The sequence below is a fragment of the Adiantum capillus-veneris genome, chromosome 27 (assembly GCF_014529385.1).
Source record: "Adiantum capillus-veneris isolate H3 chromosome 27, ASM1452938v2, whole genome shotgun sequence".
NCBI lineage: Eukaryota > Viridiplantae > Streptophyta > Polypodiopsida > Polypodiales > Pteridaceae > Adiantum > Adiantum capillus-veneris.
The window spans coordinates 14726080-14798168 of record NC_140957.1 but is presented as its reverse complement, the minus strand read 5'-3'; positions in this window follow the sequence as shown (position 1 = coordinate 14798168).

Genomic DNA, 72089 nt, shown 5'->3' with positions numbered 1-72089 from the left:
ACACTCTCTTAAAGTCTCTGGACAAGTTTCAACAAGTTTGGACAAATTCTGTTCAAGTTTATCAATTGTTTTGTGTCCGCAGACTCTGATTTCAAGAATCTGGCTTAAGTCTCACTTTTGTGATCCAAATTTCACCAAAATTGATTTGTGTGGTCTACTTGATATGCTTGACCTTGTGGCATTATCAAATATGAAAAATTATCATTTTTTGAAGCAGATGTAAATCGCGATTATTTATTCCAGCTATATTTTTGTCCCAACCTTGACACAGAACTGTTAAGCACCTCAAGTTAAGGTCTCTAGCCAAGTTTCAACAAGTTTGGACAAGTTTTGGTCAAATGGTCACCGGTTTTTTGTCCGTAGACTAACTTTGCAAATTTGGTCACAATTTCCAATCCAATGATCCAAATCTTACCAAATTTGGTTTGTGGGCTTGTTACAATATGGTAAAGCTAGTGGTATGCCAACTTGGTCAAAAAAGTTGAAAAATGGGACAGATGTAAATAATCATGATTATTTATAAACTGACAACTTTTTGCATCTTTTTGGTCAACTGAGCGTGTACACATGTTTATCACATCAATATAAGCCTATGAATCAAATTTCATCAAGGTTGGGCAAATTTTTCCCAATTGACACTCAAGATTCAGAAAGTCAGTACAAACTTTAGTTTTTACCCAGTTTTTTGTCAGTTTGGTGATCCAAATCTTTTGTGCCTTTACAAAAGTTGTTTGTACACATGCAATGAGTCAATGGTATCAACCTTGGTCAAATCTGAGCTGAAAGTTAATAATCACGATTATTAGCTTCAAGCTTGAAATGAATCAATTTTTGCACTTTTTTCAAGGACGGTCCTTTTATGAGTTGTTTTAAGCCTATGAATCAAGTCATAACTTAATTTGGCCTAAAATGTCAAAAAAAAGTAAATAATCTGAGTTTTGGCCAACTCTTGAAATTTTTACCTCAAATTGTCCTTGAGCTTACCCATTGGTTCATACAACTTTTAAGCTTACTCTCCAGTTGGATTGAGTGGTTTGGAGTCGTTTCGTGCTATTTCTAGCCGTAGACTTGAAATTCTGCAACTTCAAATAACAACTCACACTTGATTCTTTCAGAGAGAGCGCGCAATGTTCTAAAATCCACCTTGGATCCTACTTACCCTACTCCTAGGTTCTTATGCAATGGGGCTGTGGAAAGTATCCACAGCCCCATTGTTTTCTTGTTTTCTTGTTTTTTAAGAAAACAAGAAAACAAACACTTGTTTTCTTGTTTTTTAAGGTTTTTTAAGCATTCATCTTAAGACTTGTCTCGTCTATCAATCATTCTCAAAATCCTAATCTAATCTACAATCCTTCAAACCTAAAGGCACTCGACAAGTATGATTACTTCCAAGCTACCTCTACACAGCAAAAGACGACAATCTTAGGCTATGACGTTTCTAAAAGAAAGTTTTTACTCTAGGAGATCCTAGAGGAAGTTAAAGGATAACTTCACAAAACGCTTGTGTTTTTTCCTAGTTTAGGTCTCTTCGTTCCGCGGCAGCGGCGCCAAATGTGGGACGCGTATCTAGCCTCACTATCCTATATTATTGTAGTTTTAGCGAGAACCACCATTAAATTTTCAATCCATGGGACGAAGCTGACTCGACTAGTGCATAGAGGCTACAAGAGGTTGTCAATTTCTTGGAAAACAACTAACAACTCGTATCTAACTCAAGCTACACTCAAGTGACTGAAATCACCAAAAGCCACTCGCTCATTGGAAACAAATCACATCCGTTACAGCATCAAATGACATCCAAACGTAACGAAACTTCTAGGACAATTTTATAAGACCTAAGAACACATGCTTATGGCCTCAAACTCCACTTTAGGTCAAGTGCCAAAATCGCGATTATTAACATCACTGGATTTTTGACCTAGTTGTTTTCGACCCAGAATGCACCTAAATGCTTTGCAATGATACCCCAATATCCTGCCTATGCGTAGTTTTTTATTTTGAAGTTAAATTCCTACTTATGATGAAATTAGGCCGCGGGTATCGGCGACGCCAAAAGCTACAAAATACTGTGATGTGTTTACGTCAATGCGTAGAGCTCTTACCTGCGGTTGCAATGAAATAAACGCGGCTGTAATGTGACAACCGAAGAGGGAGTAGGAAGCACGAGAAGGAGAAAAGTGAGCACCGTTAGCTTACGGTGTGTGTTTCATTATCCAAAAACTTAACAATAACTTACAAAAATTTGCTTTTATACCGTAGCCAAGGTTTTTGGTGGTCAAAACTAATAATCTGGGAGCTTTAACTAAAGATAGGCAATGACACGTTGATACAATCTGGAGGCTTGTAGCCCTGGCTCATCAATTACAAGGTTTATCCAAAAAATAGGTTTTTACAATGAGAGCTCCAAAAAATGGTATCCGTGGTGTCCGTGTTAGCTTGTTGCTAACAATGATGTGGTGAATGAGAGCTGGCACATAGAGTAAAGGGAAATGCACTGCCCTGAAAACATAATCAATCCACAAAGGGGAGTAAGACCAAAGCTTTATAGAAAGCTTCTAACTTCTCAGGAGACAATGCCTTTGTGAAAAGATCTTCATGGTTGTCCTGTACAGGCACATAAGCCAAGCTGATCTTTCCTCTGCTGAGAGCCTCTCCCTGACATATGGTAATTCTCCTCAATGTGCTTTGTGCGAGCATGAAAAACTAGGTTCCTCGCAACTACCAATGCGCTCTGACTGTTAGTGTAGATAGTGTTGGCAGTGTCATGTCCAACACCGAAATCAGCCATAAGGCGTCTGAGCCATACACACTTAACCGTAGTTGTGAAGACTTCCCTGTACTCAGCCTCACAACCTGAAGTGGCCACAATAGGTTGCTTCTTGCTCAACCATGATATGCATGAGCTGCCAAGCATGAAACAAAAACCACTTGTGGATACTCATGTGTCAAAACAACCAGCCCAATTTGAGTGCAAAAAAACATGTAAGTCTGGCGGCAATGATCCCCCCTTGATGTAAAGTGCCACTCAAGTAGCAAAAAATCCTCTTGACAGCGTGCCTATGCATAGACCCTGGGCTATGCATAAATCTGTTGACATGTGAGACTACAAATTGAATATCAGACCTCCTGTTGCATGCATAAATGAGGCATCCAACAACAGTTTGGTAAAGAGTGACATATGCAGGATCACGAGCATCATGAAGACTCAATTTCACACATGTTTCCATGGGAGTGGCAATAGGTTTGCAATCCTCAAGTCCAAACTTACATAACAATGTCTCTATGTAACTTTTCTGACACAAGGCAATACCACCATCAGACTGCTTAAACTGTATACCCAAGTAATGATGCAATAGCCCCAAATCATTCAGCAATATGTCTATCATTTGGTCTAGTGATCAACAAATCATCCACGTAGAGAACCGCAATGAGAAGTACATCACCCTCACACTTTATATACAATGTGATTTTTGTTGGACTGTTATGAAAGCCTCGTTTGACCAAATGAGTGTCAACCTTCTCATACCAAGCATGAGGAGATTGCTTCAACCCATACAAAGCTTTGTTACATTTACACACTTTATCCTATTGTCCTTTCTTGACAAAACCACGAGGCTGCGTAACATAAAATTCCTCAAATATATCACCATTCAAGAAAGCAATAACAATGTCTGATTGATGTACATCCCAACCAAAATGACCTACCAATGCACATAGAAAATGCACAGTTGTCATACGACAGGTGGAAGCAAAAGTCTCTTCATAATCTAAGCCTTTCTGTTGTGCATAAACCACTTGTAAACCCACTTTGTACCAATGGCCTTTTTGGCAAGACTTGAATCACATAAATTCCATGTGTCATTTTTTATAAGTGCATCATATTTTGGTTGCATGGCAGTCATCCAATTTTTTGAATTCTGTGCTTCATCAAAAGATAAAGGTTCCTCAACATCATGTAAGCTAGACACAGCCAAAGCATAACAATTTGATGCATAAGATGCATGGTGAGAGCCTAAACGAGTGCAACTAAACAAAGGTGCATGCATCCAATTTACTGTCACACAATGTATGCACATGCCATTTTCGCATACCTCTAGACTGCTCATTTTCAGCCCTTTCCTCACCAAGTACATCATGTACATCTGCATCAGTAATAGGCTGATCTGTAACATTTTTAGAAACCCCCATAGGCTGTACATTTGCCTCATTGGAATTTACATTTGAACTTCCACCACTAAAAAGAGGCAACAAAGTGTCATAAATGTCCCGTGAGCTTACATTACTGTCTCTAGTACATGACGGCAAGGGCTGAACATAATCTTCCACAAACACAACATCTTGTGATGCCAGAATACACTTTGCTTGTGGATGATACAACCTGTAACCTTTGATTTCAACACTATAACCAACAAAAATACATTTGACAGCCTTATCATCCAATTTTCTACGTTGTGTTTGTGGCACCAAAGCATATGCCAAACAACCAAAAAGTACACGTATGTGCTCAATAGAAAGCTTTCTATCATGCCATGCTTCATATAGAGTCATAGACTCCAAAGTTTTTGTAGGACACCTGTTAAGTACATAAGTGGCACACATGATGGCCTCAAGTCAAAACGAAGGCGAAAAAGCTTGACTTTTGATCATACATCAAGCCATTTTCGTAAGTGATCTATTTTTCCTCTCAGCAACACCATTTTGTTGAGGTGTATGAGGCTTTGTACATTGGTGTTTTATCCCACAACTAGCTAGAAATGCATTAAATTCATGAGACAAACTCCCCTCCTCGATTGGAACGGAGGGTGCCCATATTACATTTCGAGACATTTTCAGTCATAGCCAAAAATTGTTTGAAGCACATAAAAACTTTGGACTTCGCTTTAAGCGGATACACCCATGCATGCATGGATTAATCATCAATGAACGTCACAAAGTAAAGGTAACTGCCCAAGGATGGAGTTTGCATGGGCACGCAGACATCACTTTGCACAAGCTGTAACCTGCATGTGGCCCTAACTGAACCATCCTTTGGAAACTTTGAATGCTGCATCTTACCCAAAATATAGCCTTCACAAACATGTTTGATAGGTGCTTCAAGAGGTGGCAAAGAAGCAACCATATCAAATTTCTACAAACGCAGCAAACTGGCAAAATTTAGATGATGAAAACTTGTCATACAAAGTGAGCTTATACTGTTAAGTATGGAGCCTGATTTACCCTTATGTGGTAAAAGCGCACATTTGTAAGGCCCCCATTATGAGGAGAAGCCATCGTGCATGAAGGAAACTCACTCGCTGGAAACCAAAATTTTCACGGCCAAAAAAATCAGGGGCAACTTTAGGGGCCTAGGGGGCGGAAGCCCCCGAGACTTTTTTTTTCCCTCGCCGAAATATTCCTTTTCACTGGAATATTATGGCCGGACGGTGGCCGGAAAGTGGTCAGAAAACAACCATCGGTTGGCCGGTAGTCAATGGCCGGTGGCCAGTGGTCGGAAGTCAATGGCCGGTGGCCGGTGGCCGAATTCAAAAGCGGACTTGTCTTCTCAAGGGCGGCCACACATGGGAGGATTGGAGGGTCCGATTTGGACTTATCAAGGGCGGCTACACATGGCTGCCTCTCATGAGAGAGGGCAGCCCTTTTGGCCTATAAAAGGAGGCCATTTCTACACACATTTCATAGTGTGAAGTTGATGCAACAAGGTGAGTGTGAGGTGGTGAGAGTGAAGCAAGGCGGGAGCTCCATTAAGGGTATAATCCCTTTGTAAACTACTTCTTGTTTTGAAGTACTAAAGCCATTGAGTGGCTGCTTTCCCGTGGACATAGCCCACATTGGGTGAACCACGTATATCGTGTATACTCTCTCTCTCTCTCTCTAATCTATAATCTTTTGTGTGTGAAATCTATCTCTCTCCATTAAGTAATCTACTCAAATATCTATTTAGCTACGTCTTATTTCCTAACATATACAACCACGGCATAAAATGCCAGATGCAACAATTTCATCATCACAACTGAGAACATGTATAGTACATCTGTCATCCACAAATTTGCCTACAAGACCAAGTCTAGCAAGTGCAGATACAGAAAAAAGATTCTTCTTGATCCCACGTACATAAAGTGCATCAAAAAATGTGAAAAAACTGTCATTTGCAAAAGTAAGCACAATCTTTCCAACTCCCTGAACCGGATAAGAGGCATTGTTGGCACAAGTAATTGAATTCCCATGAGGGACAGACTCAAGAGAGGCGAACAAATCATGATGTGAGGTAATGTGCTTTGTAGCACCACTGTCAAAATACCACGCATGTGAATCTGCAGCAATTGATATGCATGCATAATGGACATCAAGATTATAGGTACAATATGCACTAAAAGCCCATTCTGCATCAACATCTGTAACATTTAATGGTCTAGTAACTTGTGTGTAGCGGAAAATCGCATGAACATAGTGAGCATTTCATTAGAATAGATTCCTAATGACAATAACAAGAGTGCTTGGGTGGAGAGAGAAACAAAAAGTATAACACTTAGTTAGGTAGCATGAACAATGCTTCAAAAGAGAGAGAAATTAAGCAATTGAAAATAGTTGAGGACCGGATTTGCATGGAGCCGGTCCCCCCTCCAAAAGGCTTTGTATTTATGTTTTCTCCCATCAAGAGAGACATTTTACAATACAATTCTTTGTGTTCCTTCAATACTAGCTAGTGCAATGAAGATCGGAACTTCAACCACTAAGCAAAACACTTATCAAACACAACATCAATTCCCTCACGGTCTCAAACCCAAGACCTCACACACCTTCGAAGATGGTGAGAGCTAGCAGGGTATGAGAGTAGATTGAGAGGAAGAAGGAGTAGTCTTATAACAAGAAAGTTGTACATCTCCTCACATAATCACTCATATTAGCATAGCTTAGCTTAGTAATTAGCATGCTCGAGGAGATGAGCATGCATTGAAGCTTGGATCTTGGTTGGATTTGCATCACAAAGCCAAGAGTTGTAGGTGTAGGCCTCCCTTCTCACAAGCTTGGAGTAGGTGGTAAGCTTTCCATTAAAGCTTGAGAAGGAGAGAGAGAGTCTTCTTGCTCCACACGTAGATTGTGTGAGTGTGTAAGTGAATAATTCCTTTGAGAAATTAGCCTCCTCGCTCTCTTGGTCGACCCGTTTTGCTATTTGCTCATGCTCACTCCCTATTGGACCTCTCCAGGCTTAGCCAATGGAAATTAAGCAGCATAAGTGATAGCCGCCCCATTACCCTTTTTGTGAGAGATTTTCCTAATTAATTAATGCAACTAAACTCTCATTGGACCCCTTTGTCTCTTGGCCAATAGGAATCAGGCAAGCCATTGGGCTGCTAAATGCTCATTGGATCCCTAGGGAGACTGTCCAATAGTCTTCTAGAGATCTTAATTCTTATTGGTTCTTTTATTAAGTGCTTTTAAATCAATTAACCAAGACTTACTCTAGCCTAATTCTCATTGGTCCACCTCCAAGGCCATCCAATAGGATTTGAGTACACCTTGTGGGCATCTGGGCTAGGGAGCTGACATGTGTCCCTCTTTCCCCTTGTCTACAAAGGAAACTTGTGTGTGTGTGTGTATGTGTGTGTGTGTGTGTGTGTGTGTGTGTGTGTGTGTGTGTGTGTGTGTGTGTGTGTGTTCTCTCTTGCCCCCTACTTCTTGGGCTTGCCCCCTCCTTTGTAGGGCTTGAGAAAGACTTTTGGGACACACACAAAGTATCCAATTTCCCTAGGCTTTTGACCATTGGACACAACCTTTGAATTTTGGAACCTTAGCATTTTGGAAGTCTTAATGGGCTGAACCTTAGGGTCTTCTAAGCCCATTGTTGCACATTGCTCTTTTGAAAATGCCCCCCCCCCCCCCCCCCCCCCCCCCCCCTTTGGATCCCTACTGTGGGGCTGGTCTGCTAGCTTAACCAATATTCTAGCTTTTTCTCCCCTGGCACTTCCCCATATTGAATGATCAGTTTAACATGAGAAAATCATTTAGGAGAATTAGATATTGATTATAATGACATTACCTCTCTCTTGAAATCATAGTCGTCCTCGACTATGGGGTAAAGAAGATAAAGTATATTCATTAGTCCTTTTTTCTAGCGGGTAGAGGATCCCTATGTTATCCTACGACATCATTCCAAAATGGATGACTAGTCCATGGGTGCTTGAGAGCCTAAGCTGCCGCAAGCCTGTCCGCACATTAGTCCTATCAATCTTCCATAGTAGAGTGACAAGCTCTACTTGGTATTTGGGAGACGTCATCTCCGAAACTTGATCTAAGCATGCATACTACTTCACATTTGAGCACAATTAAGAAAAAGAGAGTCTTATAAGACAAAAATGTTTTCATTTTTACCATGTGTACATTTTCTTACTCTTGGGAAGCATTGTAAGCATTGACAAGGTTTATGTTATCCTTTAATTGTATGCCTTACATCCATCTAGCATCTTGAAAAGGATAACTCTTAAACTTAATAAGATGTCGTCAAACAGTCTTACCGACTTTGAGTACCTTGTCTTCATGTCAGAGGATGGACTCGGGCTGCAGCACCTCTTCTTGGTCCTTGATCTTCAGTGGGTCTTCAATAGTAGGTTCCTAAGGTTGGTCTCCTTTGTAAGGCTTTAATAGGCTCACATGAAAAGAATTGTGTATGAGCCAATGATTGGGCAACTTGAGTTGATAGGCCATCTCATTGATTGGTCTAAGAATCTGGAAGGGACCATAGTACCTTTTTGCTAACTTAGCATAGTACTTTTGGTGTCCCGTAGGATTTTTGCCTGTCGTGTGCCTTAATAGAGCCTTGGGAAATTTCAGCAAGACCCAATCATTTTCTTTAAAGGCTTGGGCTCTTCTGTGCTTATCAGCAGCAGCCTTTTGCCTTTGCTGTGAGATAGAGATAGCATCGTTAATCTTTTGGAAAGATTCTTGTAGGTCTCGGCTATACTCATCTACAATGAAGATCTTCCCGTGTACCTTAAGTAGCAAGGGAATTTTTGATCTTCCCTCAATTACCTGAAAAGGTGCTTTTCCCGTGGAGGTATGTACAGTGTTATTGTAGGCATATCCCACTAAGGGTAAGTACTTCTCCCATTGGGATCTTTGATCTACTTCCGTTACATAGGCTTTTAGTAGATCGAAAATTGTTAGGTTAGCTATTTCACTTTGGCCATCTGTTTGCGGGTGATAGGCCAAAGAGAAATTTAGCCTCGTTCCTAAATTCTCAAAGAGACCCTTCCAGAAATTACTGGTCATTCTAGGATCTCTATCCGACACTATGGACGTTGGCAAGCCATGGTACTTGAAGAGTTGTGAAATGAAGAGGGTTTCCATTTGATGGGCTTCGATAGTCTTTTTGACAGGTATAAAATGAGCTTGTTTACTGAACCTGTCTACTATCGTCCATATTCCCATGGATAGACTCATGCAATCCAAAGATAAAATCCATGGATATGCTCTCCCATGGTGAATTAGGGATTGGCAAAGGTTGAAGCAATCCAGGTTGCTTCCTCTATCAACCTTCGTCTTTTGGCATACCACACATTTAGAAACATACTCTTGTATGTTTACTTTCATGGTAGGCCAATAGAAATATGTTTCATTACCCTTTAGGGTAGACTAAATCCCTCTATGCCCCGCATAAGGAGGAGCATCAGATTCATACATTACTTTCTCACGGAGTGAGTTAGTAACGCATAGTCTATTGCCATAGAGAAGATAACCATATTGTAAAGTAAACGGTTCCTCTTTCTTCCCTAGTGCAAGGACTGAAATCACATCTCTAAAATCGGGATCAATAGCATACTCATCTATCATAGAAGATAGATCATTGTGAGTTGCTATGGAAACCGCATTCACTCTCGACCATCTTCAGAGTGCATCGACTACTTGATTATGCCTGCCCCAACAATGTGAGCGATATGAAAATGAAATTGCGAAAGGAAATTTTCCCACCTCATTTGTTTGTCAGAGAGCTTGGTCTGCGTCATGAAGTACTTAAGACTTTGGTGATCCGTTCGCAGAATGAAAGGAGTCCCCAATAAATAGTGCTTCCATGAGTCTAAGGCATGTAGAAGTGCGAGGAGTTCATTTTTGTATATTCCTAGAGCTTGCTCAACAGGGTTGAGCCTTCGACTTTCATAGCCTATGGTGTGCCCTTCTTGGAGCAAAACAGCTCCAAGGCAATCACCACAAGCATCACACTCGACCTCAAATGGCTTTGAGCGATCCGGTAGTGTAAGCACAGGTTGAGAGATAAGATTTCTTTAAGCTTTTTGAAAACATTGTTCTCTTTGGCAGACCATGTGTACCTAACGTTTTTCTTTGTTAGGTCATATAATGGTCCTGCTATAGTGAGACTTTTCTATGAAGCGTCTATAGGATGCACACATACCTATAAAGCTTCTTAGCTTATGAGGATTCCTTGGTTTAGGCCATCCTTTTGTTACCTCTAATTTTGATGGATCCATTTGGATGGCATCTTGAGAGATAATGTGACCTAAATACTGAATCTCTTGTAATAAAAATCACTTTTCTTTTGATTAACATTAAGTTTATTCTCTCTTAAAACTTGAATATTACCTGGAGGTATTGCTTGTGTTCTTCTAATGAAGTAGAGTAGATGATGATATCATCAAAAAACACTCCACTAAAGGTTTGGTGAGGCCTGAATAGCTTCCCCATCAAGCGGTAGAATGTGGCTGGTGCATTGGTCAAGCCAAGAGGCATGACAATGTATTTGTAAAGACCAAACGTAGTTTGAAATGTGGTCTTTACAATGTCTTGATCAACTATCCTTATTTGATGATAGTAGCCACTTTTTAGGTCAATCCTACTAAAGTAGGTGGACCCTTGTAGCTTATCAAATGGGTCTTCTATCCATGGAACGGGAAACCTATTCTTGATAGTGATCCTATTTAGTGCTCTATAGTCGACACACATATGATATGTGCCGTCTTTCTTTTGCACTAATAGCACAAGAGAACAAAATGGAGATGAGCTAGGCCTAACCATGCCCTTCTCAACTAACTCATGCACTTGCCACATAATCTCCTCTTGTTGAGCTTGAGAAACTCTATAAGGAGGTTTGTTAGGTGGTGAACTTCCTGGAAGAAGTTCATTGCATGGTCATTATTGCCTTGTTTAGGAGGTACCTCACAAGGGATGTCATCAATAAAGACATCTTGAAACCCCTTGAGAAAATTGGATAGCTCTAATTCCTTTTGTGTGTGTTTATTTTCTTTTGTTAAAACATTAGGTTCATTTTGAGAATCTTTAACAAAAATCATGTACACGGAATTAGAGCTCTTTATTGACTTATTGAAATCTTGTGTATGTACAATCGGTATGGTGTTACCCATTTGCTTGGCATCTATGTACATATCTCTTTCCTTGAACCTAAAGGAGATTCTCCTTTCAGGGAATTTAACATTGGCAGCCATGCGATCAAACCATGGTGCCCTTAGGATTACATCCTCATTCTTGAGAGGAGAGATAAAGAAGTCCTCTTTGTCCACATAGCTTTGGACAAGGAGAGTCAATTTCCCAATTAAGGGAGCGACTAAAGATTCTTGCCCCTTGAAAGCACCGTTGCGGGTAGGACATCTCCCAACTTGTAGGCTTGTATGCCTACCTTGGTGGCCAACTCTGTGGATATGAAAATTGTGAGTAGAGCTGGGGTCAAAGAGAATAAAATCATCATGTTCTCTTATCTTTCCCCAAGCATGGCATAGAGGAGATCCTTTGTGGTGAGTTTCCTACTCTTGGATTTTGACCAAGGTAGCCCTAGGAGGCTCATGGCGGGTTTTCTTTTGGGGACAAGCGTGGTACGCATGCCCTTGCTCGCCGCACTTGAAACAACGATTATCCTTGTGATAATGCTCAAGTTCTTGAGGAGAGAGTTTGTTTTTACATTTGTAAACTCCCTTCTCCTTAGCTTTGTTGGAGTTGCCCTTTGGAGACTTTTGGACATTGTCCTGCCCCTTAGGCTCATTGGAACCCTTGTTTTCTGTGGGTAGGACATCTCCCATCTTGTGGGCTTGTATGCCTAGCTTGGTGGCTAACTCTGTGGATATGAATTGTGAGTAGAGCCAGGGTCAAAGAGAATAAAATCATCATGTTCTCTTATCTTTCCCCAAGCATGGCATAGAGGAGATCCTTTGTGGCGAGTTTCCTCCTCATGGATTTCGACCAAGGTAGCCCTAGGAGGCTCATGGTGGGTGTTCTTTTGGGGACAAGCAGGATACGCATGCCCTTGCTTGCCGCACTTGAAACCACGGTTATGCTTGCGATAACGCTCAAGATCTTGAGGAGAGAGTTTCTTTTTACCTTTGTAAACTCCCTTCTCCTTAACTTTGTTGAAATTGCCCTTATGAGACTTTTGGACATTGTCCTTCCCCTTAGGCTCATTCAATCCTTGTTTTTTGTGGGCTTAATATTTCTTTTAGCTCCCTTTTGGAAATTGATTCGAGATGCCACCATAGTATGGTGTATAATCGCTGCTATGGTGCGTGGCCTTTGGGAGTTGACATACTCCACCATTTCTTCAGTTAAGCCCGCACAAAATTGTTGCTTTTGCTCTCCAAAATCGAACTTTTTGAACACAGTGGCTTTGATTTGTAAGTCCCAGAACTTGTCTATGTATTTGCGAATGGATTCATAGGGAGATACCTTCAAGCTTCGCCATTCGGTGAGTACCTTGTCTTTGGTATCGGTGGCCAAAAACTGCTTCATAAGGAAGCTCAAAAAGCTTTCTATGTTCGTGGAGCTTCACCGTTGGCCTGTACACTAGACCACCATTGTCTGGCAAACTTTTGAAAGTGCATAGCTACATGGTGTATGTTATAGGACTCCGTGAAGCCCTCATCTCCAAAGGCCGCATCGAACTGTTGGATAAAGGCCAAGACTTCGTCCGTAGCACCAAAGGTGCCACCGTAGGTAAGAAAAGAGATGCTCTTTCCTCCCTCTTTGAACTTCTTGAGATTGGACGACCACTTCCACGCGGCATAGGATTTCCTATGGCCTCTTCTTTTTTATGGTTCAAAGGTTGGACCATCACTTTCTTTAGAAGGTGAAGAATTTGAGGAAGATGGAGAAGAGGGTGACCTCTTTCTCGCTTTTTTCTTGCCTTGATCTTCTTTGTCTTCACCATCACTTTCATAAGAGGAAGAGGAAGAAGAAGATGGAAAAGAGGATGTCCTCTTTCTCTCCTTTTTCTTCTCTTGCTTTTTGTCATCCCTTTTTGAAATATGGTGTGGAGAAGTATGCGATGGTCTTCTCCGTTTTGGAGGTGATGGAGAGCGTTTAGCCCGTCGTCTTTGTGGCGCCATCTCCACCAAGGTGGCAGGAGACTCACTTCTTTCTTGTTCCTTTGGTGTGGGCTCTTGAATTCTCCTTTGCGAAGGAGATGCGTCATCAAGGAGCAAATTTCTGAGCCCTTCATATGGCTCCTCTTCTTCTTCCCGAATTAGAGAGAGACCTCTTTTGGAAATCTCACAAGGAGGCTACCTAGGTGTTCTCTCGTCATGGTGGGGAGCTTGGAGAATCCCATGAGCAAGAAGCTGCCGTTGCACTTCACTTTGGAGGGATGTATTGCCCATGGCTTGTCGAAGCCTAGAAACAAGATAGTTAACAAGCATCGAGGCATCATTAGTAGCCTGCTCATTAGCAAAATCAAAGTTATCAACATTAATTTCACTCTCTTTACTATTGTCAGCCATTCTAACAAATTTTAGGTGTAAACTTTTTAGGTGTACTTTGGCACTTCAAGGCCTAGTTGCTACTCCTCTTTACCCTGTTAGAAAAAGCACTCAAGCTACTGTACCCGTGGCTCGAATACCATTAATTGCAAGGAACAGAAGAGAGGGTTGTTCAACACCAAAACAACACCGGCTCACGTCAAGCTTCTAATAGCTCAATAGTGGCTAAGCCATAGGCAAGCCCCGTCGGACTCCACTATCAAGACCATAGCTCTTGACGATGATGCCCCGTTAACTGCACAAAGGCAGGCACACTGCAAGGCTGAAAAATCCCTATTCTACTTACTCACATGCAATTAATAATACCAACCATTTATAGCTAGCTTGAGGACCTTCCTTCTTGAGCAAGAAAAGAGAAACCTTGTGCTCCTATACCAATGTAACATTTAATGGTCTAGTAAATTTTGTGTAGCGGAAAATAGCATGAACATAGTGAGCATTTCATTAGAATAGATTCCTAATGAGAATAACAAGAGTGCTTGGGTAGAGAGAGCAACAAAAAGTATAGCACCTAGTTAAATAGCATGAACAATACTTCAAAAGAGAGAGAAATTAAGCAATTGAAAACAATTGAGGACCGGATTTGCATGGAGACGGTCCCCCCTCCAAAAGGCTTTGTATTTATGGTTTCTCCCATCAAGAGAGACATTTTACAATACAATTCTTTGTGTTCTTTTATTACTAGCTAGTGCAATGAAGATGGGAACTTCAAGCACTAAGCAAAACACTTATCAAACACAACATCAATTCCCTTAGGGTCTCAGACCCAAGACCTCACACACCTTCGAAGATGGTGAGAGCTAGCGGGGTATGAGAGTAGATTGAGAGGAAGGAGTATTCTTACGAGAAAGTTGTACATCTCCTCACATAATCACTCATATTAGCATAGCTTAGCTTAGTAATTAGCATGTTGAGGAGATGAGCATGTATTGAAGCTTGGCTCTTGGTTGGATTTGCATCACAAAGCCAAGAGTTGTTGGTGTAGGCCTCCCTTCTCACAAGCTTGGAGTAGGTGGTAAGCTTTCAATTAAACCTTGAGAAGGAGAGAGAGAGTCTTCTCGCTCCAAACATAGATTGTGTGAGTGTGTAAGTGAATAATTCCTTTGGAAAATTAGCCCCCTATCTCTCTTGGTCGACCCGTCTTGCTATTTGATCATGCTCACTCCCTATTGGACCTCTCCAGGCTCAGCCACCAATGGAAATTAAGCGGCATAAGTGATAGCCTTCTGACATGTCTCCCCCTTACCCTTTTGATGAGATATTTTGCTAATTAATTAATGCAACTAAACTCTCATTGGACCCCTTTGTCTCCTAGCCAACAGGAATCAGGCAAGCCATTGGGCTACTAAATGCTCATTGGATCCTTCGGGAGACTCTCCAATAGTCTTTTAGAGGTCTTAATTCTTATTGGTTCTTTTATTAAGTTCTTTTAAATCAATTAACCAAGAATTACTCTAGCCTAATTCTCATTGGTCCACCTCCAAGGCCACCCAATAGGATTTGAGTACACCTTGTGGGCATCTGGGCTAGGGAGTTGACATGTGTCCCTCTTTCCCATTGTGTACAAAGGAAGCTTGTGTGTGTGTGTGTGAGAGAGAGAGAGAGAGAGAGTTTCTCTTTCATCCCCTACTTCTTGGCTCACCCCCTCCTTTGTAGGGCTTGAGAAAGACTTTTGGGACACACACAAAGCATCCAATTTCCCTAGGCTTTTGACCATTGGACACAACCTTTGAATTTTGTAATCTTAGCATTTTGGAAGTCTTAATGGGCTGAACCTTAGGGTCTTTTAAGCCCATTGTTGCACATTGCTCTTTTGCAGATACCCCCCCTTTGGATCCCTACTGTGGCCCATTTGCTAGCTTAACCAATATTCTAGCCTTTTCTCCCCTGGCACCTTCCCATATTAAATGATCAGTTTAACATGAGAAAATCATTTAGGAGACTGAGATATTGATTATAATGACATTACCTCTCCCTTGAAATCATAGTCGTCCTCGACTATGGGGTAGAGAAGATAAAGCATATTCATTAGTCCTTTTTCCTAGAAGGTAGAGGATCCCTATGTTACCCTACGACATCGTTCCAGAATGGATGACTAGTCCATTTGGCGCTTGAGAGCCTAAGCTACCGCAAGCATGTCTGTACATTAGTCCTATCAATCTTCCATAGTAGAGTGACAAGCTCTACTTGGTGTTTGGGAGACGTTGTCTCCGCAAACTTGATCTAAGCATGCATACTACTTCACATTTGTGCACAATAAAGAAAAAGAGAGCCTTATAAGATAAAAACTTTTTCATTTTTAACATGTGTACCTTTGGTTACTCTTGGGAAGCAATGTAAGCATTGACAAGGTTTAGGTTATCCTTTAATTGTATGCCTTGCATCCATCTAGCATCTTCAAAAGGATAACTCTTAAACTTAATAAGATGTCGTCGGAGAGTCTTACCTCCTCTTAGTACCTTGTCTTCATGTCGGAGGATGGATTCGGGCTGCAACACCTCTTCTTGGTCCTTGATCTCCGGTGGGTCTTCAATAGTAGGTTCTTGAGGTGGCTCTCCTTTGTAAGGCTTTAATAGGCTCACATGAAAAGCATTGTGTATGAGCCAATGACTGGGCAACTTGATTTGATAGGCCATCTCATTGATTGGCCTAAGAATCTAGAAGGGACCATAGTACCTTTTTGCTAACTTAGCATAGTACTTTTGGTGTCACATAGGATTCTTGCCCGTCGTGTGCCTTAATCGAGCCTTGGGAAATTTGAGTAAGAACCAATCATTTTCTTTAAAGGCTTGGGCTCTTCTGTGCTTATCAGCAGCAGCCTTTTTCCTTTGCTCTGAGATAGAGATTGCATCCTTAATCTTTTGAAAAGATTCTTGTAGGTCTCGGCTATACTCATCTCCGGCGAGATCTTCCCGTGTACCTTAAGTAGCAAGGGACTTTTTGATCTTCCCTTACCTCAAAAGGTGCTTTTCCCGTGGAAGTATGTACAGTGTTATTGTAGGCATACTCCACTAAGGGTAAGTACTTCTCCCATTGGGATCTTTGATGTACTTCCGTTACATAGGCTTTTAGTAGACGAGAATTGTTAGGTTAGCTATTTCACTTTGGCCATCCGTTTGCGGGTGATAGGCCGAAGATAAATTCAGCCTTGTTCCTAAATTCTCAAAAAGATCCTTCCAGAAATTGTTGGTCATTCTAGGATCTATATCTGACAATATGGACATTGGAAAGCCATGGACTTGAAAATTTGTGAAATGAAGAGGGTTTCCATTTGATGGGCTTTGATAGTCTTTTTGACAGGTATAAAACGAGCTTGTTTACTGAACCTGTCTACTATCCTCCATATTCCCATATTCCCATGGATAGACTTAGGCATTCCAAACATAAAAGTCATGGATATGCTCTCCCATGGTGAATTAGGGATTGGCAAAGGTGGAAGCAATCCAGGTTGCTTCCCTCTATCAAACTTTGTCTTTTGGCATACCACACATCTAGAAACATACTCTTGTATGTTTTCTTTCATGGTAGGCCAATAGAAATATGTTTCAATCCCCTGTAGGGTAGACCGAATCCCTCTATGCCCCGCATAAGGAGGAGCACGAGTTTCATACATTACTTTGTCACGGAGTGAGTTAGTAACGCATAGTCTATTTCCATAGAGAAGATAACCATCTTGTAAAGTAAATGGTTCTTCTTTCTTCCCTAGTACAATGGCTGAAATCACATCTCTAAAATCGGGATCAATAGCATACTCATCTATCATAGAAGATAGATCATTGTGAGTTGCTATAAAAACCACATTCACTCTCGGCCGTTTTGAGAGTACATCGGCGACTTGATTATGCTTACTAGCAGAGCAATATGAAAATGAAATTGCGAAAGGAAATTTTTCCACCTCATTTGTTTGTCAGAGAGCTTGGTCTACATCGTGAAGTACTTAAGACTTTGGTGATCCGTTCGTAGAATGAAAGGAGTCCCCAATAAATAATGCTTTCATGAGTTAAAGGCATGTAGAACTGCAAGGAGTTCCTTTTCATACATGCCTAGAGCTTTCTCAACAGGGTCGAGCCTTTAACTTTCATAGCCTATGGCATGCCCTTCTTGGAGCAAAACAGCTCCAAGGCAATCACCACAAGCATCACATTGTACCTCAAATGGCTTTGAGAGATCAGGTAGTGTAAGCACACGTTGCGAGATAAGATTTTCTGTAAGCTTTTTGAAAGCATTGTTCTCTTTTGCACACCATGTGTACCTAACGTTTTTCTTTGTTAGATCATGTAATGGTTCTGCCTCGGGGGGTTCACTATGTGTAAAACTACCATATCACGTGCGTTGAAGACATATTTGTAAAACCCCTTATCTGTAAATTTTGTTAGGAATATAATGTACCCTTTTCTTTTAAAATCTGTAAGTTTTTTTCAAATTTGAAAAAATAATGTCCTTCTGTATATATATTTTTGTAAGTTTCAAGAACTTTAAATACCCTTCTGTTGAACTCACGTGATAGGTTATATTTTTCTTAGGTGACCTCCCCGGGGGTTTCGCTATTAGTGAGAACTTTTCTATGAAGATTCTATAGGATGCAAACATACCTATAAAGCTTCTTAGCTTATGAGGATTCCTTGGTTTAGGCCATCCTTTTGTTACCTCTAATTTTGATGGATCCATTTGGATGCCATCTTGAGAGATAATGTGACCTAAATACTGAACCTCTTGTAATAAAAATTCACTTTTCTTTCGATTAACATAAAGTTTATTCTCTCCTAAAACTTGAAATATTACCTAGAGGTATTGCTTGTGTTCTTCTAATGAAGTAGAGTAGATGATGATATCATCAAAAAACACTCCACTAAAGGTTTGGTGAGGCCTGAATAGCTTCCCCATCAAGCGGTAGAATGTGGCTGGTGCATTGGTCAAGCCAAGAGGCATGACAATGTATTTGTAAAGACCAAACGTAGTTTGAAATGTGGTCTTTACAATGTCTTGATCAACTATCCTTATTTGATGATAGTAGCCACTTTTTAGGTCAATCCTACTAAAGTAGGTGGACCCTTGTAGCTTATCAAATGGGTCTTCTATCCATGGAACGGGAAACCTATTCTTGATAGTGATCCTATTTAGTGCTCTATAGTCGACACACATATGATATGTGCCGTCTTTCTTTTGCACTAATAGCACAAGAGAACAAAATGGAGATGAGCTAGGCCTAACCATGCCCTTCTCAACTAACTCATGCACTTGCCCCATAATCTCCTCTTGTTGAGCTTGAGAAACTCTATAAGGAGGTTTGTTAGGTGGTGAACTTCCTGGAAGAAGTTCATTGCATGGTCATTATTGCCTTGTTTAGGAGGTACCTCACAAGGGATGTCATCAATAAAGACATCTTGAAACCCCTTGAGAAAATTGGATAGCTCTAATTCCTTTTGTGTGTGTTTATTTTCTTTTGTTAAAACATTAGGTTCATTTTGAGAATCTTTAACAAAAATCATGTACACGGAATTAGAGCTCTTTATTGACTTATTGAAATCTTGTGTATGTACAATCGGTATGGTGTTACCCATTTGCTTGGCATCTATGTACATATCTCTTTCCTTGAACCTAAAGGAGATTCTCCTTTCAGGGAATTTAACATTGGCAGCCATGCGATCAAACCATGGTGCCCTTAGGATTACATCCTCATTCTTGAGAGGAGAGATAAAGAAGTCCTCTTTGTCCACATAGCTTTGGACAAGGAGAGTCAATTTCCCGATTAAGGGAGCGACTAAAGATTCTTGCCCCTTGAAAGCACCGTTGCGGGTAGGACATCTCCCAACTTGTAGGCTTGTATGCCTACCTTGGTGGCCAACTCTGTGGATATGAAAATTGTGAGTAGAGCTGGGGTCAAAGAGAATAAAATCATCATGTTCTCTTATGTTTCCCCAAGCATGGCATAGAGGAGATCCTTTGTGGTGAGTTTCCTACTCTTGGATTTTGACCAAGGTAGCCCTAGGAGGCTCATGGCGGGTTTTCTTTTGGGGACAAGCGTGGTACGCATGCCCTTGCTCGCCGCACTTGAAACAATGATTATCCTTGTGATAATGCTCAAGTTCTTGAGGAGAGAGTTTGTTTTTACATTTGTAAACTGCCTTCTCCTTAGCTTTGTTGGAGTTGCCCTTTGGAGACTTTTGGACATTGTCCTGCCCCTTAGGCTCATTGGAACCCTTGTTTTCTGTGGGCTTAAAATTTCTTTTAGCCCCCGTTTGGAAATTGATTTGAGAAGCCACCATAGTATGGTGTATAACCGTCGATATGGTGCGTGGCCTTTGGGAGTTGACATACTCCGCCATTTCTTCAGTTAAGACCGCACAAAATTGTTTCTTTTGCTCTCCAAAATCTAACTTTTTGAAGATAGTGGCTTTGAGTTGTAAGTCCCAAAACATGTCTACATATTTGTGAATGGATTCGAAGGGGGACAGCTTCAAGCTGCACCATTCGGTGAGTTCTTTGTCTTTCGCATTGGTGGCCAAAAACTGCTTCATAATTGAAGCTCTTAAAGACTTCCATGTTTGTGGAGCTTCACCGTTGGCCCGTAGGCTAGACCACCATTGTCTGACACACTTTTGAAAGTGCATAGCTATATGGCGTAGCTTACAAGATCCGTGAAGCCCTCATCTCCAAACACTGCATTGAGCTGTTGGATAAAGGCCAAGAGTTTGTTTGTAGCACCAAAGGTGCCATTGTAGGTAAGGAAAGATATGCTCTTCCCTCCCTCTTTGAGCTTCTTGAGCTTGGATGACCTCTTCCATGTGGCATAGGATTTCCTATGGCCTCTTATTTTTTATGGTTCAAAGGTTGCACCATCACTTTCTTTAGAAGGTGAAGAATTTGAGGAAGATGGAGAAGAGGGTGACTTTCTTGCCTTTCATGCATTGATCTTCTTTGTCTTCACCTTCACTTTCATAAGAGGAAGAGGATGAAGAAGATGAAGAAGAGGATGTCCTCTTTCTTGCATTTTTCTTCTCTTGCTTTTTGTCATCCCTCTTTGAAGTATGGTGTGGAGAAGTATGTGATGGTCTTCTCCGTTTTGGAGGTGATGGAGAGCGTTTAGCCCGCCGTCTTCTTGGAGCCATCTCCACCGAAGTGGCATGAGACTCACTTCTTTCTTGTTCCTTTGGTGTGGGCTCTTGAATTCTCCTTTGCGAAGGAGATGCGTCATCAAGGAGCAAATTTCTGAGCCCTTCATATGGCTCCTCTTCTTCTTCCCGAATTAGAGAGAGACCTCTTTTGGAAATCTCACAAGGAGGCTTCCTAGGTGTTCTCTCGTCATGGTGGGGAGCTTGGAGAATCCCATGAGCAAGAAGCTGCCATTGCACTTCACTTTGGAGGGATGTATTGCCCATGGCTTGTCGAAGCCTAGAAACAAGATAGTTAACAAGCATCGAGGCATCATTAGTAGCTTGCTCATTAGTAAAATCAAAGTTATCAACATTAGTTTCACTCTCTTTACTATTGTCAGCCATTCTAACAAATTTTAGGTGTACTTTGGCACTTCAAGCCCTAGTTGCTACTCCTCTTTACCCCTTTAGAAAAAGCACTCAAGCTACTGTACCCGTGGCTCGAATACCATTAATTGCAAGGAACAGAAGAGAGGGTCGTTCAACACCAAAAAAACACCGGCTCCTATCAAGCTTCTAATAGCTCAATAGTGGCTAAGCCATAGGCAAGCCCCGTAGGAGTCCACTATTAAGACTATAGCTCTGGACGGTGATTCCCCGTGAACTATACAAAAGCAGGCGCACTGCAAGGCTGAAAAATCCCTATTCTACTTACTCACATGCAATTAATAATACCAACCATTTATAGCAATTGAGAGAGAGAAATTAAGCAATTGACAACAGTTGAGGACTGGATTTGCATGGAGAGGGTCCCCCCTCCAAAAGGCTTTGTATTTATGGTTTCTCCCATCAAGAGAGACATTTTACAATACAATTCTTTGTGTTCCTTTATTACTAGCTAGTGCAATGAAGATGGGAACTTCAAGCACTAAGCAAAACACTTATGAAACACAACATCAATTCACTCACGGTCTCAAACCCAAGACCTCACACACCTTCGAAGATGGTGAGAGCTAGCAGGGTATGAGAGTAGATTGAGAGGAAGAAGGAGTAGTCTTATAACAAGAAAGTTGTACATCTCCTCACATAATCACTCATATTAGCATAGCTTAGCTTAGTAATTAGCATGCTCGAGGAGATGAGCATGCATTGAAGCTTGGATCTTGGTTGGATTTGCATCACAAAGCCAAGAGTTGTAGGTGTAGGCCTCCCTTCTCACAAGCTTGGAGTAGGTGGTAAGCTTTCCATTAAAGCTTGAGAAGGAGAGAGAGAGTCTTCTTGCTCCACACGTAGATTGTGTGAGTGTGTAAGTGAATAATTCCTTTGAGAAATTAGCCTCCTCGCTCTCTTGGTCGACCCGTTTTGCTATTTGCTCATGCTCACTCCCTATTGGACCTCTCCAGGCTTAGCCAATGGAAATTAAGCAGCATAAGTGATAGCCGCCCCATTACCCTTTTTGTGAGAGATTTTCCTAATTAATTAATGCAGATAAACTCTCATTGGAACCCTTTATCTCCTGGCCAATAGGAATCAGGCAAGCCATTGGGCTGCTGAATGCTCATTGGATCCCTAGGGAGACTCTCCAATAGTCTTTTAGAGATCTTAATTCTTATTGGTTCTTTTATTAAGTGCTTTTAAATCAATTAACCAAGACTTACTCTAGCCATATTCTCATTGGTCCACCTCTAGGCCATCCAATCAGATTTGAGTACACCTTGTGGGCATCTGGCCTAGGGAGCTGACATGTGTCCCTCTTTCCCCTTGTGTACAAAGGAAGCTTGTGTGTGTGTGTGTGTGTGTGTGTTTGTGTGTGAGTTTCACTCTCATCCCCTACTTCTTGGCTCGACCCCTCCTTTGTAGGGCTTGAGAAAGACTTTGGGGACACACACAAAGCATCCTATTTCCCTAGGCTTTTGACCTTTGGACACAACCTTTGAATTTTGGAACCTTAGCATTTTGGAAGTCTTAATGGGCTGAACCTTAGGGTCTTTTAAGCCCATTGTTGCACATTGCTCTTTTGCAGATACCCCCCATTTGGATCCCTATTTTCCCTCCTTTGGATCCCTACTGTGGCTGGTCTGCTAGCTTAACCAATATTGTAGCTTTTTCTCTCCTGGCACTTCCCCATATTAAATGATCAGTTTAACATGAGAAAATCATTGAGGAGAATTACATATTGATTATTATGACATTACCTCTCTCTTGAAATCATAGTCGTCCTCGACTATGGAGTAGAGAAGATAAAGCATATTCATTAGTCCTTTTTCCTAGCCGGTAGAGGACCCCTATGTTACCCTACGACATCGTTCCAGAATGGGTGACTAGTCCATTTGGTGCTTGAGAGCCTAATCTGCCGCAAGCATGTCTGCACATTAGTCCTATCAATCTTCCATAGTAGAGTGACAAGCTCTACTTGGTGTTTGGGAGACGTCGTCTCGGCAAACTTGATCTAAGCATGCATACTACTTCACATTTGTGCACAATAAAGAAAAAGAGATCCTTATAAGATAAAAACTTTTTCATTTTTAACATGTGTACATTTGCTTACTCTTGGGAAGCATTGTAAGCATTGACAAGGTTTAGGTTATCCTTTAATTGTATGCCTTGCATCCATATAGCATCTTCAAAAGGATAACTCTTAAACTTAATAAGATGTCGTCGGAGAGTCTTACCTCCTCTTAGTACCTTGTCTTCATGTCGGAGGATAAACTCGGGCTGCAACACCGCTTCTTGGTCCTTGATCTCCAGTGGGTCTTCAATAGTAGGTTCTTGAGGTGGATTTCCTTTGTAAGGCTTTAATAGGCTCACATGAAAAGCATTGTGTATGAGCCAATGACTGGGCAACTTGAGTTGATAAGCCATCTCATTGATTGGCCTAAGAATCTGGAAGGGACCATAGTACCTTTTTGCTAACTTAGTATAGTACTTTTGGTGTCACATAAGATTCTTGCCCGTCGTGTGCCTTAATCGAGCCTTGAGAAATTTGAGTAAGACCCAATCATTTTCTTTAAAGGCTTGGGCTCTTCTGTGCTTATCAGCAGCAGCCTTTTGCCTTTGCTCTGAGATAAAGATTGCATCCTTAATCTTTTGGAAAGATTCTTGTAGGTCTCGGCTATACTCATCTCCAACGAAGATCTTCCTGTGTACATTAAGTAGCAAGGTACTTTTTTATCTTCCCTCAATCACCTCAAAAGGTGCTTTTCCCGTGGAAGTATGTACAATGTTATTGTAGGCATAGTCCACTAAGGGTGAGTACTTCTCCCATTGGGATCTTTGATCTACTTCCATTACATAGGCTTTTAGTAGATCGAGAATTGTTAGGTTAGCTATTTCACTTTGCGGGTGATAGGCCGAAGAGAAAATTAGCCTTGTTCCTAAATTCTCACAAAGACCCTTCCAGAAATTATTGGTCATTCTAGGATCTCTATCCGACACTATGGACATTGGCAAGCCATGGTACTTGAAGATTTGTGAAATGAAGAGGGTTTCCATTTGATGGGTTTTGATAGTCTTTTTGACAGGTATAAAATGAGCTTGTTTACTGAACCTGTCTACTATCCTCCATATTCCCGTATTCCCATGGATAGACTTAGGCATTCAAAAGATAAAATTCATGGATATGCTTCTCAATAAATGAATAATTACAAAAAATAATAATATGCCGAGCCGTCATTTTCCGTAGGGTGTGTCCAGCTTCTAACACTCCCCCCCTCCTTGCTTATGTCGTCCCCGACATGGCTGTAGAGCTGTTCTTCATCTTATGGTTTCTCGCATCTTGAGGAGCGACTTGTATCTTTCATGTTGAGCCACTAGTGTTGGGCCGAATATGTCGGTGCTGATGGTGAAGAAGCCGGTGTAGAAAGCTTCTTCAAAGGCCTGGAGGTGATAGGATGGCAAAAACATGATCCTTTGATACAATGCATGTATCACCTCCTTGGAAGGCTGACTAGGCAGATCGTATGCACATCTGTAAGTATCTTGAAAGAAGAAGATACTGTCTGTCGCCTGGCCGGGTTTGAACGTCTCGAAGACTGCCAAAAGGGTTTTGCAAATCTTTCTCATCATAATGCAAGAAAGGTCAGGCGAGCCAGTGAAAAATTTAATGGCGCCCGTTAGGGTTTTCGCCATGTATTGAACGCTTATTCTCTTGCCTGCCTTCAAGCCTGGCAGCTTTGGATAGTTTAGCCAACTGGGTTGGCTTCTTTGCAGTAGCTCATGGGCCTTCCACGTCCGCATCCTTGGTAGAGGGCAGAAACTTAGGTTATCTCTGATGATTTTGGGTGCCTCTACCAAATGGATTAGGTAATGTCTCTCTATCTGCCTTTGGATTTGTTTTTGTAAAGTGTCGACTTCAAGCTTTATCTGCACTTCAGTGGATTTGAGAGTTGCCATTTCACTTTCTGTGGCCATTGACTGTGCCCTTAGCTGGGTTAGCTTGGTCATCACCACATCCCAATCATTGGTGGGTGGGTGCAGGCCCACTGTATCAGTGGCCATTTCTTTCAGCTCCACTAACTGCAGGCTCTGCATTTGCTCTTTGGGCCCCTGTGTTTGCCAAGTCAAATGCGACTGCGGGGCAGCCTCTTCTTTTGAATATCTGGCAGCTAGTAGGTCTAGAAATGTGTTATACCTTGCTTCATTTGGCTCTGGCTTCTCACTTTTAGGCTTAGCTTCTTCTTTTGGTTCTTGCTCTTGGCTTTGTTCTTGCTTTGACTCTTCTTGATCTTCAGGTTTGTCTTGCTCCTCTTTCTGTTGAGTCTGTGGAGGGCTACAAGGAGGTGGTGAGGGCAGTGGGCTGGACTCAGGGTTGGACGGTGGAGTTGTCAGCTTTTTCTTGAAATCCCTGTCCGCCTTTGTCTTCCTCTCTCTCTCTTGGCCTTCCTGCTCCTCTAGCAGTTGCCATCGGACTTGCTCCACTTCTGCTTCTGTAAATGGTACATGTGGGATATTTTCCGCCGTGGCATCCAGAATCTCAAAATTTTTAATATAGTCGTCAAATCTGTCTCTGTGCACCCTTCGGATGATCCTGACATTGCTTCTAGAGACGGCTTCCATAGCTCATTTAAATCTCCTTTGAGGGCTCTTTCGGCTTTGAAACTTTCCATTAGCCGCTCTAGCCGTGCCACTTTCTGTGATTTCGTCTCTTTTACCGGCACTTGGACACTCTCTTTCTTCTCTTTCTTCAACTCTGGCTGCTCTTCTTGCACGGTTTCTAACCAGCGTTTCAACCTAGTGGCAACCCTTGGTGCTTTGGGCTATTCCTCTTCCTTATCTTCCTTGAACCTCAGCCAGTCGTTCTATGATGGAGGATCGGGCTATCTTCCCTTGGCGTGCAATGCCCCATAAATCACTTTCGTGATTAGCTCACCCGGCACAATGTATGTGGGGTTCTTGTTGCCCATCTCACCAGATTGTCATATATATAAGCGGCATAGTTGATTACTTTCTGCTTGCTCTTCTGCGTTGCCCAAGTGAATGTTGTGGCATTACTCTAGGTGGCATTCTGTACTTTTGTGGCCGCTTTGTGCACATATGAAAATACTGGTTGTACAACTGACTCATGATTGCCACTTTGGGGTTGGCAATGTCTTCAAAAGTGTAGTTGCCTTTCTTTTCTGCGTACACCTTTACTTCGTCTCTTCTTTTGGTTACACTATCCCCTTTGTTTGAGAGGTCTAGTGCAGCTGCCACTACTCTTTCTGTGATTACAATCTCCGTGCCTGGCTTGCCTTATAAATCCGTAACTCTGGCCACTCCATCTTCTTTGATTGTCGTCACAAATTCCCATAATCTTTTTATGTCGATTCCTGCCGGCACAGCTTCAAAATAATTGTGGAGATCAATCTTCTCCAAATACTCTGCCATCTTGCTTCTGAAGAACTCATTGAGCTCCCTGGTAGCATGGGTAGCTCTATCACATTTCCTTCAGTGTCTTTGAACACGCCTTGGTAGATCTTTAGATCATTTGACTTTAGAAGGTCCTCTTGGATCCATGTGCAAGTTGTCTTTAGAGTTCCTTTTGGTATGACGAAGTGCTCTACTTCTTCCAAATAATCCTTTATGGTCATCCTCTTCTTCTTTGCCGGTGACTTTGCGGCTGCCATAGATCCTGTTGCACTCAGTAGTCCGAAGTTAGCGTTTTTTCCATATTAGCTGAGAAACTAAGTTTTAACTATCCAAATGACTTGAAAATTGAAAATAAAACTTAAAAGGAACTTGGGCAATTGTACATGTGCTCACAATACAATTTTGGCATAAATTTATCATAGACAGCCTACGCGTAGGATGTCTTTTTCATCAGATTTTGGTGATACTTGGCATGCTGGTGGTCCTTGGCCTGTGTAACATGACTATATAATTGGAATTGGATTTGGGCATCAAAAAGTGCATTTTTGGGCAGATTCAGGCTTTAGGCTCACAAATTGGATAGAAAGTCCACAACAGGTAGCGAATGATATCCAAATGGGTTGAAAATTGATATATGGGCTCCTTGCACCATGGTAATGGCTCCCATGATGTCATTCTTTGCACAGAAGGTCAAAAACATGTTGGAGACATCCTACGCGTAGGATGTCTATTTCATCAAAATGGCTTGAGATTTGTTCTATGGGTAGTCCTTGGCATGTGGAACATGGCCATGCTCTTGGATTTTGATTTGGATAAGATTTGAGGTTGGTAAGACCCTGTGTAGTATTTTTGGGCTCAAAAAGTGTATCTTGGAGGTGTTGGGGTCAAAAATGATTAGAATGGCTTCAAACTTGATATATGAGCTCTTGAAGATGATATGAAAATATCTGGAATGGAAAAACATCCTCTGTAGGCCAAAAATGTCAATTAGATATCCTATGCGTAGGATGTCTACTTCATCATTTTTTGTAGGTGACCACACAGATTGGTTGGCAATGTGCTCGTGAATGTGTTGTGCAAGTTTCATGTGATTTTACAAGTTTTGGTAGGTCTATGGCCCATTATTGCCTCTATGCCCTGACTTTGCGTTTTTTCATGCATATGAGGTCAATTTTGGTCCAAATGTGATGAAACTTGGTGGCTAGCATGTAAAGGCTATTCAAAAAATGTGTGTGATAAGAGATGTTGGGTTTTGTGCCCAGAAATGGATTTGAGACATCCTACGCGTAGGATGTCTCCTGATGAATTTTTTATGGGAACTGCTCTGGTGCCTGCCCTAGGGAATTTCGGACGTCATTTCGAGGGCCTTCTAAGAAAATGTATTTTTTGCACTCTCTCTCTAGAAAAAATGGCAAATAATAGAGCTGGGTCTTTCATAGTAAAAGTTCAAAAAGTGTACTTTAAGTAGATTCCTTACTCTTCTGAACATTCGTTCGTAGTGATTGAGGGATAATCGTCTTTTCGGTTGCATTGAATGAACCTCGTCAATATGGAGGGAATGAGGCTAACATGGAGGGATGAAGGCGCAGCCGCTATTCACTTTCCATTAAACCTGCACATTTGGCTAATGGCACACTCCTCAAATGGCACAAATGTTACCCAGAAACGAGCCAAATATCACCTTCACATTGATTTGGACAATGAGTACCAACCATTGATTAAGCGTAGTAAAACAAACACACATATACCTCTCGCTTCCATAGACACGCTCAGAGCTCAGGGAGCTAAACACATAGATATCTAGACGAGAGGCTCTCTCTACCCTAAGAATCCAATGACTAATGCATCTCCACCGTTTGTCAATCCTACAAGCTTATTGACCTTTGATGGTGATGGAGAAAAGGGCCTTCTCGGTTATTGTAAATCTCTTACAAGAGAAGCTTAAACTTACAAGGGCATTCTCCAAGCTCAACAATGTGAGATTGTTCGCCTTTCACATTTACATTCTACAGATCAGGTTACCATTTTGCAACACAAAACAGAGGTACAAGAACTGAAAGGAAAGGTGCGAAGTTGTCAAATGAAGGACACCATCTTGGGTGGTCGTATCCGAAAGAAGAAATTGCGCAATCTTGAAACATTGCAGGTTGCATCCGGAGGTCTCAAGAAAAGAATCCGAACATTAAGGTGATGCTTGTTGGTTGGCTACATTGTCTTAGTTAAGTAATCTTTTTGTTTTTTCTTGTTATGCATTGTTTTCATGTGCCTAAATAGTGTTAGTGAAGAAAATTTTCTGTTATTTACTTATGCATTGTCTTCATGTAGAAATTCAATCTATCCTGACAAGGAAAACATTGACCCCAAAGCCAATATAGGAAAGAGATTGAAGCCACTTATAAGTAGAAGCCTGGCAGCAGATATAGTACATGACAAGAAGTTTAAGGTCCTACAACGAAATGTAGTGGACCGCTTTATTTCAGAGAACTCAGTGCCTGCAAAAGAGATACAAGGCACACTTGATTCACTTGGTGTAAGCAAAAGAGGATATTCGGCTATCCAAAAGTCTGTCTCATCCATCTTTGTTAAGAAGGGTATAAAATCCAAACTTCTACCATCAGCCTCAAGTGTTTGGAAAGAGAGGCTTCAGCTTAACGAGGCACAGGGAGACTATCTTGGACAGCCCTTTCATATTAAAGCAACTTACAGTGGCCATGGAGCAAACATGGCATATGATGAGTTCAATAATATTTTTATGGACCTGCAGATGTTACAGAAGAGAATGGTGGAGTTTTAGAACATCACATTTGAAGAGTCACGAGGGGTATTACATTTTGTGTTAAAACTGGATGAGTGTGAGCTTGTTAAAGAGAAAAAGCTAGAGCGTGTTACTATTAATTTAATGAATAGAGCCCTCTCAAAGTGTCCCAGTGATGATCCTTTGTATTTTAGTGTTCAATCAGAATCTAACATATGGTGGCTTGGTGCGTTTGAGGTAAGCGAGATTCTCAGGTAAGCTCAAATGTTCACATCTACTTAAGTCTCATTTATTTTGTGTTGCAGGTAAAGAAAGAAGATCATGAGATTCTATATTGGGTGTTCCATCGAACTAATATTCCGGAGGTGATGGATCGATAGACTAACCAGGGAGAGGTACTACGTCTAGATGGAAGAGGAGACTTTCAAGTTCAGTGGCATCTTGCAGGTGACCTCAAAACATTAAAGTGTATGTATAATTGTGGAATGGGTGCAATGGCAAAGTCGCCGTGTTTGTTCTGCATGGAGCCTGCAAAGGTCATGGACCCAAAGTGGTGGAGAAAAGCTCCAACACGTCACATTGAGGATCCTGCTTTTCGACCGGTTTTGAAAATACCACTTGTGAATGTCCACATTTGTACAATGCATGCCCTTTGTAGAATTGTGGAGAAATTGGTCTACTTATATATCGGGTTTGCTTGGAAGATTAAGAACTCAACAGAGCGACAAGTAGCCCTGCAGTGCTTAGAATTGGTAATGTCGGATATGGGGCTTCATGGTGGCAATGTGAAAATCCAGCAGGATGAAAAGAGATCAACTGCTGAGAAGGATGTCCCATGCAAACCATCCATCGGTGGGGTGAAGGCACGGAGGTTTTTATCTAAACCCCAAGGTACAAGAGATCCGAAGCTAACAAAACATGGAAAAATATATAACGCATCTTATGTTAGCAAGGTAGAGTATCAGAGCTGGAAAAAGCTACATATTGCAGTCAAAGACCAAGAACCAACTACTCGTAACGCGAAGGCTGAGGTTTGGCGATCAATAGACATCCTATTTTTGATGTGCGACAAAGATGACTGGTCACAAGGTGATATGAACAAGCTCAAGGAGAATCTCAACCTTCTCAAAAAATCATTCACGACAGCATGGACAGACACCCAGATTACTCACTACATGGTATTATCGTGTATTTGATTCTCTTTTATGTGCAACTATGTGAGTGTAAAACATTCTAACTAATCTGTTTTCATATCCAGCACATCATCTTCAATCAATTACCATATTTTATACAAAAGTATGGGAACCCGACAATATGGAATACCCAAGGGATGGAAAAGTCTCATTACATGGCGATAAATGCTTATTTCAGGCACACACGACATGGTGGCTCTCGAATCAAGGCTAACAGTTTGAGAGAACTATTTGAATGGTTCTATCGTAGAATCATTCATCGAATGCAGGCAAAAGAAGTCTTGGAAAATTCAGCAACAACACAAGCCATCAGACATTTACAACAACAAAAAGTTAAAAGATCAATGGTATACAACAACTCCGGAGCTCGTGAAAGTCAACGAAGGTGGAGAGAGACAATGGTGTATGTGAACCACAAGTGGAGAAAGATACTCTGAGTGGATGACATTGTACAACATTTATGTAATACATGATCTTATACAATTGCTACTTGAAGTGTATCAAGATTTTGAAGGTTCAATTTTGTTTTTTGGCACGTCACCCTTGTAACAAATCATGAGATGTTTGCCATACTCTAAAAGTTCATCTGGGTTTTGTCTACCAAGAGCTAGTGCCATTGCTGTGTAGGTGTAGTAATACGCTGCCCGACCACCTGTATAGCCCAGGCAGTAACCAAAACAATCTCTAGCAAACACTTTGTCCACAAGAATGAATTTATCTGCACTTTTGGGCAGCACGGGTCCACCCAAGAATCGTGATAGTGTCTTGAATGTGTAAGTTGCTATTGAACCCTCTTGTGACATGGAATTGTGAAAAACTACTATCGACGACTCGCAAAGCTTTGAAAGGTACTGCGCTAGGGCCGCATCCCTTCCACGATACTCTCGAGTCCGCCGCCGAAGGAAGTCATCCTTGTCAGCAATCCAAAACTGGACATATCATGTCAGAGTAAGTCACACACACACACACACACACACACACACACACACACACACACACACAGAGAGAGAGAGAGAGAGAGAGAGAGAGAGAGAGAGAGAGAGAGAGAGAGAGAGAGAGAGAGAGAGAGAGAGAGAGAGAGAGTTACCATGAAGCTCTCATCCTGCAGAAAGAGGTTTTCCTGCCACAGGTCTACAGATGTAGTTGACCCCTGACGTGAATGGTTAAACCAATCCTCCACTTCTTTGTTACTTGTTGATGGTCTTAGGCTTTGTGTTATTGCTTGGAAGGTGGCTTCATCAGGTAGTGTCTCCTTGTATTTTTCAGCTTTCTCAAAGCATCTTCGGAGGCATTCCATTGGATTGCTGGATGTTTCCATTGCCGCATCATCACTACTATCCTCTGAAACAAATCCACTCCTCTCCTCTTGGACTCTGGAAATAATAGCCAAGGAGAAATCCTCCCTTAAATAAAAGATATCATGTAAAAAGATATAGGTCCTGTCTCCAATCCTGAAGTCAGGCACAATAGGCAGCATCATCTGAGCATGCTTCTCAGTGAAGTTACTGACATCCAAAGGAAGTTTGATTTCTGTGGTTTTCATAGAGAGCATCTTACTTCTTTGTACTTCAATTGCCTCAACCTCAAGGTCGACTGTATCTTCAACCTCCTCGACTTCTTGTATATGAGTTGTCTCATCGCATTCTTCATCTGGTGCTGCATCCTGCTCCTCTAACACCTCATCAGGATTCTGCATGAGGAATCCAAACAGGCTGTTCAGGTAAATCATAAAGCCAAAGGATTCCTGAATGAGTTTGCATTCTTTTTGGTGCAAAGGGCAAGCTGAATGTCGGCAAGAAGGTGGTAATTACCTATACTTCTTCAGTCCCTATCCCTTTCCACCGCAATCATTTAAATGCACAAGAGTCATAGTGGGCAGAACAACCCTCCCTACCTGCACCATCACTTCAAACTTATCTCTGTAGGACTGCAAGAATTCACTGTGCTAAGCTAACAGGTCTTCAATGCCAAACTTTGGGTTAAACATAGAATGAACTAGATCAAACTTGTCCCCAGCACCACAAGATGCTGTAAAATCAAACAGCCTCTCATCAGTTGTAGCTGGGTCTTTCAGAGAAGACACATCCTCTTTGGCTTTACCTTTAGTTGCACAGGGACTGCTTTCTGGCACATCTGCATCATCTGAGAAGTCTATATTCCTCTTTCTTGTATTTTTCTTGACAAGTATTGTACAGGGTGAGGGACCCTTGTAGGGTGAGGGATCCTCTTGGCCTGGTGACCTCTTTGATTGATCTTCACCAACTGACTCTTCTTCAGATATGTCCTGACAAAAGTCAACAGTTTGTTTGGCGGAAACATTAAGCAACTGAGCCTGCAAAGGTTGAAATCCTGGCACAAGCTCTGGGTCTGGTTTCAGCCTCTTCTGCCTACTGGACCTTAATCCTATTCATCAGAAAACATGACAAGTCTCACTCTCTCTCTCTCTCTCTCTCCCCAAAGCACAAACAAAGACACACATAGACTCTCTCTCTCTATCTCTCTCTCTCTCTCTCTCTCTCTCTCTCTCTCTCTCTCTCTCTCTCCAAAGAACATTAAAAAACATACATAGACTCTCTCTCTCTCTCTCTCTCTCTCTCTCTCTCTCTCTCTCTCTCTCTCTCTCTCTCTCTCTTTCTCTCACTCACCAAAGAACATTAAAAAACACACATAGACTCTCTCTCTCTCTTTCTGTCTCTCTCTTTCTCTCTCTCTCTCTCCAAAGAACATTAAAAAACACACATAGACTCTCTCTCTCTCTCTCTCCTCTCTTTCTCTCTCTCTCCAAAGAACATTAAAAAACACACATAGACTCTCTCTCTCTCTCTCTCTCTCTCTCTCTCTCTCTCTCTCTCTCTCTCTCTCTCTCTCTCTCTCTCTCTGTATGTGTCTCTTTGTACTAAAGGCGCGCAAGGACGAAAACATACTTTTTGCAACTCTCTACGCGTGCCTTAAGTACAATTGAGAGAGAGAGAGAGAGAGAGAGAGAGAGAGAGAGAGAGAGAGAGAGAGTCATAACTATTCTATAGGCGCGCGGAGAGAGTTGCAGCCAGTGTTTGGTTGGCTCTGCGCGCCGTTAGTAACGGGGAGAGAGAGAGAGAGAGAGAGAGAGAGAGAGAGAGAGAGAGAGAGAGAGAGAGAGAGAGAGAGAGAGAGAGAGAGAGAGAGAGAGTATGTGTGTGTGTGTGTGTCTGTCTATGTAAGTATGTGTTGAGGTGTGTGTGTGTGTGTGTTTATGTGTGTGTGAGTGTGTGTGTCTGTCTATGTAAGTATGTGTTGAGGTGTGTGTGTGTGTGTGTGTGTGTGTATGTGTGTGTGTCTGTCTATGTAAGTATGTGTTGAGGTGTATGTGTGTTGAACAAGAGTATGGGTTTTTCTTTGTTTACACACACACACACACACAATTTGCTACCAACTGTTGGAAATACAGAGAGAAAGAGTGAGAGATCACCTTTTGTTGGTGGGGTTTGCAGAAACTCCAAGGGAGGTGTCTCCTCCATTGCTTTTTGTCTGTCAAAATCACTCTGTCTCTCTCCCTCTCTCTCTCTCTCTGACAGTAAGGAGTCCCTCTCTCTATCTCTCTCTCAATCTGTCTCTCTCTCTCTCTCCTTCTCTCTTTCTATGGTTCTCTCTCTCTCTATCACTCTCTCTCTATCACTCTCTGGCAGTAATGAGGCTCTCTCTCTCGCTCTCTCACTCTTTCTCTTTCTCTGTCTCTCTCTCTCTCTCTCTCTCTCTCTCTCTCTCTCTCTCTCTCTCTCTCTCTCTCTATGGTTCTCTCTCTTTCTCTCTCTCAAAATCACACTTATAACGGATACACACGGTGGCGCCCCACGTGTTACTATAAAATAGAATATAATTGCATGTTGTCGCACGTGCGGTCATTATTGAGACCGTATACTTTTGTACGTCATATATAGAGGTCATGAGAGAGAAAAACCACACCTCGTGAAAGAGAGTGAGTGAAAGAGAGAGAGAGAGAGAGAGAGAGAGAGAGAGAGAGAGAGAGAGAGAGAGAGAGAGAGAAAGAGCCGTCGTCTGCGTCTCCGACAGCAAGCCGACCCATCTTCGACATAACGAAGGTTTGCGTCCTTAGAAGGTTTGGCCCTCTCTCTCTGTCTCCCTTTGCTTCTGAAATTTCCCTCTGCCTTTGACTCTCTCTCTCTCTCTCTCTCTCTCTGTTTCTGTCAGAGTATATTGCATATCTAGCTCTGTCTTAACAAACAACACACACATACACTCACAAACACAACACACACACACACACACACACACACACACACACACACACACAACACACACACACACACACACACACACACACACACACAGACACACACACTCACAAACACACAGACACACAAATATAACATACACACACACACATACAGACACACACACACACACAGAAACAGACAAATATAACATACACACAAACACACAGAGAAACAAATATAACATACACACACACACACAGACACACACAGAGACACACACACTCACAAACACACAGACACGCAAATATAACACACACACACACACACACAGAAACAAATATAACATACACACAAACACATAGAGACACAAATATAACATACACACACACACAGACAGACACACACAGAGACACACACACACACACATACACACACACACACAACCCCTCTGTCTCTCTCTCCTCTCTTTGTCTCTCTCTCTCTCTCTCTCTCTCTCTCTCTCTCTCTCTCTCTCTCTCTCTCTCTCTCTACTAAAGGCGCACGTAGAGAGGCACAACCGGTGTGCATGTCTCTATGTGCGCCTTTAGTATTGTGCATCCACCAGTGTATGTGTTTATGTGTGTATGTGTGAGTGTTATAGAGAGAGGATGTAAGGCGGGGGAAGGAGAGAGAGAGAGAGAGAGAGAGAGAGAGAGAGAGAGAGAGAGAGAGAGAGAGAGTCTTTCTGTTACCTTATACTAACGGCGTGCGGAGGTATTTTTTGAGGTCAAAACATGCTCCACGTGATCCGTTAGTAATGGGAGTCTCTCACTCTCTCTCTCTTTAAATATGCTAAGCTATAGAAAGGGGAGAGAGAGAGAGAGAGAGAGAGAGAGAGAGAGAGAGAGAGAGAGAGAGACTCCTCTATTTGTATACAGTGAAATGGCTAGAACAAAAGCCACTGCAAGGAAGGCAAGCAAGGGACCAGGATTAGCAGCTAAGGCAAGTAGCAGATCTACAACCCCAAAGAAGAGACTTGGAAAACCCAATAAAATTCTGAAAGGTCCAAGGGTGAAGAAGTTACAAACCTGCATGGGATTTTTTAGAGAAATCAGAAAGGCATAGAAATGTGTAGATTTATGCATACCAAAGGTGCCCTTTTAGAGGATGGTGAGGTCCATATGTGAAGAAGCTACCTGGGGCACCAAAAGGTGGAAGGTGGTGGCATTGATGGCTCTACAAGAAGCAGCAGAGGACTTCCTACTGGAGTACTTCAGTGACATCACCATTGTTGCAACCCATGCCCACAGGGTTTCTATAATGGACAAAGATAGTGAGACACTGAAAAGAATAAGGTGGACGTATGACAAACTACTGGTCCCCAATGTCTGCAGGGATAAGAAAATGAGGAAAATTTTGTTATACCCCCCTGAGCTAGTGCCACAACTCACAGTTGTAGATGTCACACATGATGTGAATACAAGGGCAAGGGCAGAGACTATTGCTTGCCAAACAGAGGACATGAGGGAAGCAGAGCTTAAGGAGAAAGAAAAAGTAATAGTGGAGTCCCGGATGCAAACACAATGCAATGTGACACTGTCCATAGAGGCAAGCAATCAAGAAACTCTACTTTCAATGAAGGATGGTTTGCTTGCAGAGATACCATTTGTAGATGGAGCCAGAAAGCTAGCTCTGGAAAAAGTGGACATTAATTTATTGCAGAATCCAGATGCTCAGATTTCAGACACAATTATCTATGCTTGTCTTAAGTAAGTGTTACTATCTTGCTAGCTTTGAAAACTCAGATAATAGGTTTGCTAACTCAGGTATACTCTCTGCAGCTTGATCAAAACTCAACTCCCATTGCACACCCACACGGAGGTGTTTCTTCTTGATCCACAAATGTCAGTGATTATTAGACAGAAGAACAATCCATTTGGGACCTTTGAGAGTTGGTTTCTCCACTGTGCTATGTTGGAAGTTACTGTCATCATATTTCCATATGAGAACAACCATCACTGGAGTCTCATATGCCTTGATGTTGACCAACCAGCAGTGTGGGTGTTCAATTCAATAAAAGGAACCCACCCTGAAATTAGGCTGTAAGTGTTATGTATCAGAAAGTGTTTGTTATAGATATCCATGTAAATTTGAAGCCTCAAGTTAACATCTTGATACTGCTTTGTGCAGTTGTATAAAGAGGTTGTTGCTTGCCTATGGCAAGCTATGTGGAAGGTATGAACTATACAAGGCCCCAATCAAAGATGTACCTGTCCCAAATCAAACCGATGGAAATTCTTGCGGCTGGAGATGTCTTCTCCATGCAGAATATGTCATGCAAAGCTACTTTGCATTAAAACCTTTCATGACTAAGGTAACCATTTGGCAATGCATTCAGTCAGTTTTGGTTTAGTTTATAGAAGAATTCTCACCATGTGGTCTTTCAATTTTGCAGAGTGCTTTAAAAAACTACACATATGATTATTTGCAAAGATACCGAGTAAGTTTAATACAACACCTGCTTACTATGTCTAGCCCCAGAGAGCCTGAAGATAGCGGCTTGGATGACCGCACTATTGATATGACAATACATGACGTGCCACCACGACAAACCCCTGGATCCGATATAGTGGAATCACAACAGGCCAAGGGGGTCATATCAGCAGAAGATGAAAGAGCCGAGGATGAGGAAAGGTCAAATGAGCATATGGAAGGTGCTAGTGTACAACCAGAGGAGACAATGAAAGAGCCAAGTCAGCCAGTGGAGGAGCCAAAAGAGCCTATGGATGAAACCCAAGATGAGGAAAGCACGCCTATAGATGAGCAAAAGGATATGGATGAGGAAAGCAGGCCTAGGAATGAGCAAACTGATATGGATGAGGCAAGGATGTATGAGGCAAGCCGGTTAACCGAGGCAGAGGAAAAGACCTTGGAGGAAACCTTGAATGAGGCAGAAAGAGCAATGGGGGAGACCCCTGATGAAGATGTGAATGATGACTATGAAGATGTGAATGATGAAGCTAAAGCAGAGGAGAGCAACAACGACATCAACACTACAGAGACCCAGTATGGACCCTTGCTACCTGTAGATACGGTTGTTCCGGTAATGTCTATTCAAGTATGGCAAAATATGTTCAGCTTCTAACTACTTATATGTACTTGTCAACTTTTACAGAGGTTGATTATCTTGGACCTCAATGGATTGCTGCTGATGCGCGTGCCTCTCGGTGACACAGAACCCTTTGAGGATTTGCAATCGTTTCGGATGGGAACTTGTCGAGTCGTGGTTCGTCCAGGAACCAAGGAATTTATTCAGTTGCTTCTTCCGCGCTTCAGAGTTGCCATATGGTCTTCAATGCAAAGGCAAAACTTGTCGCCACTAGTTACAATAGTTTGGAGTGTATGCGGCGCTCACACGTCAGATTTTTCCTTTTTGTATGATCAAAGAAAATGCGTTACCGTCGAGGGCCACTACCACCCTAAAAAACCACAGTTACCTCTTTTGTACAAACCGTTTATCCAAATCGCTGTACCCTTTGATGCAACTAATACACTACTGATTGATGATACTCCTGAAAAGGGAGAACTAAATCCGCCGGGAACAACTATCTCACCACCTTCTTTCGAGGGGCATTCCTTCGATTTTTACCTTGAAGACATTCTGATTCCATACTTACAGAAATTGTATCTCAATCCATTGTTCACGGACGAGTTTGTACTTTCTAATGAATTAAGATGACTCTTCTATCATGTCTTTGTCTTGTCTAACATTGAGAGAGAGAGAGAGAGAGAGAGAGAGAGAGAGAGAGAGAGAGAGAGAGAGAGAGAGAGAGAGATTTGACATGGTAAAGAAATGTATTTCAAGCACACTTATTCACAGGGCACAATTGACAAATGAGCTCAAAAAACTTTATGTATTGAAAGTCATTTGTATACACTTGGGTTCACAAGAATATCTGTTACATTGACACTACTTCAACCTGACCATCCAACTCTTTGCACAAAATATCTTTTTCCCTTCGCCGCATCACCTTATGGCCAGCTAGGAAAAAGGAAAAATCGGATAGGTCCCTGTCCATTGACTCTTCAATTATGTCATGCCGCAACTGCTGAAGACTGCATAGCTCCCTTATTGTAACCACCAACAGTAGGCCATGCTCTTTATCAATCACTTCCACATTCACAACAAGATTATCTTCCAAACCTGCAGAAACCTGGTCCATAGGAATGTACTTACCATTGAGCATTTGTGATCGCATATACCAAAATGAGAGTAACAGTGATTGGCTTGCAATCATGTACTTGACAACTAGAGTATCAAGCGCGACCTCGCACCGTAAGCCAATCTCTTCCTTTACATACCATCCTCTATCAAGAAGTTTGTCACAGGATGACTGCTGAAATGACTTGCACATGAACATAGTTTTCGTAACACGGATGTTGTAGCTATGAAACAACTCTATGAATAGTGTAGTAGGACAAAAGTTTGCAATTCTAACCAGTTTGGTGGGAATAGAGCTACGTAAAGACCTCTGTATATCCTTGTAGAGCTTACTTCGCATTGCCTCCACCATTGTTTCCTCGGGAACTGGCCAGTCCACAGTGTTCCAATCGGTTGGTAGAGGCACTTTCACCAACATGCCATTCTTATTCCCTAAGCTGAGTTGGTAGAAGTGGTCATAAAGAATATTCCTTCATCAGCCAGGCTTTTGCTGCTCCTCCCTAGATACTGTAGAGAACCAATGTGGGCATGAACAACAAGGAAGAGTCCTATTATGCGCTCCACAGGCTCCCATTGCTCATAAGAAGAGGGATAAACATCTGCAATATATATAAGAAGAGTTAAACTAAGAGTATCAATAAGTAAAAATGACAAATCTAATGTAATTGAGCTGTGAAGAATGGAGACATTGCTCATAAGAAGAGGGAGAAACATTGCAAAATATATAAGAAAAGTTATAATGAGAGTATCAGTAAGTTCAGATGTCAAGAGTACTTACAGATCAAATGAAGTTCAGATGTCAAGAGTACTTACAATTGCAACGTGGTTGATGTATATCTGATACATTTCCACCGTTTGCTATCACGTCTGGATGGGTAAACACATGTTGAACAAGAACTTCCTTTATAGATCTTTTGCCGATTTCAACTTTGAAATCCAACACTCTGGCCTTCCATTATGAGCAGTAAACGTTGATACCACTAGACCTCTTGGGTCTTCTTGGTTGCATGAGGACCCATGAACCTTTGTTTATCCTTTGTCCAACCCATTGGTTCTCTGCACTTATTGAAGTTGATATTGTAATTGAGGATATGCTACTACTTGGCCTTCTAGGCAAAGTGCAGCTGTTGGTTGTTGGTGTGAGAGATAGTAAACACCTGGAGCTTCATGGGCGAGAAGACGTGGAAGCCATAGCTCTCAGGGAAAAGCTTTAGTGGAGGGAGATTCACTTTGAAAGATTCTAATGGAGGGAAAGTGTTTTAGAATTCCAATATCTTGTGCGGGCTTAATGGTCACCCTCCAGTACGTTAATGACCATAAGAGAATATCAGAAGTGGGACCACTGGCAAGCACCTAACAGCTCGGTAAAAGGAAGGAAATTACGATGCCACAATCCTAGATTCTTGAAAGTTTTATGCTATTTTCCTATTTTTTGAGTCTTTCCACGTACTTTCCTACGTAACGTAGCCTTCGTGCTCATTGGACGCGCTCTATTTTTCTCTCTCTTCATATGGCCCTCTAAATGACCTCCGAAATTTCCTAAAGCCTGTCCAAGCTAGATCTACTAAAACAAGCTATCTCTATGGTTTCAAGGTCAATGTGTGAATGGAGTGTACCTACTATGTTTACTACCATGGATGGTTTGAAGCAAAGGTCCACCACTTGTCCAACCTACTATCCACTTTGTCATGGACACTTTAGCCCAAGGTGGTTTGAAGGCCCACCACCTGTACAAGTTAGCTCTACTGGAACAAGCCATCTCTATTGTTTCAAGGTCAATGTGTAAATGGAGTGTAGCTACTATGTCTATTAGCATGGAAGGTTTGAAGCAAAGGTCCACCACTTCTCCAACCTACTATCCATTGTGTTATGGAGTATTTAACCCAAGGTGGTTTATTGAAGTTCCACCACATGTCCAAGCTAGATATATTGAAAGAAGCTATCTCTATTGTTTCAAGGTCAGTGAGATAATGGAGTGGAGCTACTATGTTTACTACCATGGATGCTTTGGAGCAGAGGTCCACCACTTGTCCAACCTACTAAACATTGTGTTATGGAGGTTTTAGCCCAAGGTGGTTTGAAGGTCCCCCACCTGTCTATTGAAAGAAGCTATCTCTATTGTTTCAAGGTCAATGTGTGAATGGATTTGAGCTACTATGTTTACTACCATGGATGGTTAAGGGTAGAGTTCCACTACTTGCCCAACCTACTAATCATTGTGTTATGGAGGTTTTAGCCCATGGTGGTTTGAAGGTCCACCACCTATTGAATAGTCCTATCTCTATTGTTTGAATGCCAAACTTTGAATGGAGGGTAGCTACTATGATGTTTTCTACCTTGGATGGTTTAGGGCAAAGATCCATCACTTGTCCAACGTGCTATCCATTCCTGTCCAAGCTAGCTCTATTGGAAAGTCCTACCTCTATTGTTTGAAGGTCAATGTGTGAATGGAGTGTAGCTACTGTGTTTACTACCACGGATGGTTCGGGGTAGAGGTCCAACACTTGTCCAACCTACTAACCATTGTGTTATGGAGGTTCTAGCCCAAGTGGTTCAAAGGTCCACCACCTATCCAAGCTAGCTCTATTGAATAGTCCTATCTCTATTGTTTGAAGGTTTATGTGTGAATGGAGTGTAGCTACTATGTTTACTACCAGGGATGGTCTGGGCAGAGGTCCACTACTAGTTAGACCTACTATGTTTACTACCAGGGATGGTTTGGGCCGAGGTCCCCCACTAGTTAGACCTGCTATCCATTGTGTTATGGAGGTTTTAGCCCAAGGTGGTTTTAAGGTCCAACACCTGTCCAAGCGAGCTTTATTGAAAGAAGGTATCTCTATTGTTCAAGGGCAATAGCTGAATGGGGTGGAGCTACTATGTTTACTACCAAGGATGGTTTTGGGAAATGACTACTTGGACAGTAGGAAGTAGGTTCATGCACTAGTTCACCTTGGACATTGAGCTTTAAAACTAGGTCCACCACTTGTCCAAGCTATGCCACTTAAATAGGATGGGGTTATTGAGCCAATATGCACCACTTGTTAAATGTTACTTCCATTGAAATAATTAAAGCTTACTTGGACATTGATATGCAAGTTCTATAGTTGTTTAGTGATGACATTAGAACTAGGTCCATCACTTGTCCAAGCTATGTTGTAATATAGTAAGTGGGTCACCATTTATCCACTTTGTTTGGGGCTCCTCAAATTGAAAGTCGTCGGACTAAAAACATTCATAACCCTCATGTATTTTATAATGGAAACTATTGATTTTTCCTCAATTAGAATTACCTATGAGTATGAACTTGACAACATATTTTTTTCACTCGCAGGATGGACTTCAAGTAATCTAGGGAGAAAGTACATTTGATTCTTGATAATGAAATTGTGGGTATTGGTTGTGTGTGTGGAAGAGATCTAGATTCCTCATGTGGTGGTACAAAGATAGGGCAAGGAAATGTATCTATACTAGTGGAGGAATGTTTGAAGGATGTGGTGCTCCTTTTTCCTACAATGGATACTACATCTCTCCAAAATTCATTATGGAGCTCCATTCGATGGCCCAAGCTTCTTTTGCAGTCTTCCATGATAAATGACAACCCAATTGACACAAATGAAAGCTACAGTGGTGATGAACAGGGGGATCAACCTGATCCTCTACTTATAGATGCAATATCTATAACAAGCCTAGAGTTTGAAACATTGATACGAGAATCTTGGAGAAATAAAAGGGTACTTTTAATGGATGACACAATGATGCAGATTGTACATGAAGGGACCATCTTATATGTATTTCCAAACGATTATGTTAACTTCCATGTACTTGGTGATGATTTTGTGGCTGTGGGCATTGAAAGGGAGAATGAAATTAGTGAGAACATGCCTATTGTGGCTTGGTAAAGTGGCCCATCAAGGAGACAACCATGTTGGATGGGATCCCATTACAACGCTTTGTTCCTATTAATGGGATGCATGCTAGATGTGAAGAATCTGATGTATCCAATGATGATAATGCTAGAAAATATGGTGATGGGAATGCTATTGCTACATCGTTAAGGAAGCGGTGGTACACTTTTATCAACAGATCTTGGACCACTTGTCCAACCTACTAACCATTGTGTAATGGAGGTTTTCTCCCAAGGTGGTTTAAAGGTCCACCACATGTTCAAGCTAGCTCTATTAAATAGTCCTATTTCTCCTATGATTGCTTGGATGCTTTGGGGTAGAGGTCCACCACTTGTCCAACCTAGTAACCATTGTGTTATGGAGGTTTTTTCCCACGGTGTTTTGAAGGTCCATCACCTATCCAAGCTAGCTCTCCAAGCTATCTCTATTGAGTAGTCCTATCTCTATTGTTGTAAGGTCAAAGTGTAAATGGAGTATAGCTACTATGTTTACTAGCATGGATGGTTTGGAGCAGAGATCCACCACTTGTCCAGCCTGCTATCCATTCTGTTATGGAGGTTTTAGCCCTAAGTGGCTTGAAGGTCCACCACCTGTGCAAGCTAGCTCTATTGAAAATTCCTGCCTCTATTGTTTGAAGGTCAATGTGTGAATGGAGTGTAGCTACTAGGTTGTGACTACCATGGATGGTTTGGGGTAGAGGTCCACCAGTTGTCCAACCTACTAACCATTGTGTTGTGGAGGTTTTAGAACAAGGTGGTTTGAAGGTTCACCACTTGTCCAAGCTAGCTCTATTGAATAGTCCTATCTCTGTTGATGGTTTGGGGTAGAGGTCCACCATTTATCCAACCTACTAACCATTGTGTTGTGGAGGTTTTAGACCAAGGTGGTTTGAAGGTTCACCACTTGTCCAAGCTAGCTCTATTGAATAGTCCTATCTCTATTGTGATTGCATGGATGGTAGAGGTCCAACACTTGTCCAACCTACTATCCATTGTGTGATGGAGTTTTAGCCCAAGGTGGTTTGAAGGTCCACCACCTATCCACATTAGCTCTATTCAATAGTCCTATCTCTATTGTTTAAAGGTCAATATGTAAATGGAGTGTAGCTACTATGTTTACTACCATGGATGGTATGTGGCAGAGGTCCACCACTTGTCCAATCTACTATCCCTTGTGTTATAAAGGTTTTAGCCCAAGGTGGTTTGAAGGTCCATCACCTATCCAAGCTAGCTCTATTGAAAGAAGCTATCTCTATCTTTTGAAGGTCTTGTGTGAATGGAGTGTAACTACCATATTTACCCCCATGGACGGTTCGGGGCAGAGGTCCACCACTTGTCAAACCTATTATCCATTGTGTTTTTTTTTAAGGTCCACCACTTGTCCAAGCTAGCTCGTTTTGCATGAAACTGCCTAAATTTAAATAATCCCGTTGAAACAGATTCAAATTTTAAAGCAAGTTTAGTGAAAAGGATGTCTTTGTCCCGCATAAATTCAAATCCACCCTTGTTGAATCGCATTTTTTTTGCATCTATAGCCAAACAAGGTCCACCACTTGCCCAACTAGTAAAACCAATAAAAACCCCAACATTATACATCCACCAAAATTCTAACTCACATATTTCATATTTTAGCTATTTCAGAAAGAACAGACAAAGAAAGTAGCCATCAACAACTTAGCAAAGACCAAACCAAGATTTAAGCAATTGACACAAGTAAGTCCACTTGTCATTCATGTTTACTGTTAATACACTATGTATTTAATATTACACAAATAATATATTTGCATATCTCTGTATGTTTGAAATATGTGTATTTGCATAATAACAATACTAAATCCTGAAACCTAAAAACGTAAATTATGTCTCTGTGAAAAAAAGAATGACAAGAGAATTGATGAGAGAGAGTGCGAGAGAGGGAGAGAGAGAGACAGAGAGGGGGGGGGGGGGGGAGAGAGAGAGAGAGAGAGAGAGAGAGAGAGAGAGAGAGAGAGAGAGAGAGAGAGAGAGAGAGAGAGAGAGAGAGAGAGAGAGAGAGAGATAAAGATGTACCTGTTGTGTTGTGTCGACCTGTTTTGCTTTGTCAATGTGTTCCGTAATAGCGACCTTCTCTGCAATAAGGACCTGCTTTGCAATACGACCTGCCCAGTGATGGTGCAACCTGCTCTACGATGGCGACCTGTTCGTCGATGGCAATAGCGACATGATTTTCTCGGATAGTGATGGAGAATAGTTCTTTAGTGTCGACCTGTTTTGTGATGGCAATACCACCTACAATAGTGATGTCATTTGCAATAGTGACCTGCTCTACAATGGCGACCTGCTCGGTGATGGCAATAGTGACTTGTTCCTCTAATGACGACCTCTACAGCAGTACCTATTTCGTGATGTGCGTGCCTAGGTTTGTGTGTTTTGTGTGCAAATGCCACATAAGCAGCGAACGCGGCCTTTAAGATTAGAAGGATAATGACCTAAATCGTGGTTTGTGCCTCATGGCACATATGGGACCTAAACTTCAAATATAGCCTGTCATTAGGAAAAATATGGACTCTCCTTGGGCCTTTTTGATTAGTGAAAGCTTAAGGGAGATCCAATGAGACGGCTCTTGGGATATCACCTAGAGGGGGAGGAATGGTAGGGGTGCAACCTAATTGTCTCCCTCTTCAATGCTTGGTTCTTAGAGAGTGGGAGGAGGGAGGCGAGGGGGTAAAATGGGGAAAGAGGTGTCATAAAAGAGGGAGGGACCCCCCCCCCCCCCCCCCCCCCCAAAAAAAAAGCACAGGCTTAAAAACCCTAAAAAATGATTTTTTTAAAAAAGTGTCAAAATTGACTCATTTGCCTCCAAAACTGTCCCAAAACATATACTAACTTCAAAAAATCAAATCCCCCCCCCAAAATCCACTTTTCTCTCCCTCTATCACTACTTTTCTCTTCCACACTCTCCCGTTTCTCCCTCCTCCCATTCTCTCTCTATAGTTAAGGCATCCATAGCCAAAAGCTTTCCACCACTCTCTTCCTCTCTCCATAGCTTCCCTTTCTCTCACATTTCCATCAACCCTCTACAATCCCACACCCCATAGCCCACAACCACCACTATCCTCTCTACCTCTCACTCCTCCCCTCTTTCTCTATCTCTACTGTCAAAGCCACCATAGGCAGCTTAGCTCACCCTCCCCTCAACTCCTCATTCTCTCTCCATAGTACCCACACACAATAGCCCACAACCTTGCCCGAAAACACCGACAATGTTTGTTTGCAAAGAAGTTGACGTAGATGCAATGGACACCATTCTAGGTGTCAATTGGGGCTATGTTGACAGTTTGCATGATGGTGACCGTTACAAGTGCAATGTGTCCCCCACACATCTTTGCCTTCTATATTTGAAGGCAAGGTGCACCTTGTATGCACGGTTTAGCTACGAAAGGTGGATGCACACACGTGGCAAATGGATATCCTTGCAGCTGACGATCGAAGAGGTTCAATCCTTTGAAATTTGTGTCCGCATGCCCAATAATGAGGTGGAGGTGGTTGCAGTGAACCCGCATTAGACTCTTGCCAATCTTCGGGAACATTTTGTCATAATGGGATTCGAGGATGTCGGCAATGCAAGTTTCAAACTGGAACAACGCAAGGTGTGCTTTGTGCTTGATTAGCTACTTTTTCTTAATTTTTCTCGGTATTTGTATCTTGATTGCCCATTTTTTGGTTGTGTAGATTGGAAGGCGGATGGAGGCCACTATGCTTGTTTACAAAGATTGGGCTACAGACGAAGTCATCTTGTCTAAGTGAATTGGCTTGTAACTTTACTCTTTTATATATTGGATATTTTTTTAAATATTTTGAAAATTTTTAGGGTGTTGTACTTGATTTTGTACTTGAGTTTTAAGGTGTTGTGTAGTTTTATTTTTAAAACGCATATTTTTTATTTTTTTTGAGATGGAATATGTCTATAAAAGGGGGACCACCTCCTCATTTTACCATTTTCATCCCAGAATTGCAGAGAGACCTAGCATACCCAGTTACGTAAAGAGAAAGCATGGCTGCAACTAGTGCTTTAGATGCATTCCTTAGTGAGGCTGGCCATGCAAATCACCCTGAGCTTCATGCATTTTTCACAACCCAACCCGATTTGGAAACCACCTTGACCCTCCACTCCCAATTTCTTGAGCACATCACTTCATACATTTCCACGTGCATGGGGAGATTCATTGTTGAGTTACCAAACCAGCAAGGGCAATAGGTCCTTGAGGGCCTTCTGCACCACATCTACAAAGGGGCAGGCCATTTCATCAGCGGCTTGCACGCTTTGCCACCATAGCACAACCTGCCGGACAATATGTGCGGCTTGAAGATGATGATGTGCGAGCAATGTGTAAGGGGAAGATCGGAAACACATTTTTTTTCTGTCTAGGCCATAATGATCTTCCTCCTTCACGAGTGCCCAACAGGCCCCAACGTAGTGCTACCACACTTGCAGATCGGCGGGGTCCTCGTGGATGTGAAGGACCCCAAGCCCACGCCCATTGACACATCCTCAGAGGAGAGGATGCTTGCCTTGACCTACCCTGTAGGGATTCAAGGCCTCTTGGAGGCCTCTCCATCTGTCGGTTCATCCTCAAGGCCGCCAGAAGGAACCAGCACTTGGGATGCCATCCCTGAGGTAGAGATTACCTGTTTCTCCTCCACTGTGGTGGGTGGGGAGGAGTTTGTGTTTTTGCATGATCTGGAGAAATCCTTAAGCTTCGCATGGATGAGTATTTCGCCATCCTCGATGCCCATGGCAAGTTTGAGGTTGATACCACCACCTCCCATGACGATGATCTCCTACTGCCCATGGGGAATACTGTGGCGGACACAGTGATGATCGCACAAGCCGAGGTGACAGCGGCCGAGCAGGCAAGGTCTCTGAGGAGGAGTTTGTGGCCATGCAATCTATGTGTTTGGCTAAACGCACGAGAGTAGATTCACCATCACCTGCTACAACACCTGTTTTGCTTGATCCAAAGGGGAAGTCAAGTGTGGATCTTTACTTGCACCCTGATGCTGATGACAAGGATCGTAGACAAGAGGTATAGATGCTCACTTAAATTTGATTGTTACAATTGATTTTGTTAATGTTATAACTAATTTTTTGCCATATTTCTCACATATCCTATGTTTTGCATGATGTTTTGAGGTTGATGCCTGGGCGCAATGGTCAGGGGGGAGGAGGACGCCGTTCGGACCTGAAGCGGCACTTGCTCACTACCTTGGCACACTTCCGACTGGTGACGTGGTGTTTGTGCATGCCGACCACTCCCCCAATGGATGCTACAACATTTTTGCCCTCCGTTCACTCTCCAAGGCATTGTGCTTAACAACCCTTGCCCAATCGGCCAACCTTGTAGTGCTTGTAAAGAAAAATTTTGCAATATCCACTTTCGGCGTCAACTTTTGCGGGCGCCTCATTGCCCATGTCGGCATGAACCAAGCTGTAGGGGTTAATGACACCCAAGAAATTACAACCACTTTGCTTAACAGGGAGCCACCCAAAAGGCCAAGCGCCAGAAAATTGTAATTCGAAAGATCCTAAAGCAAAAATCTGGATATCATGTAAAGCGTTGATTTCCTTAATGAATCTACTTTTTGGTGTCTATGACTCTCTTACTTGCAAGATTTTGAATTTGTTATATGTTTGGCTTCCAATGTGTTTATGAGAAGCACCTGTGCTTAATGAATCATGCAGTCCTTGATGCATGCTGGGTTGGAAAGCATGGTGGCCAGCAACCTTGCATTAAATCATGGGGAAAGTTATTGGTATGCCTACTAAAGGGCTTGGGAGGCCCCAAAAAGGGCTGCCACAAGGGTGCCCATTTGGGTCTTCCATAAGCATATGGAAGGGGAAAATGTACGTGTGCCCTTGTGGCAACCCATTTTGGAGCATCTCAAGCCCTTATAAAGGCTTATCAATACCCAGATAAATTACAGTTGCAAAACCAAAACACAAGAGACAACCATGCTTCAAAAATTCCATGATACATTGACTTAGTGAGGCATTCACTTCCTGATGCATCCAGGCTATGTGAAGCATTGAAGCAAGGGAAATATCCTGCATGCATGGTAAAAGTTTATGGAAAGCCTTGGAAAGGCTTGGAATGCCCTAAGAATGGCTGCCACATGTAAAGAATGAGGATGCAAGAGAGCTACACAAGACAAGCACAAAGCACACAGAGATGGAAAGCTTCTTCTTCTTCTTTACAGAAAAGAGAGTACAAAATGACTAAATGCTAAAGCTGAAAAGTAGCACATATGTACATGCGGTCACTAAGTGTGAACTCGCTAGAAGCGTACTAGGCTGGCACTATAAGTGTAGTCCAGCTGTAGAATCACTGGCAGAGATCCTCCGTGTCGGTCACCTAACGCGCCAGTGAGTAAATGCAGTAAGCGGCCAAGACCCGTAGTGGATGCCAGCTCAAGGTGTAGAGCTCGACATCTCAACACTCCCCCTCGAGCTCTGCATGTCGCAGAGTCCAAGCATAGTCCGGAAACGTCGAAGCTTCTCAGCTCCGAGGGCCTTGGTAAAGATATCCGCTATCTGCTCCTCTGTGTTGATGTAGACCAAGTCGATGTCGCTTGCCAACACTCGCTCTCGAACGTAGTGGTAATGGACCTCTATGTGTTTGGTCCTAGCATGGAACACTGGGTTCCTAGCCAACTGCATGCTGCTGAGGTTGTCACAATGAATGACAATCTGCTGGTCCACCTGCACTCCCAAGTCCTCAAGTAATGTGCGTAGCCAAGCTACCTCGCACGCCGCAACTGCTGCACCTCTGTACTCGGCCTCTGTGCTCGATAAAGCAATCGTAGGCTGCTTTTTGCTGCTCCAAGTAGCAGCAACACTCCCAAAAGAGAACATGAAGCCACTCGTAGATCTCCTATCAACAATGCTACCTACCCAATCTGCATCTGTATACCCATACAATGCTAATGGTGCATCTGCTGCATAGAACAATGCGTAGTCAAGAGTCCCTTGCACATACCTAAGTGTGCGTCGTACTCCATCCAAATGTGGCTTCCTCGGAAGTTGCATGAACTGACTCTCCAAGCCTACTGTGTAGCTCAAGTCTGGCCTCGTGATAGTCAAGTAGATTAGACTACCCACAATCTTCCAGTACATGTTGACATCCTCAACAACATCACCCTTCTCTGCACTCAGCTTTGCATTCACATCCAAGGGAATGGAAATCGGCTTACAATCAGCCATACCATACTTTGACAACATGTCCAAAGCATATTGTCTCTGTGACAGCCATACACCCTCTGGAGTCCTGATCACCTCAATGCCAAGAAAGTAGCGCAACTCGCCCAAATCTTTCATTTCAAACTCCTGTTTGAGAAGACCCTTCACATGGTCAATCTCCATAGCATTGTCACCAACAATAATAAGGTCATCTACATATATGGTAATGACCACAATCCCCACATCACTCTCACATACATAGAGTGAATGATCAGCATGAGCTCTCCTAAAACCAATACTGACAAGATACTTGGCAATCCTGTCATACCATGCTCTAGAGCCCTGCTTCAAACCATACAAAGCTTTGAGAAGTCTGCATACATAATCTGGGTAACCTGGATCGACATAACCAGGTGGCTGATCCATATACACTTCCTCTTGCAACTCACCATTCAAGAAGGCATTCTTTACATCCATTTGATGCATAATCCATCCTCTAGATGCAGCCACTGCTATGACAGCTCTCACTGTCGTCATCTTTGCCACTGGAGCAAAGGTCTCCTCATAGTCTATGCCATACGTCTGTGCATAACCCTTTGCGACCAGCCTTGCCTTGTGACGCTCAATGTTACCATCAGCCTTATGCTTGGTTTTATACACCCATTTACAACCAATAGCTTTCTTGCCACTTGGCAATGGCACCAACTCCCATGTGTCATTTGCTTCCAATGCAGCCATCTCTTCATTCATTGCATCATCCCAATGCACATTTCCAACTGCATCCTCAAAACATGTGGGCTCCACATCCTGTATCACCTTAGCCATGTAGGCTTGGTGATGCGCTAGATACCCATCATAAGTCAATTTCTGAACTGGATTTCTGACTCTATTAGATCTGCGCGGTCCTGGGTCACTCCTTTGCCCTCTAGCATCTTCTTGTACTTTCCTTACACCAGGTGTCCTGACAGCCGGAATTCCAAATTCCTCATCAAGACTTTGTTCAGAACCATCTGAATCCATGTCTACATGTGAAAAACCTGATGATGCATCAACCATAAAGGGAGGTTCATCAACCTTTTCCTTTCCTTTTCGTGATACATTCCCTGTACTTGTTGGTGGAGTAACCTGCGTACGTAGTCTACCATTCCATGGTTTCTCAACAGAGCCACGAGAAGAGGACTCTTGTGGTCCACTCAAAACCTGTGACTGTGGCCTCACATTTTGTACAACCACATCATCTTTTACATCAGCCCCAATAGTGCCATGTGCATTACTGTACCAGCTGCTCAATTCATCAAAGACTACATCTCTGCTGACTCGTAATTTTCGTGTAGTAGGATTGTAGCACCTGTACCCCTTTTGTTCAAGGGAATATCCCACAAGAATACATTTCTCTGCTTTAGGATCCAATTTCCTACGCAACTCATCTGGTACATGCACGTAAGCTATGCAACCAAACACTTTCAAGTGTGTCAAATCAGGCTTTGTACCTGTAAACTTTTCCTCAGGTGTTACATCATGCACCGCAGCTGTAGGTGTCCTGTTCATAATGTACACAGCTGTATTTACAACTTCAGCCCAGAAATGATGAGGCATGTTCTTCTCATTCATCAATGCACGTGCAACCTCTGCAATGTGCCTGTTTTTCCTTTCTGTGACCCCATTCTGCTGTGGAGTATATCTGCATGTAAACTGCCTGTGTATACCATGCATTCGCAGAAAATCTAAAAAATCATTGGAGAAGTACTCTCCCCCTCCATCTGACCTCAATGTCTTGATTTGCATATCTGTCTCCTTCTCAATCATGACTTTGAAGTCTTGAAAGTGACCAAACACTTCACTTTTGTTACGCATGAAGTAGACCCATACTTTCCTTGTATGGTCATCAATGAAAGAGACATAATACCTGCAACCATGTATACTTGCAGTATCGGTTGGACCCCAAAAGCATCTGTGTGCACCACCTCAAGTGGCTTTTTACATACATTGCGCTCATGTGGAAATGAGCCCTTTGACTGTTTTCCAAACTGGCATGCTGCACACACTTTATGCATACCATCCTCCTTGAATTTGGGCAAACCTTTTACAATCTGTTTTGATTGCATGCTGCGCAATCTCTGCTCATTGACATGGCCAATGCGTTTGTGCCAAATGTCAACATCAGCCACAACACCTGTGCCCTGTGCAAATAATGCAGCTTTTACCTCAGGCATGTCTACATTCAGCGTAAACATTCTGCCCACACATTTGCCCTCTGTGATCAGCTTACAGCCATTCTGGAAATCTTCTACATAACAGCCATTTGGATTGAAGCGAACCTGCAAACCCTGCTCAACCATTTGTCCAACAGAAACAAGATTCTTTGTAATGTTTGGGACATGAAGTACATCTGCTAAGTACTTTGATTTCCCACTCTTCGTATTTAGAGGTATGTCCCCTACATGAGCAATGGGGTGAGCTGTGTCATCTCCTGTCTGCACATAGCCTGACACATCTGGTTCGCGCATATCTCTAAACCACTCTCCACGAGACGTCATGTGATTAGAGGCACCTGAATCCACATACCAAACATCATCTTGGGTGGAATTCTCTGCAGTCATTGTATTCATTACATGTTGCATAACAAACATGCGCTCGTTTTTGCTGTCATCTGCATCTCTGCTAGTAGATGCATAGTTGCCCTGTTCTCTCTTTCTACTTGCTTTTCCCTTTGGACAGTCACGTGACATGTGACCTCTTTCACCACAAGTTCAACATTCTCTACTATCTGGAGTATGTTGCTGCCTGCTTGATCCTGCACCATGACCTCTTTGACTCCCCCTGCCTTGAGACTGGTTTCCCGTGCCACCTGTATTGTTTTGATTTGATTGACCTTCCAGAAATTGGCCACTGCAACCCCTTGGGCCTCGACCACGACCTCTACCTCTACCTCTGTTGGAGTTAGAATAGAAGGCCTGTTCAGAATTATTTCTGCCATGAGAAGAAGATGTGTCAAGGTTCTTCTCCTCAAGAATAAGCATAGAAATCAAATCTTGGAACACGGGGATGTCGTCTCTTGTATTCATGGAAGACCTAAAATGTACATACTCATCTCCTAGACCATCCAAGAATGCACGGACAATGTCATCGTCTTCCACTGAGACTTTAATAGATCCAAGAGCCTCAATGATACTCTTGATCTTCAAAGCATAATCATTGATTGAGAGGTTGTTCCTCTTAACCTGATTTAGCTCCGACTTTAGTTGAAGCTTCCTGGCCTTGGTGTTCACCTCGAACACTCTGCCTAAGTTTCTCCATGCAATGGCGGGGGTTTCAGCATCCTGTAGATAGCCCATCATGCCATCTGTGATGCTCATAGACAGCCAATACATCACTTTGCTCTGGCCTTGTTGCCAGTCCCTCAAAGCTTTCCTTTGTTCTGCTGTAGCATTTGCCTCGGGAATCTCTGGTTCCTTTTCATTGTCTCCTTCTACATAGTCCCAATAACCTTTTCCTTTTAGGAAATTTGTTATTCTGAACTTCCATGCAGGGTAGTTATTTTTCTCAAGCTTCTCAGTAACAATCTGACTGAAACCGTCAGACATCTTGAAGCACTAAGACAAAATAGCTTAATCTGCAAAAACCTGCAAATCTGCTGAACCTGCTATCGTGGTTCCTGTAACGCTTTCTACACTCAACGAGTGTCCACAATCAAGCGTTTCACAACCACTGTACTTGTACAGTAAATCTCTGTATACTGCACTTTGGAGACCTGTTCAGAAACTTGTGCGAAAAACAAAGGGATTGTGATGCTCTTGCTCTCTTAGCCTCTCTTGCCTGCACCAGGCTCTGATACCATGTAAAGAATGAGGATGCAAGAGAGCTACACAAGACAAGCACAAAGCACACAGAGATGGAAAGCTTCTTCTTCTTCTTTACAGAAAAGAGAGTACAAAATGACTAAATGCTAAAGCTGAAAAGTAGCACATATGTACATGCGGTCACTAAGTGTGAACTCGCTAGAAGCGTACTAGGCTGGCACTATAAGTGTAGTCCAGCTGTAGAATCACTGGCAGAGATCCTCCGTGTTGGTCACCTAACGCGCCAGTGAGTAAATGCAGTAAGCGGCCAAGACCCGTAGTGGATGCCAGCTAAAGGTGTAGAGCTCGACATCTCAACACCACAAGGGCGTGCATTTGGTCCATTCATCTGCCTTTGGAAGCACCAAATGCGTGCCCTTGTGGTAGCCATTCTTAGGATGGCAAAAACATGATCCTTTGATACAATGCATGTATCACCTCCTTGGAAGGTTGACCAGACAGATCGTATGCACATCTGTAAGTATCTTGAAAGAAGAAGATACTGTCTGTCGCCTGGCCGGGTTTGAACGTCTCGAAGACTGCCAAAAGGGTTTTGCAAATCTTTCTCATCATAATGCAAGAAAGGTCAGGCAAACCAGTGAAAAATTTAATGGCACCCGTTAGGGTTTTCACCATGTATCTAACACTTATTCTCTCGCCTGCCTTCAAGCCTGGTAGCTTCGGATAGTTTAGCCAACTGGGTTGGCTTCTTTGCAGTAGCTCATGGGCCTTCCACGTCCACATCCTTGGTAGAGGACAGAAACTTAGGTTATCTCTGATGATTTTGGGTGCCTCTACCAAATGGATTAGGTACTGTGGATACTTTGTCAGCCATGCCTTTCTCCACCTGGGCTGGGAGTCGACTATCAACTTTACCCCTTTAGGCTTGGAGATATCTACTGTGTACAGTGGCACTGTTGGCTTTTCTCTGATTCTTTTTTTGATCATGGTGGCTTCGTACTTTAGCAAAGGATATGGGAGAGAGGGCTGTAGCCATTCACGCCGCAAGTTGCTGGCGTCTATCTTCTGAATGGTCATGGATTAAAAACCCTCTACTCCCATTCCAAAGCTTCTTTGGCCGTTTCTCTGATTTCTACTTCTATGGCCTTGCGCAACTTATCTTCTTCTTCTTGTGTCAGATCTTGTGGCTCTTAAGAGGGTCCTACAAGGATTTCCTCTTGCATGGGTGTGTCCACAGGATCTACCACATTCTCTAGGTCTATTCCTTCCATGGCTGCTGGCCCTGTGCTTGCCTGCACTTCTGCCTGCTGGCCTCTCAGTTCTTTTGTCTGCTTTTGGAATGTCTGTTTCTCTGCTTCAGCTTGTTCTGCCATGTTCACGAGGAGGTCGTTCAAATCGGCGTTTATCTTCTCCGCCTCCTCAAGCTTTCTCTTGATATTTTCTAGCTCATCTTGCATTGTCTTCTGCTCTTATTCCATGCGGGTTTGCATGACTACTGATCCTTCTGCTATCATCAGCCTTTGCTTCTTCTCTAAAGTCAACTCCTTCTAGAGCTCTTTCATTTGTTCTTCGTAAAGCTGGCTCTCTGAAGTGGTGTGAGTTGAGCTAGTAGCTCTGACTCTGGCAGGAGATGCCCGTAGCCACTGGATGGTTTGTTCTTTAACTTTAAGCTGGTCCTTGAGCTCAATATGGCTAGCCTCCTGCTCTATTTCTACCTTCTCTTTGGCATTCCGCATGGCCTCCACTTCCTTGGACTCCTCAGCAAGTTGTAGGGTTAGGTTATCCCTTTACCTCTCTGCATCTGTCAATGTCTTGCTGATTTTTCTGTACTCTTCTTCGACTCCTTGCAATCTTTGAGTTGCTGCCTGATTTTCTCTTTCCATCTCCTGGCATCTTTGCAATGCCTTTGCCAGACTGGCTTGTAGCTCTGCTTCTCTCTCTATCTGCCTTTGGCTTTGTTTTTGTAAAGTGCCGACTTCAAGCTTTATCTGCACTTCAGTGGATTTGAGAGTTGCCATTTCACTTTCTGTGGCCATTGACTGTGCCCTTAGCTCGGTTAGCTTGGTCATCACCACATCCCAATCATTGGTGGGTGGGTGCAGGCCCACTGTATCAGTGGCCATTTCTTTCAGCTCCACCAACCGCAGGCTCTGCATTTGCTCTTTGGGCCCCTGTGTTTGCCAAGTCAAATGCGACTGCGGGGCAGCCTCTTCTTTTGAATATCCGGCAGCTAGTAGGTCTAGAAATGTGTTATACCTTGCTTCATTTGGCTCTGGCTTCTCACTTTTAGGCTTAGCTTCTTCTTTTGGTTCTTGCTCTTGGCTTTGTTCTTGCTTTGACTCTTCTTGATCTTCAGGTTTGTCTTGCTCCTCTTTCTGTTGAGTCTGTGGAGGGCTACAAGGAGGTGGTGAGGGCAGTGGGCTGGACTCAGGGTTGGACGGTGGAGTTGTCAGCTTTTTCTTGAAATCCCTGTCCGCCTTTGTCTTCCTCTCTCTCTCTTGGCCTTCCTGCTCCTCTAGCAGTTGCCATCGGACTTGCTCCACTTCTGCTTCTGTAAATGGTACATGTGGGATATTTTCTGCCGTGGCATCCAGAATCTCGAAATTTTTAATATAGTCGTCAAATCTGTCTCTGTGCACCCTTTGGATGATCCCGACATTGCTTCTAGAGATGGCTTCCATAGCTCATTTAAATCTCCTTTGAGGGCTCTTTCGGCTTTGAAACTTTCCATTAGCCGCTCTAGCCGTGCCACTTTTTGTGATTTTGTCTCTTTTACGGGCACTTGGACACTCTCTTTCTTCTCTTTCTTCAACTCTGGCTGCTCTTCTTGCACGGTTTCTAACCGGCGTTTCAACCTAGTGGCAACCCTTGGTGCTTTGGGCTATTCCTCTTCCTTATCTTCCTTGAACCTCAACCAGTCGTTCTGTGATGGAGGGTCGGGCCATCTTCCCTTGACGTGCAATGCCCCATAATTCACTTTCGTGATTAGCTCACCCGGCACAATGTATGTGGGGTTCTTGTTGCCCATCTCACCAGATTATCATGTATATAAGCGGCATAGTTGATTACTTTCAGCTTGCTCTTCTGCGTTGCCCAAGTGAATGTTGTGGCATTCTGTACTTTTGTGGCCGCTTTGTGCACATATGAAAATACTGGTTGTACAACTGACTCATGATTGCCACTTTGGGTTTGGCAATGTCTTCAAAAGTGTAGTTGCCTTTCTTTTCTGTGTACACCTTTACTTCGTCTCTTCTTTTGGTTACACTATCCCCTTTGTTTGAGAGGTCTAGTGCAGCTGCCACTACTCTTTCTGTGATTACAATCTCCGTGCCTGGCTTGCCCTGTAGATCCGTAACTCTGGCCACTCCATCTTCTTTGATTGTCGTCACAAATTCCCATAATCTTTTTATGTTGATTCCTGCCGGCACAACTTAAAATAATTGTGGAGATCAATCTTCTCCAGATACTCTGCCATCTTGCTTCTAACGAACTCATTGAGATCCCTGGTAGTATGGGCAGCTCTATCACATTTCCTTCGGTGTATTTGAACACGCCTTGGTAGATCTTTAGATCATTTGACTTTAGAAGGTCCTCTTGGATCCATGTGCTGGTTGTCTTTAGAGTTCCTTCTGGTATGACGAAGGGCTCTACTTCTTCCAAATAATCCTTTATGGTCATCCTCTTCTTCTTTGCCGGTGACTTTGCGGCTGCCATAGATCCTGTTGCTCTCAGTAGTCCGAAGTTAGCGTTTTTTCCATATCAGCTGAGAAACTAAGTTTTAACTATCCAAATGACTTGAAAATTGAAAATAAAACTTAAAAGGAACTTGGGCAATTGTGCATGTGCTCGCAATACAATTTTGGCAAAAATTTATCATCTAGATAGCCTACGCGTAGGATGTCTTTTTCATCAGATTTTGGTGATACTTGGCATGCTGGTGGTCCTTGGCCTGTGTAACATGACTATATGATTGGAATTGGATTTGAGCATCAAAAAGTGCATTTTTGGGCAGATTCAGGCTTTAAGCTCACAAATTGGGTAGAAAGTCCTCAACAGGTAGCAAATGATATCCAAATGGGTTGAAAATTGATATATGGGCTCCTTGCACCATGGTAATGGCTCCCATGATGTCATTCTTTGCACAGAAGGTCAAAAACATGTTGGAGACATCCTACGTGTAGGATGTCTATTTCATCAAAATGGCTTGAGATTTGTTATGTGGGTAGTCCTTGGCATGTGGAACATGGCCATGCTCTTGGATTTTGATTTGGATAAGATTTGATGTTGGTAAGACCCTGTGTAGTGTTTTTGGGCTCAAAAAGTGTATCTTGGAGGTGTTGGGGTCGAAAATGATTAGAATGTCTTCAAACTTGATATATGAGCTCTTGAAGATGATATGAAAATATCTGGAATGGAAAACCATCCTCTGTAGGCCAAAAATGTCAATTAGACATCCTACGCGTAGGATGTCTACTTCATCATTTTTTGCAGGTGACCACACAGATTGGTTGGCAATGTGCTCGTGAATGTGTTGTGCAAGTTTCATGTGATTTTACATGTTTTGGTAGGTCTATGGCCCATTATTGCCTCTATGCCCTGACTTTGCGTTTTTTCATGCATATGAGGTCAATTTTGGTCCAAATGTGATGAAACTTGGTGGCTAGCATGTAAAGGCTATTCAGAAAATGTGTGTGATAAGAGATGTTGGGTTTTGTGCCCAGAAATGGATTTGAGACATCCTACGCGTAGGAGACATGTCTCCTGATGAATTTTTTATGGGAACTGCTCTGGTGCCTGCCCTTAGTCCCCTTGAGTCCCTTTTAAGCCTAATTTCAACAAAAAAGTCAAATGGATAGAAAGTAACTCCCTGTGTGGATTTCAGAGTTTCCAAGACGTTTTCTGACTTTTGGTGTGCTTTTCGGCGATGAAATTTCTTGATGTTGGTCTCCATAGCTTCCCGATCACTTGGGGATCCTTGCCGTATGGTTTTTGTCGACTTTGGCTTCACCAGAGCTCCATTTGGCAATTTGTCGCTCTAGAAGCACCCGTGGTTGCGTTTACATGTCTTTAATAACTTGTGGTGGTCTACCACCATAGGACTTGGTTGTTGATGGTCTAGGAAAGCCGCTCGTGAAGTTTGGTGGCAAACGGATATGCGGTTTGGCCGCGAGAGCTATTTGACGCTTTGTGTGTCTGATGACGTTTCTGAAGTTTAGTGCCGCTTCGGGTCACATTTTGGTCATGTGGGCTACATAGACTTGTCGAGCATGTCGAGATGCTCCTACCCATGAATTTTGCTGGCATTTGGGTGCCTCTCCGCCGATTTCCCATTTGGTGGCCTCTTGCAGGGTTCTAGGAATTAGGGTTTTTCCCGATGGTTTTTTACTGCCTTTGGATATCCAAGACTGGTCTCCTATGCTAGGGTAAGCTGCCGATGAAGTCTCGTTGCTTTTGGGTTAGCCGTTAGGTGGCCACTTCTACTTGTAGGTCTCTACTGCTCGCTTTCCGTGTGAACCCTACGCTAGTTTTCGCGACAAAACAACAAACATGTGCGAAAATCTCAAGGTGGTGAGCCTACCTCTCATGTATAAATCTCGTCGGGTAGTCGTGCGCGTCGTAGAAGCTGCTGGATATTCCGTTCGCTCTAAGTGGCAGGAGCTCTCTCTCAAAGGTCAATAGTGGAAATGAGCTAAAAATGAAGTGAAAATTTCTTATAATGGGGGTCCCCGAACCACTTTTCATGAAATTTGACATGTGCTCCCAACTTCTTGCGAGATGCGGTTTAGGCTCAAAAATATCTTGATTTGGACTCCATTTGCCCTGTTTACCAGAAATTTGGCATTTCGATCAAAATCTAGCCAAAACACGCTTTCTGCTCCAGTCTCATAATTGCACCCCCACTGTACCATAGGTTGTCCTATATTCATTGATCATTCCCATATTTTTTGTTTTTCATTACGATCGGATTTCACCTGCTTTTTATATTTTTGAAGTTTTCTGCCGAAAATTAGCAAAATTAAAAGGAAAATAGTAAATCAAACCCAAAAAATTCCCAAAAATCATGATAAATCAAAAACATCACCGCAAAACATTATATACACTCACATGCAATTTTTATGGCTGTATTTCTTCGTTTTACCAATATTTTGCCCGAAAAATGGCTATTTCTACTTATATACACACACCTAGGGGCTTGATTTGGAGTTTGGCCCCATATTCCTGTAGATTCATGCTGTATAAGGGCATATGTACTTGGGTTAGTCCAGAAAATTTCACAATCAAACAACAACCCTTAAAAATAGTCAAAAAACATGCCCTTTTTTGCTCTTTCTGTTATTGGGTCCGCATTTGAGAATGCCTCCCCCCCTCCTAGTGGCAGTCCTCCCAGACGACAAGGTATCACCTCGGAGTATGTGCCGTGCATGGGTTGAAAAAATTGTGCTAATGCTTGGCCGTGTAATGTGGCATGCATACTCGGTCAATGCATGGAAAAATTAATGCTGTGCAAGAGAAGGGTATAAGCAAGATGCTTATTGGCATTCACCGTCGAGGTTTCCTGTTTTCTTTGCAAGTAAGAGCTGTAACTCTACTGCTCTTTGTTTGATTGTTTTGCTTGCAAAAGTCGCTTGCTTTGCCGCTACTATTGATATGGCCGTAGTTGTCTCTTTGGAGAGAATTGACCTGGCCGGAATGGCCGTAGACCTTATCTCTTTTGCTTTCCATTGGTAGCTTGTTTTTGCCGGTTTTTGTAGGTTTATGGATACTTCCTTGGTTGCCACTGTTTGGTTGCTGATTGGCACCCACCTAAAGCGGTTTGCCGGCTTCTTATGAAGTTGTCTGCCTTCCGATGTTGCTTGTACTGAAGGGAGTTCCTTTTGCTTCGGCTTCAGGATCCAGATGCTAGTCGCATTTGAGTTGTTGTTGAGCATTTTCTTTGGGATCCATATCTGTTTTATTCCCTTGGGTTTTGGTTGAATTCTCTGTTTCTGTTGAATTCTTCCGTTGTATTGTGGTTTGTCTGCCATGTCACTTCTATCCTTCCGCATCCATACTTGTTTTTCTCATGTTGCTAACTCTAATCTTTGCACGGCGATCGATGACTTCGTATACCTGTAGTGAACATGGTTGGTAGTTCCCTGTTTGCTTTTTAGTGGCACCCTTCCTTTTGGCTTTTTATCCAATGATCGCATTGTTGGCAGCGAATTATTCCGGGGTTGCTGAGCAAAGGCTACCACCTGTTGTTCTTGGGCATGCTGAATTTTGACTGCATTCGTATTCCAATCTATCTGCACATTGTACTCTTTTTGCCAAGGTTGTCCCAACAACATGGTGTGTTGTGTGCTTTCATCCTCGACCACATAAAATTTGTGTGGGTAAATATATTGATGTACTTGTACATGCAATATAGTCCAGCCCAATGTTTTCAGCGAATGTGATGTACTACTTTCTAGCACTTGTGGAGTAGGATGAAGTTGACCTGTGGACTTGAGCTGTTTGTATAATATGTATGAGATCAAATTTGCTTGAGCTCCTCTCGAATCAAGCAATGCCGTCGATTCAACTTGATTGCTACCCACTTTGACTGCAATTATTGGCTCCACTGTGTCTTCATCAAAATTTGTTAGTCAAATGGCATTGATTCGCAACGGTGATCTACATTGTTGTTGTCGTAGAAGTCTTCTTTTTGCAATGCGTTCTTTTGCTTCTACTTGAGCTTCTTCTCGTACCCTCTGTTTTTCCTTCATTCGTTGTTTTCCTTGATGGATTTGTTGAAGCATATCCTGTGTTAGTGGTAAATGATATTTCTTCAATCGACACCCACTAATCCAATTTGGCATTTCTTCACCTGCTAATGTAGCAAGCTTGACAGCTCCGCTTTGTGATAGGTCAATAATCACAAAGGGTCCCATCCCTCGCTTTTTAAGTTTCTTGGCATGTTGCTTCAAGGTATAAACAAGTACATAATCACCTGTTTTGAGCTCTTTCGTGCGCACATGCTTGTCAAAAAACTCCTTTTTCCTTCTCTTATTAGCATAGATCGAAGCTACACCTCTCAAGCGAAGTTCGTCTAGCTTTTCAAGATCATCTATTCTTGAAGAGAGCTCATGCCCTGTCCATTCTAAGCGTTTCCCTTCTCGTAGAGTTGGGATTAAAAATTGTATGGGTAATATAGCATTTAGGCCAAACACCATGTTGTGCGGTGTCGTTCCTATCGATGTTTTGTAAGCTATCCTGTATGCCCATAGTGTTGAGTGTAACTGCTGATCCCAATCTGTTCTTGACTCTAATACAATTTTATTGAGAACCATGCATAGTGTTTTATTTGTGGCCTCAGCTTGTCCATTTGCTTGTGGATGATATGGAGCAGATTTTCTATGTATGACCATGAATTCCTCTAGCAGATATTCAATGACTTCATTAAGAAAATGTGTTCCACGATCACTGACAATTTCTATTGGTAAACCGTATCGTACAAAAACATTCTCATACAAAACTTGTGCAGTAGTGGTTCGTGCATCTACTTTTTGTGTTGCCTTGATTCCGTCCATTTTGTGAGATAGTCCGTAGCCACAATGATATATTGGGTATGGGTGCGATATGCAGGGGGTGAAATAGGTCCCACAAAATCAATGCCCCATTTTGCAAATGCCCTTGCTCCCATCATTGGCTGTAGTGGCATCTCATCTTTCTTTATCGGCACCTTGGTGCGCTGACATGCGTCACAACGCTTTACAAACTCTTCAGCGTTGATATGTAATGTAGGCCACCATATTCCTGCGGTTAAGAAAATTTTTGCCGTCTGATCACCTGAAAAATGGCCTCCACTTATACCTCCATGTGCGTGTTCTAGAATCAACAGGTATTCATTTTCACTTGCACAGATTCTAAGTTAATTGTCCTTTCCTCGCTTATAGAGTTGGTTCCCAATTAACTGAAAGTCACGAGCCTCCATCTCTATAGCCCTTTTCCGTGCTCTTGTTATGTTTTCAGGAAACGTCCTTGTGGTTAAGAAATCAGTGATATATTGACTCCATGCAGGTGCAATGTTTACATGAAACAATGTCGCGTGATCCACTGGTCGTTTGGCACTACATATAGTACAATTGGTAACATAAGCATGTGTATCGGCATACATAGTTGGCCAATAAACCCCTAACTGTTTCAGTCTCTGGTGTGTTTTCACTGTTGAACAATGAAATGCACAATCTTGGATATGTGCTTCTTCAAGATAACACTTGAATTCCTCCGGATTTATACATAATCGTAGAATTTGGTATGATCCTAGATGATATAGCCGTCCTGCAATCAATTGTAAGTTTTTTGTTTGACGAATTGTTTGTTGTTTGGATCTGTCTTTCGTGTTATCAAACCTACCTCCAAAGAAAAGAATGCTAACAATTTCCTGAGACCATTTGGGTATCATTTCAATATTGAAAATATAAGCATCTAGTATGTCATCATCTACTCCTTCAGGAGCTTCCCCGTTGTGTAGCCTTGAAAGATGATCTGCCCGTAGATGAGTTTTACCCTTTTTTACTACCATTGTGAAATCAAACTCTAGCAATATAATAAACCAGCATACAATCCTCCCTGTATTGCATGGTTTATTTACCAGATACAAAAGAGCTTGATGATCTGTGAAGAACACAAATTTGTTTGCGAGCAAATAATGCCGAAATTTCTTTACAACACAAATCATTCCTAGCCCCTCTCTTTCGGTGGTTGTGTAGTTCTTTTCTGCACTGTTTAATTATCGGCTTGCATAACAAACTGGAAAATCCATTGTTCCATCTCCAGGTTGATTCAGAATACTCCCGATTGCATATGCAGATGCATCAATGTGAACATGGAATATCTTTTCCCAATACGGTGCTTTAAGTATAGGTGCTGATACAAGGTTTTCCTTCAGCTTTTGGAATGAAGTTTCATACTCCTCTGTCCAATCGAAATTGACTAACAAACGATACAAAGGTTGTGCGATGACTGCATACATATATATGAATCTTCGATAATACCCACAGTGTCCCATGAAGGATTGCACTTGTTTCGCATTAGTAGGCGTGGGTAGGTCTACTATGACTTTGACTTTGTCTAGGTCTGTGGTTATGCCATTTCTTGAGGCAATTTGTCCTAAGATGCAGCCTTGTCTAACCATAAAAATACACTTTTCCGGGTTAAGACAAATTCGATATGTCCTACATTTTTCAAATACCTTTTGCAAATGGTCAATATGTTCCTCTCTTAGAAGAGAGTGTACACAAAGATCGTCCTAAGAATATTCTCAGGTATTCTTTGAACGTGTGCATCATTAACCTTTGAAAGGTCACTGGGGCATTAGTTAAGCCAAAAGGCATGACACGGTACACAAAAATTCCACATTCTGTGGCAAAAGCTGTTTTGTGTTGATCCTCAATTGCAATTGCCAGTTGGTTGTATCCTAAAAACCCATCCAAAAAGGAATAAGCCCTTTTTTTGGCCACCCTCTCAAGTACATGTTCTGTGATTGGCAAGGGATAATTATCCCTTATGGTGGCTGCATTTACCTTTTTGAGGTTTACACACACTCGCAATTTTTCGTTCTTCTTGGGGACTACTACAATGGGTGACACCCAATCTGTATGCTCGATTTCATAGATGAATTCAGCTTCCATAAGCTTGTCAATCTCTTCTTTGATTCGTTTAGAAAATGTGTCATTATATGTATAAGGACGCTGTTTGCTAGGTTTGGCATCTGATTTCAAAAGGAATTGTATGTTGGCATATTGATGGATCAACTCCTTTGAGGTCTTTGTACTTCTTGAGAAGTTGTGTTAGCCGTTCTTCTTCTTCAGGCTCTAAATCGGTTGCGATATAGACCGTCTGAGGATTCTCACCTGGTTCCGTGAGGTCTATTCTTTTTGCATTTTCCGGCCCATCATAAGATTCATGGTTTGTTATTTCCCTGACTGGTGATGTCATTATGATTTTTCTGTCCTGGATGGTAAATTTTCGATAGTGTTATGGTACATTCATGTTTCCTTTTTCTGAATCCCCCTTACCATCACTATCTCCCTTAGTAGTCCATTCCTCTCGTAAAGACCGTTTCAGTTCTTGGTATTTCTGTTTACGCTCCAGTTTGGTCCACTCTGGGTCTTTTGTTGTTTTTGTTTTTGATTTTAGAGATTTTGTTTCTGTTTTAGCTTTCCGTACTTGTCTTATTTCCTTTCGCTTTCCTTCCCTTTGAACTTTTGAGAATCTTCCTAATATTTGATCTTTTACACGATTCTCTGCTTTTACAAGCATTAGATAGTGAGTTTTATCTTTTATCTTGGGCACCAGGTTTTCTCTCACTTTGTTTTCTGCTCGTTTTCTCCTATAGCGTTCTTGATGTCTAGGGTGCTGATTAGCAAAATCATAAAACTTGATATTCTCTGCTTTCTCCCCACACTCACTTGAGTTGTCTGAACACTCATTATCTGCATCATTTTTTACTTCCAAATGCTCAGAGGAGTTGTAAAACTCTTCTTGTTCTAGTGGTTCTACCATCTCATCTCCTCCTGGTATAATGCTTACCATGTAATAGGGTAGCACATCCTAGCCATCCTTATCGTAAAATTTTATTGTTGGACTATTTGTAATGATACAGACATCCAATGTTGCTAGTATGTGTTCCCATTCAAGAGGTTCTAAGGCATCTTCAGAAAAAGGTTCCGAAATATACTCCTTGTTCTCAATGGCTCTTTCTAAGACACATTCCTCTCTTTTCAAGCTCCCACGATGTGAAGCTCTGCACATCCATAGCTCTTTTTGTTGCCCTAACCATGCTGGGAGTTTCGACCCTGCTAATGTAACTGAATCAAACTCTTCCACTGGTGTATGGTTCACATCCTTGTAACTATGGTCTTTTAGGTGTATTTTGGTTGTTGTCTTACCATGTCTGAGGTATATGTGGTCGTAACCCCAATCCTAGGCCATCTTCAATTGTCGCATGAACGGTCTTCCCAAGATGATCTCGTAATTGTTCTTTTTGTCGAAATCGACAATGACAAATGTATGCTCATACTCGATTCCGCACGAAGTGACAATCACTTTTTCTAAGAGTCCTAGAGGCTTCTCCATGAACCCATCTGCTAATTGCAATTTCATTCTGGTAGCTCTTAAAGCTGGTTTTCCCCATTTTTTCCATATTTCCTTGGTGGCGATAGCAACTCCTGCTCCACTGTCAAGAATAGCTTTGGAAACTACTCCTAGGAATTTTACTGGTAGCATGGTGTTTCCATCTTCTCCCTCGCAATACACTCCAACCTTGTTTAATGGTATTGGCCCAGTGTTTAGTTGAGGACTGTCCAATTCTCTGATCCCTTCCTGAAGCTTAGAGGTGGGGTCTTTCACTCCAAATTTTTCTAGGCATTTGCCTACTGTGGTCCACATGTTTGTCGTAACCTTAGGAGTTTGGCTAATGTGATTGTGCATGCCACCGGGGTGGACAATAACTCAATCAACCCTTGTGAATCCATCACTTGTTAGAAGAAAGTCTTTGAGATGGGATTGCTCTCACCTCAGACTTGGCTTCATACTCTCCTAGGTAAGAGGGTAGAGTTTTCAGCGAGTCTGGTTGGCTGTGCCCCAAACTAATTGATCCCTGGTCTCCCCTTTGTGAATGTATATCAAAGTCCATTTGTGATCTTGCCTCAAATTCTTCAATAGGAGGTAAGATCTCACTTTTCTCTTTTTTCGTGTTGTTCATGTGGGAACTTGCCTTGTTAGCTTTGTTGGCCTCACGGATTTTCTTCCATAGATCATCTAGACTGTTACAATCCTTACCCATTTCTGCCAATGTTTTAGGTTGGAACCCGTCACTTGCCTCATCTGTTGTATTATGAGCCTGCACATCTTTTACATCCCAACGAGCTTGTTCTGTCATAGGAAAAACAACTCTAATAGCAGCAATCCTTGCAGCAAGACTTGCAATATCCTCAACATCGCCTACATCCTCAGAACCAGGATGTACATCAATGCCTTGCACTATATTCCAGACACCCTTTGACACAAGAACATGTTGCATCATGTAAGCCCACATAGAGTAATTGTCCCCATCCAATCTGTCCTCAGCAGCAAATATCTTGAACACATATGTGTTGTTGTTGGCCATGGCAAATGCCTACACCTGAGGTGAAAACTACCCGAAAAGAGGAGAAACAAAGCGAGAACAACACTGCTATAGCACATATTGTAGAAGACTGTAAGGGATTTGTTATGCTAAAAATGGCACTAACAAAAATTCTGCTCAAAATGACAAAATAGCCTATGCAGTAGTGCATGTAGGGGAAATAGAGGCCAAAATGAGCCTAAATAAAAAAACATTGAGCCCGAATCTTTGAGCTCCCCCGAAATTTTTGTCAATGTGCGAACGCTCGCCAAAGCCCACAGAAATTCGAGAAAGTGAGCAGGTGTGAGCTGGAGCTACTGGAAACTAAGCCTGGGAGGACAAACCTATTCTGATACCAATTGTTGGAATTAGGGTTGCAGGAAAACACACACAACTTGGAGAAGACAAAGGAAGCTCAAGGCACATAATAGAGAGTGTATTACTTACTGTGCAATAGAAAGATAGATAGCCCTAGAGTGATGGACGTATATACAATGCACGGGGGGAAAATCCTCCTAGTGAGGAAAAAACTCCCCCTGTAGTCCTAAGTGTATTCACAAACATCACTACCATATGTATATGGTAACACTTGGCATACATATCCAAAGCATTACCAAAAATCTAATCATGAGATTTCTTTTTTAATGGAGTCACATGGTCTAGAAGTGCTATCGTTCTTCATAGAACTCTAGAGTGGCCTGCCACGGAGCCAAAAATGGCAAGTCTTTGGGGGCCATACAAAAAGATGTTTATAGGTCCATCTAGTTGATGTTTCTTCTTTCAAAAGCACAAATAATGTGAAAGTGATGAAATCACCCTCAAGAATAAAAACTCCATCCAGTTTAGTGCTAGTTTGGCCCTTTCCCTTTAGCATTGATAGATTTCATATGACAATATTTCATTATCTCGCACCCTATATCGATAGCCTTTCATGCACAATTAGTTTAGTTTTGTAAATGGTCCCTTTAAATATTCCTTTTCAACTTTTTTAAAAAAAATGCCAACGTTAGTCTTCATGTTGTTTACCTTGATTGTATAAATGTGATTTTTGAAATTCTGAAAGGAGAGGAGTGCCATTTGGTAGCAAACCTATTGAAGGTGAGAAAAAGTAGTGTAGATTTTAGGCAAATCATCTAAAATAGGAGCGCAGTGCAAAATTTGAGAAAGTCATCTGAAATTGAAGTGCAACGTTACACACACACACACACACACACACAGAGAGAGTGAGTGAGAGAGAGAGAATGTATGGTAGCTAGTTGCCCTAGGTAATCACAGAGACATGAGGCACACCTTGAATGCGATAACTGACACGATGGCTCATCATAGTAGACATGAGCGACCCAATGATGATATGTTGGCAAAAATCGAGAAGCATATATGATGATGGAGATTGCAACAAACATGATTGATGACACCATGATAATTAACATGCTAGCCATGCTCACAAATTCATAGAAGACAACTCACATGCTTGCCATGCTGGCAAAAATCACAAAAGATCTAAAGATGGAAATTGCATCAAATAGAATGATGATGACGACGGACATCTACCCAAGATATCGTAGTAGTCATGATCGACGCCACCATGAAAATTGACATGCTAGCTTGGCTCACAGAAGATATGAAAATGGAAATTGTATTAGATAGGATGATGATGACGACGAGGGACACTTACACGAGAGAGTGTAAGTTTGCATCAGACAGGATGGTAATGACAATGAGCACTTGCACGCTGAGAGTGTTTGTGTGTTTATGTGTGTGTGTGTGTGTGTGCGTGTGTGCGTGTGTGTGCGTGTGTGTGTGTGTGTGTGTGTGTGTGTGTGTGTGTGTGTGTGTGTGTGTGTGTGTGTGTGTGTGTGTGTGTGTGAGAGAGAGAGAGAGAGAGAGAGAGAGAGAGAGAGAGAGAGAGAGAGAGAGATTGCAGGAATATACACACAGCTTGGAGAAGATGAAGAATCTCAATGCACACAAAAGGGAGTAGTATTACTTAATGTGCAATGGAAAGATAAGTTAGCCCTAGAGTGACTGGCATATATACAAGCACGAGGGAAAAAACCTCCTACTGAAGGAAAATATGCATGGATGGTCCTAAAGTGTGTTTACACACATCACTACCTGTGTGTGTATATGGTAACATTAACCCTTGTAGTTCACCTATCGTATTAACTAACATGTTTTTCCCAAAAAAATGAATTCATTTTTCCCACTTTAGGGCTCTTTCTTTGACATGCCTCGCGTTGAGTTGTCCTCACTCTGTCGACCTTCTGGAGTCTCATAGTTATTACCATGCAAGGCATGGTCGATGGCTCTCAACTCACGGCATGTGATTGTGCTCAACTATTCTATGCTAAAATCTAGGATGGATTTCTTGCTGCCAATGGCTGATGCAAACATATTGAGATAATACTATATAGTACAAGTTTGTCCCTTCGTCTCTCAACTTATGTGTATATTGTGATGATCTGCAATATCTCATATTAAAATTTGTGCCTACACTTCAAGTGTGGCCTGGTTACTAGTATACAACTAGTACTGTCATCTATTGCTACTACCGAGGATCCTTGAAGACTTGCATTGATCTTGAATTGGCTCACTATCTACTGCCTAGCACCTATAAAATCGGTGAGGGACTCTTTTTTCCCTCACTTGGCCTTGCAATACTAAGAGAGTGAGTGAGTATGAGGGGCGTTGTATTTGCTGCGGCAAAAGGATTCCACTATAACATGGAGCTTGCTAAAAACACTACCTCTTCACACAAGTGTTTTCAAACTCACTAGGTATATTCTTTTTAATGTCGGCATGTCGTGGATTGCCTACTTATTTCTAGAAATTTTGTTCAAATGACACTTGCAAATATGCACTTTGACTTGAACTGGCTATAATTGTGCCAAAAACATTTTAGTATCTATTGATTTTGCTCTACCATGTTGCCTAAACACACAACTTTGTCCTCATTTATGGTTCTGAGTTATGACCTAGTGGTTTGATAATACATAAAAATTGAATATTATTTAAATTAATGGTGTAATTTTTATTTGGACTGTGGATATTCTACTCCTAGAAGGAGTTATCTTCTTCCTAGACCATGGCCTCAGATGATTAGAAGGGTAAATAAAAATATTAAATAAAGTCCTTTGACATGGTGCCTAAAGACAAGTGTTTTCCTCGTATGTGCTTTTGGGGTATGTCGTGGGTGCTCTACTGATCATACATCAAAATTGGGAATGTGGGTGTTCCACCCATAAAATTGATAAATGTCTTCCTACTCCATGGCCTCAGATGATTAGGAAGGATGATTTAAGATCTATTTTTTATTACAAAATGGAGTGGTTTTTTGTTATAATATTTTTGGTTTGCTTCGGTTAGATTACTATGTCTGATGAGTTGATGCAGTCGTATTTGGAACCTACATGATACTAGTTTGTTAAGATAACATAAATAGCTGTAATTTTCTCCTAATTATCTGCAAGACATTACATTAGTTCCTATTTTGATATACTCTTTGCTTGTTATAAACTTACTGGCCGTACTTTTGTGGGAATTCTTTAGTTAAATGGGTCTTTGGGACCTTATTCTAGCTTGATATGAAACAATTGATGACCTGTTTCGGAAGGTTTGGCTTAATAGGATTGGTTTTACATTAGATTGAGTAAACTATTAACAGCTGGTTATCAACAGCTTACTCACTCTGATTTTTCTCGTCCAACTAAGGGTAAAAACTTGGTTTAAGCTCTTATGTTTGGGATTGACTAACTTGCTTTGATATCATAGAGGCCTCACAAGGATGTGTATCTCTGATATATGGCTATGATCATAAAAATATGGATTACCTTACCTTAAAATGGACAAATTTACCATTTTGGGTCGTAATATCTCTCTTATCTTTCTTAGAAAATCTAATTGGTTGGTTATTGGTGATATGGTCTAGCTCTTTATTTGATGGTATTGGCATGCACCACTTTGTGCGTTATTAGTGGCATTTTGGTATATAACATCTAAAGGTGCGCAATAGTTGGGTTTTTGTAACTCTAAAAATCTACTTGGGATCTCTGATTTTTTTATTGGTAGACTGGTTGGTTGTTGAAATGAATATTTTTTGGCTTATATTGCTAGTGCATAGCTCATGATTTTTGATGTCTTAGGCCTTACTTGTTCTAGAAAAGGCGCCTTATAGCACCTTATGTACACATCTTACTGCATGATACTTACTTTCATAGTGGCTCACTAAATATCTGACTGAATTATTTTCTACTTGCATTGATTAATACGTTGTTTGGGCTTGGCTTATGGCTCGAAACACGAGTAAAAACTAAAATTTTAGTTATAGTTTCAAGATGGTTTCACTTGCAAAAAATAGCTTTTCAAATCATTATGAAAACATAACTAAGGTTAGATTAAGGATGGATTGGACAAAATTAATATCTTGGTTTGATTAAATGATTACTTTAGGATAAGACTTGTAAAGATCTTGTGGATAATACTTGAAGAATGTGGTTTTAACCTCGAAACTTCAAACTTGAAATAAGGAAAATTACTTGAGATTGGCTCATACTTTTTAGACAATAAATAAAACGTACCGATTTGTCACACAATGAAGACAATTATTGCCACTTGCAATAAAAGGGGTGACGGCCTTGCGATGCATTAGAATTATATATACTCTAATCTATATACAAATAGACTTTTTGGATAAGTAGTGTAAGTTAATAAATTTTAAGTAGGACAAGGATAACAATCGATAGGTTCTTTGACACCTGTAATAGATATTCAAGACTAATGAATCTATTGTCTTGTTTATATGGATGCCGGTGAGAATGTTATCTTTACTTAAATTGCTTTTGCTTAGTTGTCCAACCTTGATGATCCTTGGCGACTTCAACCTTTCAACTATAGATAACCTCCATAGCTCTATTACTTTTGTATAGGATTATGGGGATGATGTCTCATTCTTACTATATTGTACAAGA